The sequence below is a fragment of the Prionailurus bengalensis genome, chromosome A1 (assembly GCF_016509475.1).
Source record: "Prionailurus bengalensis isolate Pbe53 chromosome A1, Fcat_Pben_1.1_paternal_pri, whole genome shotgun sequence".
Classification (NCBI taxonomy): Eukaryota; Metazoa; Chordata; class Mammalia; order Carnivora; family Felidae; genus Prionailurus; species Prionailurus bengalensis.
Window position 1 is genome coordinate 63863675 of NC_057343.1, and position 72089 is coordinate 63935763.

At 37.6% G+C, this 72089-nt stretch overlaps 1 protein-coding gene and 1 long non-coding RNA gene across 2 annotated transcripts; both read left to right on the plus strand.

The window, feature by feature from the left end:
- Positions 1-6338: 6338 nt before the first annotated feature.
- On the plus strand, positions 6339-57771 carry LOC122478811. The gene is made up of 4 exons (XM_043572500.1): positions 6339-6449; positions 29140-29786; positions 31558-31629; positions 56874-57771. The coding sequence occupies exons 1-4, from the start codon at positions 6339-6341 to the stop codon at positions 56956-56958; spliced, it is 915 nt and encodes a 304-aa protein (XP_043428435.1). The 3' UTR covers positions 56959-57771.
- A 5546-nt stretch (positions 57772-63317) lies between these two features.
- On the plus strand, positions 63318-66576 carry LOC122483946. The gene is made up of 2 exons (XR_006297507.1): positions 63318-63905; positions 65299-66576. It is a non-coding gene; the product is annotated as an uncharacterized LOC122483946 (long non-coding RNA).
- The last annotated feature ends 5513 nt before the right edge of the window (positions 66577-72089 follow it).

Here is a 72089-nt window from a genome sequence, read left to right on the forward strand (position 1 = left end):
GCCATATGCGAAGGAATCAAATTTAAACTTGTTACTCCAAAAGCAATGAAACTTCTCAATCAATAATGTAGATTCTAAACACATAAGAAATTTACAACTTATATTTATAAAATCAAGATTTCCTCCCAGGTTATGCTCTGCATCAAATGCTGGGTATTCTTTTCAAATCAATTCTTTATTGAACATTTACTCAAGCAAGTGAGTGATATCTTCAAAATAATAATAATAATAATAGTAGTAGTAGTCATAATGGTGAAGATTTAAATGGTGTTTACAATGTATCAAGCACTGCTCTAATATGTGCCCTTAGCCAAATTTCACCATTATCCATAATAAATATAGATTTCAATATTAAAAATATATGTACAAATATCAGGTATCAGTATAGATTCAGAAATGTTTTTATGTCATTAACTCCATTTCATTAATTAAATAACCTAAGCTAAAAATAAGAAATGACATAAACAAATTTCTTAGAGTCCTATATGATTCACTATTCCCTGCTTATAATAATTTTCCATAGAGAAATTAAGTGGATTTTCTGTTGTGATTTTGTAAGTATTGGGGAAATGTCCTGTTTGCAAACTACTGAATGAGTATTTCTGTTTAGAACTCTTTATACTAATACCCTCTCTATTGAAAAGCATTGCCCTTCTAATATCATGCCCTCACATACATTCCGCATTAAAATATTAGCCAATTGGGGCGCCTGGGTGGCGCAGTCGGTTAAGCGTCCGACTTCAGCCAGGTCAGGATCTCACGGTTCGTGAGTTCGAGCCCCGCGTCAGGCTCTGGGCTGATGGCTCAGAGCCTGGAGCCTGTTTCTGATTCTGTGTCTCCCTCTCTCTCTGCCCCTCCCCCGTTCATGCTCTGTCTCTCTCTGTCCCAAAAATAAATAAACGTTGAAAAAAAAATTTTAAATATTAGCTGATTATTAGCCAAAAATGGGAGAAAGTTGGGATTCTATTTCTTGTTTTATAGTATATAAACTTGCTAGGGAAAGGAAAGACCACCAGTTTCTTTTAGTATTTATTTCTTATCATCACAGTGCTGCATCATAAATTTTTCCTTCTTAGGATTGTAGAACAAGCATCCAGTAAGCTCCTTAGAACATTCATTCATTCACTCATCCATACATTCCTTTATTTGGTACCTACTATGTGCCGTGTGCTATTTCAGAAAGAAGGAATGCATTTACAAGCAAAAGAGACAAAGTCCCTGCCCTCATAAAACTTAACATTCTGTTGTAGTTGTAAAGACAGTGCACCCATAAAAATATGGAATTTAATGCCACATTTTTAAAAAGTGAATTCATTAAAAAAATAAAGCAGTGTAACCATTTTCCTCATAATTCTAATGTAAAGCATAATTGTAACAGGAAAGACAACAGGAACGCTATGCCATTATTCTACCTGCAAAGTAAAGGTGGTATATGAATATGAATTTCTGGGGACTTCTCTGCAGTGTAACTCTATCATTTGCTGAGAGAAAGGAAATGCTTTTTATGTTTTATGGTTTCATTTGAATTTCAGGAGACCTGCAATATCATTTTTGAGAAAATTCTTATTAATCAAAATCTTTTGTAAAGTGGAAGATTAACCTATTCAGCCTGTTATTTCCTATAAATGCCTGGCTTCCAAGGACTCTCCCTTCATACTCAGAGATAGCTTGCCAGGAGAACTTACCTGTATTTCCATGAATACAGGTACATATCTTTTCTTTTAAGTCAGTAGCAAGTATGTTTTCACTGTCAAAGAGTATTATCTTCAGAGAGGCAAAAATGCTGCCATCAGATAGGGCTTGTGCCGCCCCTTTGGGGTTTTGTCAACAGAGGTTTTGTTCATTGAAGAGCTGCCCTCAGTTTTTTCTTCTATGAGACTTCACCAAAGTATTTTAGATTTGCTCTCACAATTAGTCTATTTGACTTTACATTCACTTGACTCTTGTAAATAATCTTACACTATACTTAATCCCAGATTTGAGATTTATTATAGTTCCAGTGCCCTGAAAATCAGTCAAACTCCTCAGCCTAGGCGCTCACACAAGGAGAATACTAAGGACAGTACTAAAGTTGGATGGTCTGAATTTTCATGAAGAAGGACCTTTTGTTCTCCTCCCAGGAACTAAACAAAACGAGTCGCTAGGCCAACTCCCAGAGCCAAAGTTACAGAGTCAAGCAGAGGCCATTTAACTGAGAAATAGGCAGGTTTTTAAAGGGAAGAAAATTTTAAAAGAAAAACAACCTGTCCCTCTTACCTATACTCTTGGATCATGCTCACTTTAATGCTACCTGTGTTTTCTATAATAATTTCATTTTTTCTCCTTTAATAATTCATTTTGTGGAAATGTGGTAATGGCACATTACTTCAAATGTACTATTTATCCAATTCACACATTTCCCAACTTATACACCTTTTGTCCCATAATTGAATTCATTTTATGTCTACCTCTAGGTTATACCCCAGCCCAAGATTCTGAGGATCTGTAGGCATCTGTGACAGTGGATATTTATTTGGCCCCAGCCACACTTTCTGAAACTCATCATTATAGGCACTAGTCCAGTGCTAAACAGTGCCCTAGGTCTGATAGAGTAGGACCTGCCTTTGCCTCTGAGTTCTTGTTCAGCCTAATATTCAGTCCACTCTAGAACCGAAGCCTTTCCAAGCTCTTACTAATTCCTATCCCAGCGTCTGGAACTCTTTCCTAAATTTTTTACCAGTGTCCACATCATTGCTGCTTACAGAGTAGAATAGTAATACATTAAGGTGGGCATTCAGAGGGCTCAGAAAATTCTAGAAAATTGTATGATTATAACATTATACTTCTAAAATTAACTTCATTACCAATGTTTGCCTTCTAGAAATCTTGCATTATTTGACTTACAATAGTACATTATAAAATCAAAACATCTCATAAATTTTTTACTTTCATCATCAAATTCCTAATGACATTTGTTTCTTTAATACCAAAGTGTTTGTTCTTTAAAGAACATAATCGGAAGGGAAAATTGTAATGATAGTCTGAAAAATAAATGCAAACTTTCAACTTTGTTTATATTTATTCAGATAATGCTTTCACTAGCTCAATGCAAAAGCGTTCAAAACCAAATATTTTGAAATGTAAGCATCTGAAAAACAGTAAAATAGAAACATTGCCTAATAAAGGATGTTAAGAAACATTCAGATATCTTTAAGAAATATTCCTATTTCTGGGAAATAATGTACTACATAAAAGTGAAAGTATGTCCTCTCATTTGACATGATGGATAGCCAAGATTTTATGTAATGGAAAACATAAAGACATTTCACCATGGCAAGGAACTAGTACCTTATCCCTTCATGTTCTAGTATTTCATTGCAAGGTTTATATTATCAACATCAAGCAGAAGAGTCTCACAAGTAGACAAGGAAAAGAATAAATGAAGAAAGAATATTGATGAGTGGTAATATGTAAGCAGGCAAATTTACAGAAGTATTATTTAATGCCATAATATTAAAATAATTCTGACTTTAATTGACCTTTAAGAGTTGAGTACCAGCCATGTATTTTATGTAATTCTTTACACCTGGAAAATTCTATTTGTTTCAGTATTGTTTAAATAATAATGAAGACATTTGACAATTCCTAATAATGAGACATGAGAGACATTTTTCCTATGGATACTTGTGAAGAGGACACAATATTATAGCAAGCATCCCTTAAGAATATCCTTAGCATACATACAGCTATTTCTTTTAACATCCCTCAATGTAAAGCAATAGTTATACCATAAAAACCAAAAAATGCTCCATGAAAGAGACTCTATGGAGATAGATGGATTTGTAAAACAATGTAGTGCAGGCATACATTTCTGTTGGTCCAGTTTAATCTAGATATAATCTACATTTGGAGCACTTTTCCAAATTTTTTTTTTTTTTTTTTTTTTTTTTTTTTTTGAAATCAGATACGGATGAGAATTGGGGAGGGGCGCTTGAATAGAACATCTCCAAAGAGAAATTCTCACAAGCACAATCTTTTGCATATAGATACAGCATTTTAACAAATTCCATGATACACAACATGGACTTCTTAGACTCTTGCTTTTCAAATTGCAGATCTGTACCCATTAGCTGTCCATGGATTAATTTATTGGGCTGGAAATGGCAGTTTAAAACCCTGAAGGATTCAGGTAAGTTTCTCACAGTAGTGATGTAGTTTTGGAATCTTCCTTCATTCGTCCATAAAAACAGACCAGACAGGCAAACAAGAATAGCAAAACCAAAACTGCTGACAGCATCTACAACAAAACTTCATGAATCTCACAATGTGAGCACACAGAGAACCTACAACCACAAAGATCTACAATACCCCGATGGAATCAGCATCTGATTGGCAGCAAGTGGAGGAAAGGGAATAGGCTTGATGGCCCTACAACTAGTAAACAGCCGATCGCCATAGGGTACTCACTGGAAATTGTGGCAGGTCAATGTGAGAATGGAAGCCAAAACCACGCAGGGTTTCTGCGATCATGGATAAAGTCAGGGTATTCAAATGTGATATGGTCTGATGATGCCTGAACTGTATACACTATTAAACTGTCGTACAAAACAATCTTCTAATTTTAGAAATACAATATATATTATAATCATACAAAGAAAATTGCTTTTCTTTTAACTGAAATATTGCTAATTATGGCAGGGCAGCAAATATCAAGGCTAGTCAGCCCTGAGAATTACCTAGAGTTGTACTCTACTTCATTGATTCTAGAGGCATTTTTTTTTCACATTTTAACATCTCTCAATCATCGTGGTCCTTACATTTGACAGTGTCTTAGAATTTTAGCACTTTTCCTCAGATCATAATACATTAAGTAAATAAATAATTTCTCATACAATTGATGGCACCTTAGATATGAAGACATACGGTATTTTCCTATTATCTGCGCAATGGCCCATCATAGGCTTTACCCATGTAGGGCCATTATTTTCTGGTCAAAATCAAGAAGTTTGGTACAACAGAACTCAATGCTACCTCAATACGGAGATGGTAAAAATGACAAGCAATTACTATTGGAGATCAAGAAAAACTACTTCCTAGTTATGTAACGTTATACAGGAAAATTGAATTGTACTTTTTCATGTTTCCTAAATTTTAAAAGTGCACTAGCTGAGACAGTAACATTTATAATTATGATTTATTGGTTGTTTTATAATGTTGGTCTTATGGAAGTTATAGGCAGAGTAGAAATCTGGATAAAATTGAAAGCAATATCCACAGTACTACAGCTATTTACATCACAAGTGCCCATTGGCATTATATGAATTATTTCTCTGATGCTAGTAAACAGAAGAAAACATAATGACTTAAGTTAATTAATATGTTAAAAATAGTATAAGGGTGCCTGAGTGACTCAGTCAGTTAAGCTTCCAACTTCAGCTCAGGTCTGTGAGCTTGAGCCCCGCATCGGGCTCTGTGCTGACTGACAACTTGGAGCCTGGAGCCTGCTTCGGATTCTGTGTCTCCCTCTATCTCTGCCCCTCTCCCCCACTCGCACTCTGTCTCTCATGCTCTGTCTCTCTCTGTCTCTCAAAAATAAATGTTTTTTAAACAATTTTAATAGTATAAATAGTAATTATAACCTAGGTTACAGTTGTGACTATCATAGATTTTTGACATGATTATTTGATATGTTAGCAGCTAATGGGTTAGTCTGGGTCCAATCAAGAGACAAAAATCACACAGTAATTTAAACGGGATGTTTAATATAAAGAATTATTAAGTTATAGTAGGAGAGTAGTTATGAAAAGGATGTAAAGAGAATACTAAAGGATACCCTAAGGTTGAGGAAGTCCTTAAGGAAAGACAAATTTGGGGGGCACCTGGGTGTGTGAGTTAACCATCCAACTCTTGGTTTCAGCTCAGGTTATGATCTCACCGTTCAGGTTCAAACCCTGTGATGGGCTCCACAAGTGGCAGCGTGGAGCCTGCTTGTGATTCTCCATCTCCCTCTTCAGCCCCTCCCCCACCAATGCAGTCTCTGTCTCTCTGAAAATAAATAAATAAACTTTAAAAAAAAAAAAAAAAAGGAAAGACAAACTTGGAAGAAGTTCTCCCTTCCAAGGCTGAGGTTCAGACCTAACGGGAAAAGGCATGATTGTAGCCCACTGGTTGGCAGGGACGTTTGCTGCACTGCTGGGCCAGAAGAGGTCCACATTGCTAGGAAAATAAGAAATTACCCTTCTGGGTGAGGAGAGCCACAGCTATCAGAGATTGTGCAAAGGGGGTAAGAACGCAGCTGTAGGAGAGAAGCATGGAGCATGCAGTGCCCACACTTGGCGGGCTGCAGAAAGACGGTCACCATGGCCAGCGATGCAAGATTCCCAAGGAACTATGCCCGCTGGGTCCAGGCTCTGGCCAAGTGCCACCGCATGTCTTCACACATACAACCACTGACTAACCCTGCAGCAGAAGCAAGAAAAAGAAAAGCCACACACACAGGAGCCATGAAAAGCTACTCCCTTCCTGCTGCAATGTTTCTCCCACTCTGCTGGCTAAATTTACATCATGCTCCTTAGAAAGAAAAAACGTAATGTTCAGTATGGGCACTCAGAAGTAAAGGGTGAATTTGGAGTTGAGAGGCGATAAATTGATAACTGGCACTGCAAGCGATTAAAGACATCTTTGAAGTGTCTGCTGTAAGTGTAAGCCCTGAGTGAGATACTAGGAAGAACACCATCACTAGGAAGCTGTGTGGCATAGCAGGAGTGGAATGAGAAGGAGAGGAACGGATGGACAAAAATTATGCTTGTGAAGAATATGCCTAGAAACCCAGAGTCCCAGGTAGTTAGGGAAAACACCTTTCATTCGATAGTATTTTAGAATTTTAGGAATGCTACATATCATCTCATTTTTGATGTTCACAAGTATCCTGTGAAATTAGTTGAGTCATTACTATCACTGCGAATTTATAAATGAGGAAACGGTGGCCCAGAGACATTAATGCACTTAACCAGAGTCTCAAAGCTAGTGAATATCAGAGGATTTGATGTTAAAATTTTAGAAATGCATGTTTAGGACTGTGGAACTTACTGTGGCTTTGACAATGAAATTAGACTAGAGTTGTCTCAGGGTCCCATTATCCAGAAACATGTTGCATATTACAAAAGAGTCTATCAGCAAACATTTAAAAGTGTGCTCTACAAATCTAGCCATTATCTGTAATCGGCTGGGACAGCTGCTACTTTTCTCTCTTCTGCAGTTCTGGATAATCCCCATATTCTTCCAGAATTCACAATACACACACAAACACACACACCACGAACTGCCTGGGCACAAAGGTGGTGCCTATCATGGAAACTTTCAAAAGTCTAGCTGTGAATATATTTAAACTTTATAAAAATGATCCCTGGCTGTTTTTTTTCCTTAATGCCTAATGTGCATCTATCATAGGAAGAATTAATGAAGCACACAAAAGTAAAATATGACAACTCACAAACGCTAATTAGATTTGCTAGGTATTAACACACCTGCTATATTCCCTGACTCATTGGGTTTTTTCCTTGTTTAAATAATTTTTAATGTCATGTCCTTAAATCCAGACTCAATGCGTATAGCCTTTCAAACTTACCTAAATCTTTAGGTCTGCTGAGTACACCCTCTCCGTTCTAAGTATTTAAATTGTGCCCGAGGCCAAAAAAACACAAAATTTATTCCAGCCTAAAATATCCAGGTAATAAAAAGGAATACTCTTTTGTTTGAATAACGGATAACCTCCTCTATTTTCCAAGTCATTTTAGGTATTTTCTAGACAATAAATATCAACTGTGGGATTTTTTTTTTATATCCTTCTTTGGGTATTAGTGGTACAATTAAATTTCCATTGTTATGGCACTCACTGTCCAGTTTGGGGGTTATGTACATCCTGTGTCTTCCCTCTCTTCGGCTCCCTACATAAGCATCTCATGATCACTAACGACCACTACCAGAGAGCGTCACGGTAAGTGTGTGTCAGTAAAACTAAAAATCGCCACTGGAGAGGCTGTGACAAAAATTTTAGAAAGAAGCTGAGACCACTGAATAATTTATAATTATCCTTTGTCTAGTAAACAACATCAGAAATAATTGTAAAATGTGTAGTCTTCAGACTCTTCCTTTGTATGAACAAATGTAATTATATAAGGAAGAGGAAAGAAGAGCATATTTTCTGTCAGTCCCCTTTCTTTCCTTCAGTATAACTTCCTTTACATCTGGATAAATCTCCTATTTGCAGCAATTTACAATTATAGCAACATTTGATGTAAGACTTGAGTTTTCTAAATTATTTGAAATAAAATATCTTAAAAAATTCTGGGAATCTAAATGTGTGAAGCATTTGATACGAGATTTCTTGACAGGAATTTTTCTAAATAACGTTTTGTTCCTTTTTTTTTTTTTAATCATGCTGTTTTAACCTTGAAGGACAATTTCCTGTGGTGTCTCTGTAAAGCTGCAAATGCCATGTCAAAAACAACAGGGACCCCCAGACTGTGTGACGTGGAGTGAGAGGTACGTGGTATAAACGATGGAACTGAAGTCCTCTGCCAGAGAATAGTAAATATTTTTTAGAACAAAGGTTATTACTACTAAGCGGAAGAAAATAACTCCACGTGTTCATGCTAAAAACAAAGACATTAAGACATTTGAAAATAAAAACGTAGCAAGGGTAATCTGAGGATGCAGGTGGATTTGGTAAAGAGAGCTAGCTGTTCAACCGTCCTCTGGCCCATGTTCTACAGACGCTTCTCATCCTAGTCTGACAAATGGGGGACTGTGTCCCGCTCCTACCTATAGATTGACAGGTAAAGAAAACGTTAATGCGTTTGTTCATGTTGGATGATACCGCCTTTTTTTCTTTTACCAGTTTTAAAGGTTGCAGATTTTCACCATGGCAAATTTTGATTTTGTTTAAACAGTTAAGAAAATATTTTCAAATCTTAAATAAATAGATATGTAGGATCTTACTTAACGTGTTTTCTGTTTGTAGGTAAATACCAATATTTGCAATTGACAAAAAATGACAACAAATACTCAGTATAGTCCCTTAGCTATTTATATTATATACAATTTTTTAAGGCATTTAGAATTTTAAAGCTAATGTATTTAGTGTCAGAACCTATGTCTGATGAAAACCACATCTTGAAACAAACATTTTTTCAGTCTTTTAAGCTATCTAGACTTCAGAATTATTATTAATTCTGAATAGGTCAGTTCTGATCATTCTGGGCAAACAAACTTTCCAACTATCATCTGTTTTTCTTAATATTACTTGAGGAATTTTGGCAGAATTTTTAATGAGAAATCATTAGGATTTAATTCCCATACATAGGTATGTAATGATTAAAAAAAAAATTAGCTTGCTTTCCTGGTGGATAATCTAATTCTCACCTTCTTTTGTATGTGCCTACTACTAATTATTTTAAAGTCAGAAAATTTTAAATAATTATTCAAAGTATATATAGGGGTCATTGTGAAAGATATGAATTAGGAAGCACATGGCAATTAAGATATGAATAGTTATGTTACTACAGATCATGAAGACAAATGTAATTTTTAAAGGCTTTTTCTTGTGCAAATCTATTCAGAAAAAAACACTTAGGTTCGGTTTATATGCACAACGTGCTTCACCCTTTCCTTGACTATTAAAACCACTAATTAGCAGCTGTTCGATTACTTAAAATAGTCAAGTTGTTCATGCTGTAGCTAAGGACAGAATGCACAAGTAAAAGAAAACTCATAGTAAATCCGTTATTTCCCTTGGAAGTACAAGTGTTAAATAGGATCTTATGTCTTGATTCATTGTCACAATGTGAGCCTGGATTCTACTAAGAAACTGTCATTTCACAAGTATTTGTCAAACCAAACATATTTTCTTTATACCATTAGAAATATTAGTAAAGAATAAAACTGAATTACTAAAATAACATTTATTGGCTGATTATATATAAAATTTAAATATTAAAGTACAGTAACAATTTCCCTTTCATTGTTAGCAATGTTCCCCAGGAAAAATATTCTGCATTCTTTACAAAATTCTGCAGCAAAAACATAAATTCATGCTGAATTTCAGATTTATATATACATGAAATATTTGGGTGAAGTGATTGAATTGGTTAAGTACTCTCTTCATAACTAATAACTAATGAAATATTTGCTTAATATTTTAATTGTAACTTTTTGCAGTATTTTTATTGCAGAAACAGCATCATTTAATAATATGTGGTAAAAATGAACAATTACGATATGTTTACAACAGAATACATTTTGTTGATTTCGACTTGGTCATATAAAATATTTTCTTTGTCATTTTCTCATAGGTTCTGTATTTCTTGGAATCATTCATTTTTGCTAGTTGGGAAATTTGGATCAAAAAGTTATAAACCTAAAATGTAGCAGAAATTTGAAATTAGAAGCATTTGATAGGGCAATTAAATCCAGACTCTTCCAAATGAAGTGTCTTTTTCACATTTGGCAAATAAGTAACTTTGCCCCAAAAACTTTAAAAAATATTTAATTAACACAGTTTGGAATAATGAGGAAATAAAACTTGTTTGTGCCTTAAAAATGTAGAACTTGCATATAGTTTCATTTTGCAAAGCACAAAATATCAAAAGCAATTCACAGAATCGAAGGAACATTATTTCAAGAAACTTTTAAATTAGAAAATGTTTGGCAGTCTTCTGACAGCAAAGAAAAATAGTAATATTTTCTCCAAAACTCTGTAGTCAAATATCACTTTTAAGCTTGTACAGTTCTTATAAAATAGGGACAAAGTAACCTTGAGGTACGTTATTATACATATGGTATACGATATATTCAACAATTCAGCAATTCAACACTCAACCATTAAGTTCAAAGATTTAACTAAGAAGATCGAAAAATGTATTCTTTTCCTTTTTCTCTTTTTCTACTACTTTAATTTCTTTTTATTTAATCACCATGTTAGATTAGCATAAACACAATTTTATGTATTCTCTGGCTCTCCCCTTCCTATGGAGAATATAAGATTTAAAGAAAAAGAACATCAAGCTGCTTTTTTCTTCCAATTGCAGCGATTCCACAGCAATTCAAGATACAGATAAATCTATACATGCCTGTCTTGTTTTGAAAAGCTGAATTTAAACATCCACACACAGCTGGCAGGAGTGTAAACTGCTAAATCCAATGGAGAAAAGTAATTTTACTTTACTTGGTAAAGTTGAATATATGCATACCGTATGGCCATTCCTGTGTATAATACTCTAGTCTGGCAAAATTCCTCCTCCTGTGCACTGGGATGCATGCCCAAGTTCATAGCTATATTGTCCACAGTAGCAAAAAACAAACAAACAAAACTGTAAATAATTCGAAAACTCCAATGACAATGGATAAAATAAATAAATTGTGGCATACTTAGACACTGGAACATTTTATGGAGTGGAAAATCAATGAACTACAGTTATGGGCATCAACAAGAAAAATTATTTTAAAAAAACAAATATTAAATGAAAATTTAAGTAATGGAAGAATACAATATGATTCCATTGACTTTAATTTCAAAAACAGGCAAACCACATACACATTGTTTGGGAACACATTCAAATGTGGTAAAATTACAAAGAAAAGCAAGGCAATGATTAGCACCAAATTCAGGTGATTAGCACCACCTCTAGGAATGAGGGAAAGGGATGCAAGGTTAAGATCATTTGCATTCAGGTGATTTCTAAGATGCCTACCATGTTTTGTTTTTCATTGTGGGTGGTGGATACACAAGTGCTCAGTTTTTTGTCTTTATGTATTTTGTTTGTTTGTTTTGTTTTTTGTTTTGGGTTTTTTTTTGTTTCACTTTGGTTTTGGTTTTTGGTTTTTGGTTTGGGTTTTCATAACCGCACTCGGTTTTTGAGATTTACATATGTCACGTATTTCACAATGAAACAAGGAAAAGAAGGGGAAAAGAAATTAAATTTAGTCACATAACTGGTTGGCAAATTGCTACTGACTTTCTGATTGATTTTAAAGAGCTTTTTAACTAATTTTTTGTCTTCCCCAAACCAATAAACAAGCAAACATGCAAAAAAGTGTGTATGTTAGGATGCAGAGTGAACCAAGACAAGTATTAATCTTAATGGACAAGGAATTATATCTGAATTTGTCAGAACTAAATTACAATACAGATGAAAGTTTAGGGCAGTCATTCTCAACAAAATTACAAGGGATCTCAGCCAAGAAAAGGACAGAAGAAGCTGAGAGCGATGATACTCCCCGAGGATAAGTGTCTGAATGGTTGGGGCAGGGAGAATATGAAAAAGTCATTCCCCCAATTATGTCATCTACTTAAAAGAATAACATTCTCTTCGTGCTCCTTTCCTTCATCCCCACCAATTTCCCACTGCACCCTCTATAACGGCGTTAATATGTACACGTGAACATTTTTTCTTTCAAATTGAAGAGCCCATCATCACATTTATTCACACCTTGAGCAGTTATTTACTAAGCACCTACAGTGTGCCAGGCACCAACTTTCCAAATAAAGCCGTGAACAAAACAAACAGAAAACCAAAATTCAAAAGCATCTAAATAAAGCAGAAGCCATGTATCTGATAGGATTAACACCACTGTTTGGTCTGTTAATGGAAAAACACATTTGTTTGTTTTAAATTAAAATATTTAAGGTTTAGACACCCACATGGACACCCACAAATCTTTTGCTATACAGTCTAGTCCTTTGAGTATTTACATAATGAAGTAGGGATAAGAATGAGCTATCAATTATAAACAATAGGAAGGATGCAGCAATACACTCATTACCTACATGGGATATGATCATGTATCTGGATTGGAAGTACACACGAGCCTTAGGAAACAGGGTCTCTTATCCCAGCCATATTGCAGGAATTGGGTTCCACATCCTTCTCTGACATGAGACCATGGATAGTTACAGGCCAGAGAAAGAGGCACTATTGGGTATACAGGCAAATGTGTGGGCCCACAGATTTTAAAAGTGAGCTGAGTTAAACTACAGTAGTTCCTGGTTTCTCATTATGTTTTAGGAGGAAAAATAAGGAAGAAAGGCTCCTAGTTGTCCCTTTTAGCCAGAATAATCATTTCAAGGGTGTGGCCAAATGCATACATCCACGAAATATTACATTCCTCTGGCTTCCCCGGACCTATCTATCATCTAAATGGAGCCAAGATGGCAGCAAGAAAGTGTGGGTCTCAACAGCAGCCATGACAATCATATCCTTTACTAGAGAGGCAGCACCACATAGAGGCTTGGAGCACCGACTCCATAGCCACACTGCTCGAATGTGAGTCCTGGCTCCACAGCTTACTGTGTGACTTCAGAAAAGATAGTTAACCTCCCTGTGCCTCAGTTTCCTCATCTGTAAAATGGAAACCATAACAATACTAGAAACTACCTCAGAGAATTTTAATGAGGATTGAATGACTTGATATTGGTGAAGCACCTATAGAAACGTAAGTGGTATGTGAATATTTGATAGTAATTCTTAAAAAGTTATACTTCACGAAAGACTGTGTAATGATAGTGAACAAAATGTTTAAGCATCCTTCACCTAATTGCCAAGGTTGTTCCTGTTTTGTTTTCTCTTGTTTTGGTATTAGCATTAGGGTTAGTTCTTTTTTTTTTTTTTTTAATTCCCAGGAGAACTATAAACAATCTTAAATACTGATTGAACCGGGAGAAAGCCTCAATTATTAATCTAGCCTTATTCAGTCTGATTTTTCCACTGATTTCTAACAAGATCCTTATCTCAGAATGGAAATCACTGGTAAGTGTTATGATGGAGTATAGTTATTTTACATGTGAATGGTGCACATACTCTTTATCAGTAGTGCCCACAACCAACTGTGTGTGGTCCCAGAGAAAGTCTCCTCACCCCCAAAGCTGACTGATGCACATACCAAACATGTAATCACAGTTTGATTCTCTCCCTCCTCCTTACTGTAAGTAGGCCAACAGAGCTTGGGATGAATTGAAAACATACATCTATTGATGGTAACTATACTCAGCCTTTTCTTAAAACAAGCCTGATCATTTCCCTTCCTCCAGGAGCATCCAAAGCTATTCAAATTCCCCTTCGTGTTTCTATTTTTGTAGACTGTAGAACAATGGCTAATCAAACTTTATCAAGATAAACATGAAAAAGTCCACCTGCTTGAATCACTCCCATGAGCCCATATCCATATTTTTCATAGAAGCCAGTATAAATAAGATAGGTAAAATAGGTCATATATAATTCCAGTCCCATTCATGAGGGCCCCCTCATGACCCAATCATCTCCCAAAGGCCCTGCCTCCTAATACCATCTCACTCTCACTGGGGGTTAGAATTTTAAGATATGAATTTGGGGAGACACATTTAGTCCATAACAACCATTTAAGCACAGGCCCCTTACCACCTGAGCACTCCGTTTCATCCCTTCAACCTGACATGTACCAGGTCTCATAAACTGACCTCAATTTTAGGAAATATTGTAAAGAATTGGTCACTGTGTTATAAGCCTAATTCAATCTAACTCCCTTTAAAACATCGCATATTACAGGGCGCCTGGGTGGCGCAGTTGGTTAAGCGGCCGACTTCAGCCAGGTCACGATCTCGCGGTCCGTGAGTTCGAGCCCCGTGTCGGGCTCTGGGCTGATGGCTCAGAGCCTGGAGCCTGTTTCTGATTCTGTGTCTCCCTCTCTCTCTGCCCCTCCCCCGTTCATGCTCTGTCTCTCTCTGTCCCAAAAATAAATAATAAAAAACGTTGAAAAAAAAATTAAAAAAAATAAATAAATAAAACATCGCATATTACAAACCAACTTGCTAACTGCTACAGTAATCAGTGTTTTACAGTGCACCCTTGGAATTAGGCTTCACAAAAATTGTGGCATGTCAATTAGCAACTTGATACCAATAGTGTGCATTAATAGAAAAGCAAATGCAAAATGGTTAACTTGCATTCTAACTGTTTTAACATTACATACTTAGAACACATTAGCACAGAACACCTAAGAGTGTATTTTACTTTGAAATCTCCAGGCAGTGTTAAGGCATTTTCTTCAAATGCAGTTTCACTGATCACAATTTTATTGATTAGATCATGTTCTTCCCATATGAACCATATCCCAATGCATCTTCTGAGATTTCTAATATTGGTTTCTGTAGAAAAGGGGAAAAATCATAAAACATTAACAAAATAACATAAGAATCCTTATTAGATTTTTGGGTTATTTTCTTCATAATCTTTTATAGTTTTTCACCCACATCTGAGTTAGCAGCATTTAAAAAAAAAATCATATTGTCTGCAGGGAGTCTTTCTAAAGCATTCAACTTAGTTTTCCTAGAAACAACCATTTTCCCTTCCAATTCTTATTTCATTAGTTTATGTAACATTTAATGCCATTACATAATTACAATAACAACTAGCATAAATTGGTTTGGAAACAAACACAACTGATTTTTGGCAAGCCCCCAACACTGACTGGTGGGAGCAGATATGTAGAACTTAAACTGGAAGGAAGCCTGTTAGCTCTAGTGAATACTCTGTGGCTTTGGGTCAGTGTGTTTTACAGAGGGAAGAGAGAGTTTGGGTTAATGCACTGAAATGAGAAAACATATGTTCAAGTTAACTGTTCTGTCACTTAACCTCATTAACTACTAGAAAAGTTCATCTCAAATAGAATATTAACATTTTAGCATTGTTACCTTATTAAGTGACACAGAGAAAGTTGTAATAATGGTATTCTTTACAAACATAATTTTTAAAACAAAATTGTATTAGAATCTCTTGGCTTAAAACAAAGAGGTTCAATGGGACGCCTAGATGGCTCCATCAGTTGTGTCCAGCTTCAGCTCAGGTCATGATCTCACGGTGCATGGGTTGGAGCCCAGCATCGGGCTCTGTGCTGACAGCCCAGAGCCTGGAGCCTGATTCTGTGTCTCCCTCTCTCTCTGCACCTCCCCCACTCATGCTCTGTCTCTCTCTCCTTCAAAAGTAAATAACCATCAAAATAACAAACAAACAAACAAAAACAAAGAGGCTGTAGGTCTGGGGCAGCAATATTAGATCTATCCTATCCCCATCTCAAATTTGCAAGCTGACCATAGGCAAACCATGATACAGACAAATTTTGTTTCATCTGTTTTGCCCTCCATCTGTTCTCTTTCAAAAAACATTATTTTTATCACCCTTATCATTTATTACTTCTTTCAATCCCCTGATCAATATTTTAATATGCTTCCTGGCTGGTCAAATGCCCTTAACTTTTACATCCAAACTTTTCCTCCTCAAAGTTCTCCCACATCAAAGCTTAGCTATTCCGTTTTAGCTCCTCAGATTCTGTCTTTGCCAGGTTAATAGGTTAATGGTTAACAAAGTATATCAGCATGAATACATTAATGTCAATAACATGAAGATGTAGCATGTGCTTGTGAGTTAGTGTACTACCCTATGATGATAGCATATGGATTTTAATAGAAATATTATGGAGATAATCTCTCACCCAAAAAGGTGTGATTAATGGTAGGGATCTCTTATCTTTAGAACTGACTTAGTTCCTTGTACCCAAGATATATGTAAAATTATCCCTACCAAAGAAGCAGGGTGACTTCACAAGCTGAATCTAAAACTCAAAAGCACCTTTATTTTATTTTGATCTAGAAAGTCAGTCTGTGTATGTGTGTATGTATGTGTGTGTAGGTGTGTGTATTTTTGGCATACTTGTTAAAGTATAAGTTTTCAATGGAAAAGGAGCATGCTATATATAACTTCTAGAGGAGTACTGATCTCATTTTAGGTCCAGCCAAAGAGTTTATTCTTAATAGAATAGTTGGAGACACACCCTTATGAACAGGCACCTAGTCAACTATAACCCACAAGCCACTGACACCATGTTTCCCCCCAAAATTAGAAGCAAATATTGAAGCAAACAAACCCCCCAAAATGAAAAGCTCTCCTATTCCTGAAATCATTATTATACTATATGTTAACCAACTTGGATTTAAATTAAAAACAAAAATGTAAAGCTCTCTACTCCTATATAGTTTGACTGAAACTCTTCCCCATAAATCAGGGGTAGGAAGACTTCAGCCTCAGGCCATGCCAGTTCATGGCAAGTACAGTTAAATGTTCATCATCCCATTTATTCAATAATTCTTAAGCATTTCTCAAGCTTCCTATTTTCTTCCTTTTGCTTTTAAGTTACACTAACTGCATTTTTAATCTAAGAAAAAAATAATTCCACAAATTTTGACTGAGGCAATGTCACTTTTACAGGTTTATCATTACCTCCTTAAAGTAGAATTATTTTTTAAAGTTCTTCTCAATCATTCAATTATTTTTAATAAAATTTATTACAGATTTTTATACCATCAATTTTGTTTTTAAAATATTTGTCATTTAACCTTTTCTGTCAGAAAGTTCTAATTTAACTAACATACCAAAAATATGCACATGCCTATTTATATGGGCTTTCTAAATCAAAATAAAATAAAAGTGTTTTTTCCTAGCTTTAAATGTAATTCCTGAATTTTCCCTGGTTCTTTAGAGAGATGGTTTTGTGGTATACCTTCTATGCTAGGAATTAGGAGTCAGCCCTAATGATTGGGTGCCTTCCAAAGTATGCTTCTGAACTTAGTTTCTACAGTTTTGGACTCTTAAAGAAAGATTATATGTTTCTGTCAGTGTAAGCTACTAAAGAGAATTGTAGAGTTGACATTTTCTAAAGCCTCTTTCAAAATGTATTGACACTGTGGTTGATGGCCTGTGTTACCAATGGTTTGTAAGCAAGATTTACAAAGATCACCGATTATATACACAGTTCATTTTAGAAGACTATTTAAAGGTTTTTGAATGGTAAAAGAGGTAGATTTCTAAAAATATTTAATTAGAGGCTCTTCCAATACAAAGAGGCAAGTTAAAGAGTTCCATTGATCCAGATTTCTGCATTCTATCAGGGTCAGCCTTTCTCTGATTGTTTCATTGCGTAAATAAATTAATCCTTGGAAAATCAGAGAATGACAGCTAAAGGGACAATTACGTATAATTCCGCCAATTAACTAAGGTGTTGCCATTTTTTTTTGCGCCTACCATGAATAACAATACATTCATGTCTCCCAAGATGAGGCTAGAATCTTAGAAATAGTAGTCTTTTTCTTTCATGCACACACCTACACTGTTAAAGTGAATTGGATTTAAGAAGATTTAACTGTAAATAACATTTGGAATTTTTGTTTTCTGTTGTTGTTTTTCTCCAGTGTGCCTCTATGTTTCCAGTTTGGCAGAGCAATGGGTGCAAAAGGTGTTGGGGAGACTAGAGTGAAAATGACTTTGAGTAAAACAAAATTGGAATTAATAAAAAGATCAAAGAACCATAATCTTTGCGTTATGCAGAAACTAAGAAAATATGGCTCCCCTTAGAGATCTTATATTCAAGTAGGGAGATCCAGAAATAAACAATGGACATAATAAGAAAATAAATTAAATTGGGTGTTGTAAGATGATGAGTGCTTAAAAAAAAAGTAGAGCCAGGAAAAGATTAGGGGAATTTGCAGCTTTAAATGCATTCTGCAAAGAACAAGGAAAAACAATACTTAACTTTAATTCTTGGGGTGGAGATAGAAGGGTTCGGAGGTCCTGGCAAAAGAGCCTTAAGAGAATTTTGGGTAAGCCCTTGCTCTTAACTAAATAAGGAGAGAAATAACCATTCATGCCCTCCTCTTGCTTTCCCTTTACCCATTCAGCAAATACTGGCAACTCTCTTAACCTCAGTCCTCTGTACAAACAATACTGAAATGGTACAGGCATATCAGTGAAGATCCACTTTTTGTATATTTATTTTGAAAACGTATAGACACATACAAAGAAACCCTGTATCCAGGATCTTCTCACTGCAAGGCATTGTGCTGGCTATTTTCCCACACAATACTTGTACACATGTCCACTCTAAGGGTAGTTCTTGAAAACAAGCTCTCTGTGTTATACATTTCTGTATCTTACTCAAGAATTATTTGTTGACTGAATAAATGAACTCATTCATTCATTCATTCATTCTTGAACATTGGATTTGGCCCATCAAATAAAAATTTTTTTTCTATCATGCTCCAAAGGAGACAACATCAAGTTCAATTCAGAGCAAATGTAACAATTTAGAGGCAACTGGCAGTTATTTTCCAGTTTCCCATGAATCTTAAACCAAGGAGAAAAGACTTTGGAAGAAAGTAAGTTTCTCCTCTCCTTTGCACTCTCTTTGCATGGCAAGCAAGGATCATATGTATTCTTGATCTTGCTTTATGAACACACAACCTACCTGGTTTTATATATATATCCTGCACATATAAGGATGTGTGTGGTATGTAGAAGATTCTATGCAGAGAGAATTTCAGATACTTTGATAGTAAAATGGCCACCTTTATGGTTCAAAAATTATCACAGTTTCTTCAATTATAATTTACTCTTATAATAGAACATGTTGAGAAGCTGGATCAATAGATATAATAATATAATTTAGTATCTTTGTGACAATAAGAACTTAGATGTTGGCAAATAATCTTATCATAAATATATTTCAACGTTATTATATTGTTAATAATAACAATAATATTTATTGAGTCCTTGTATGTCATTTATGACCTTCAACCATTTACATATATTATCTCATTTAATTCTTAAAAACAACCTGGTAAGGTCACCTGAGTGGTTCAGTTGATTGAGCTCAGGTCATGATCCTAGAGTCGTGGGATCAAGCCCCAATGTGGGCTTTGTGCTGAGCATGGAGCTTGCTTGGGATTCTGTCTCTCTCTCTCCCCTCTCCTCAACTCATGCTCTCTCTTTTCTCTCTCTGAAACAAAAAAAATATATATATATTTAAAAAATTCCTAAAAACAACCTGGTAAAATAGATATTATTAATATTTTTCTTTTAAAGATGAAGAAATTGGTAGGTAGAAGGGTGTCCATGGTTTCAGGCTAGTATACAGGACAGTTGGGACCCCTGAGATGGATTTTTATTGCTCTAAATTCCATTCTTCTTTTTTTTTAATTAATTAATTTATTTATTTAGAGGAGGAGAGAGAGAGTGTGTGTGTGTACACATGAGCAGGGGAGGAGCAGAGAGAGAAAGAGAGTGAGAATCCCAATCAGGCTCTGCGCTGTGCCCAACATGGGGCTCAATCCCACAAACAGTGAGATCATGACCTGAGCTGAAATCAAGAGTCAGATGCTCAATTGACTGAGCCACTCAGGTGACCCTGTAAATTCCATTCTTTAAACATCAGTATATGTTGTTTGTACTTTAATAAATAGCTATGCAAATGCAAGCTATTTTATAGAGCAGCTGAGAAAGTCGTGATATGCCTTTGAGACTTCAGGAGAACTCTAAAGGGATTACTTAATCTATATTATACTCTCAATTTTCTATTGTCTCGAACTGGCAATATGAGAATAATTCTTGTCTTTTGTTTCTTCTCCTAGCAATCAGAACAATAGCAACTTTGCATTCATTGAATCTGATGCAACCGAAGAAAGAAAGATTTTTTTTAAGTACATTTTTATAATTTATGGGGTGCCTGGCTGGCTCTGTCAGTAGAGTATGCAACTCTTGATCTTGGGGTTGTGAGTTCTAGTCCCATGTTGGGTGTAGAGATTACTTAAAAAAATAAAATCTTTAAAGTACCTTTTATTTATTATTTTATTACTTTTTACTTATTAATTTATTATTTCTTATAAAGATTTTCTAAAGGAGGATTTGGTGCCTTGGAAATGTTCGGATTTAAATTATTTAATTTTCTTTAATACATTCATGTTGACTAATTCCAAATGACTAGTAATCCCTTATAAAATCAGCAATACTGTTCGACCTAGCTTGGCAGTTTTTAGGTAATAAAGACACAGGATATTCCTAACAAGTCAAAATGAAAATGAAAAATATATGAAGTGTTTTAAAATGCTAAATCTCTGAATCTAGTTTAGCTGATACTGTTTGTGCCCTAAAATACATCAAATATGATAGTACACCCATGAAGTTCTGCTGAAATGCAATAGTTCATCTTACTCAAGAAGATTAAAAGACACTGGAGAGGGTTTCTGCCTCCAGGATCAGAGCTGCAGTGCCCACCCAGGGGAACTCCGTAAAAGCTGGCCCTCAGGGGGGTTTGTCTTAGAATCTACCCACCTTCTGTTTCTTAGGGCACTGTCAGTCTAACCTTTATCTACCAGCTGTCTCCTGTTGATTCAGCACTGCCAGATTAGTATACTCCCTGAGAAGGAAATATTGAAGAAACTCTCATTTGGGACAGAATTCTGTCTCTGTATGAGTTTTACCAGAAAGTGTGGTGATTACTGGTGCTTTGCACTGATTTTTTTCTAGCTGTAGTCCTCATTTGCTTTCCAAAGTTCCACAGGGAACCACAGCCTCTTGGGGGGAAAGGGGACCTCTTCTAATCCTAGTATCTTATTTGCATATGCCATGACCCCAGTTTGATGAGCTAGAGAGCATATTCACGGATAATGATTGGTGGTCATTTGAATGTTCTTAAGCAGACAAATCCAAATGTGATTCACCACCACCAAATGCATCAGCTTCTAGGTTATAGAAAGGGATCATAAACCCTCACTGGCCAATCCATGTGAATGAATCATTATATTAATGGTCTCTTCAGCTGGTTAATAGTCAAATACCAGATACTATAACCTGTTGAAGCTCTTTCAGAATTCCAGTCAAAACTTGGTCTGCTAGATACTTATTTCTATTCCACCTCTACTTTGGTTTTATGTCCAGGGTATGTGATACAGCATGGAGTTCCCAGGAAATTGGATCAACCTATCTAGCCCACTGCTGAATTCCCTTACTTGCCCACTTGTAGAGAATTAATTCTGTTATCAGAGAATGATATCAAATAATATCTAAGGATTCCTTGATGGCAGAAGAAAGCAATATCTAATGCTCTAATGCTCTTTAAGACAGAGAACTTTCACCTGGGGGCCACAGGTTCTGTGGGAATCACTGGGCCATCCCAGATAAAATGTGTCTTCCCAAAATCCATTCATGATATCAGTGGCTGATTCAGCACTTCACCTTTGTTTCTCTGATCCTGAGTTAGCTGGTTAATCCTGATCAGCCTCTCCTGTTTATAACTTGCTGCCTGCCCGCCATTTTGACTACAGTCCCTTCACACGCCCCATTATCAGTGTTTAATCCCCCAGTCCCAACTCGCATCTGATTCCATAACTTAAAACCCTGATAATCTTGACAGACTCTAGTATCTAGTATCAATGTCTCCATCGTTTCTTAATGCCAGTCCCTTCCCATCTCTAGCATCTCACTGGTTCCTACTAAGGCTTCAACTAAGTCCCTGTTTATAATACTATGTAAGTGTAAATAAAACCAAAATAAGTCTGTCTCCCTTTTCAGATAGAATTACAAGACTTATTTATTAAGTATGTCTCTAAGGATACATTCATAAAACGGAAACTGCATTCATGATTCTGCAGAAAGGACTTTCACATTCATTGATTAATTCAACAAACAATTTTTGAGCACATACTCTATGGCAATTATTTTAGATGAACATACATTAGACTTCAAAATATCTCATTCTTTTTGCCAATATTAGGCATTAATCTTTCTTGAACACTGGGTATTGGAATAACCAGCTGCTACAGCTAATATTAGATGTGGGTCTAAACAATGCCCATTAAAATAGTCAGCTCGCCCAGATAATGTAAGACATTAGTCATCTCTTAAACATTTAATATTGAAAAAGGGAATTCTCTTAGCTAATGCTAGAGGTTAGTATTTTCTTGAATATTTGATGTTATAAAAGCCAACTCCTCTGGCTAATGTTAAGCATTAATAGTTTTTTAAATATAACCTATGAGTGATTTATCCATTCTGTCCATTACTCTTTAATTGCAACTGGCACATCCATGTGTAATCATTTAGAGAACACACAAAAGCCAGCAACAGACAATACGCAGGTATTTAACCACACCATCTTTCTATGGGTCTCGTTAATCCCTGCTCTTCTGTTTGCCCTGGGTTCTTAACACTGATTCCTTCCTCCTTGTTGTCATTGCTGTCTGTATTGTTTTTTGATATTGAGAGAAAATCTACATAGAATGAAGAGCATAAAATTCACTAATCTAAGTGTGCAACAATGACTTTTTTTACACCCAAATAACCACTACCTCTTAGATGAAAAAATAGAATATTTTTAGCGTCAACATTTCTAGGTTATTTTCCATCCCCCATTCTTATCCTTTGAGCTGTCTTCCTCCTTATTTTGATATCCTGCATGGACTTTTATGGCTCGTAAACTTCAGCTTCCATCATCCCATCCTATCTTGACTTGCTTTAAATTCTCTCTTGGATTAATTTAACTTGCAGCTCCCCATAACAGCTACCTCCCAGCCAGGAACAATTTGCTCTAAGTATTTTGCAAGCAAATTTCAGCACTGGGAACATCTAAGTATGTATAGCTAATCTAATATCATTTGCTTTTAAGTTTATACCTACATAATTTGGGGAAATTTTTATAAACAAATGTGTCAGTCATAGCTGGTCTTCCTACCACCAACAATGCCATCATGCACATATTCTCAGAAAACAAAGAAAATCATTCACATTCTCAAGGAGGATTTCTGAGCCTCGGGTGGGTACTGATTTCTCTTTGGACGATTGTAATTTACAGCCTATACTCACTCTCTGTAATGTTTTTAATCAGCCCTTACACTTTTATCATTTCAGACAGAAATGTCATCTTTTGTTCCAATTCAGTTTTGGTTTTACGTGGTCAAACTTTGTAATATACCCCCTTGTTTTGAACATTGTTATATGAAAAATAAACTAACACATTGAAATTTACAGAGTGCATATGGAAATAGCTTAATTAACTGTCATTTAGGAGAACAAAAGTGCATTGGTTTGCAAGATTTTCCAAAAATGTATCCCCGTTAGTGGAAGTCTCACTTAAATAATACTTCTGTGTTTTTGTAACGGTATCAATTTCTCTATTTGTTAGACACTTACAGAAATACAGCAATACAGAAATACAAACCTTCACTCTAAACAGATTCTCATCTATTCACATTAAAGTAACTTCAGAAAGGCAAATTATGTATATATGATTATAATTCACATAACCAATTACAGTTTCCATAACATTAAAATAATTCTTCGTAACCTTTATATACATAGAAGGTATTAGGCCTGAATGTTAAGTACTCAAGTGTAGTTATGTAAAATAACATGACAATTGTGAAATCTGTGTTATTTTAACCAATCTTAAAGAGGTAATTGTATAATCAATATCTTAAGTTGATTATGGAACTATGAGCTACCCGAACAGACTTAGATGATTGGCTGAATCAACTTGTTTCCTCTGATATAAATTGAAGTTAAAGCCTATGTTTGAAAGCAAGAAATATAAAGAAAACCTAAGAAGATTTTAGGAAATTAAATAAAAATTCATTGAAAGCATTAGCATTCAGTAATTACTCCTACCAGAGATCTGTTTGTTGTCTGTCTTTTATTATTTTTAAGATATTATAGATGACTGAGGGGTTGTGGGAGGGAGGATGGGCTAAATGGGTAAGGGGCAATAAGGAATCTACTCCTGAAATCATTGTTGCACTATATGCTAACTAACGTGGATGTAAATTAAAAAAATAAATTAAATTTTAAAAAAAGATCTTATAGTTGACCCAGATGATCTTTGTATATATCCTTTTCTCACTGCTAAATGATTGAGAAAAAAATTCAACTTACATCTGAATGTGTCCACTACAGACAATTTTTCAAACACAATCCATATTTGGAATGATTTTCCATTGTTAAATAGATTTCTTAAATTATATTGCAACCCCAAATAGCAAAAATATAACAGGATGCTAGCTTCCAATGTGCCTTATAAACCAAGGCTGCTACAGTTAAGGTTCATAGGTTTTTCAACATTATTTCTGAAGTTTTTGCTTATTATTGTTTTTTTAACTTTTATGACCATGACTCTTGGGTGAAGGATTTAAAATACCCTGGGTCAGTTTTGCATAGTTTCTCTGTGTGTATTAATAATGCAAATATGTAATATGGATGGATACCTGCACAAGCACCTATCAAGATTAACCAGCTAAAGGTACTGATTAATCAAACACTTTTATCTAATGCAAACACTAAGTACCAGAGCTTGTCAGTTCTAACTTAGCGTAGGCATGACCTGGAAATTTATTAAAAAATGATGTTCCAGTCCCACTTCTGACCAATTAAGTTAGAATATTTTCAAGTAAGGGCCAGGCATTTGCATGTTTTAAAGACTCTATGGGTAATTGTAAAGTACAGCCAGGTAAAGAACTACTGAATTAAGTTAAAAACAAGAAATTAAACATAAGGTATTTCTAATTTTGATGTTGCATAAATTAAGTGAAAAATGAGTAAAATACTTTACTATAATTATGATACATCACCTTTAACTGTTTAATTAAAAATATATTATCTGTAGGGGTGCCTGGGTGACTCATTCGGTTAAGCGTCTGACTTCGGCTCAGGTCACGATCTCACAGCTTGTGAGTTGGAGCCCTGCGTCGGGCTCTATGCTGACAGATCGGAGCCTGGAGCCTGCTTCAATTCTGTGTCTCCCTCTCTCTCTGCCCCCACCCCGCTTGTGCTCTCTGTCTCTCATAAATGAATAAATGTTTTAAAAAAATTTTTAAATATATATTATCTGTTTCTTAAAGCCATACAGTTTACATATATTGATAACCGTAAGTGCACACCAAATCTCTTTAAGAGTAGAGACTGTCTCTTTATTGTGACAAATAGTACCTAGTATATCTAGTTTTCTTTTTTTTTAATTTTTGTAATGTTTTATTTACTTTTTGAGACAGAGAGAGACAGAGCATGAGCAGGGGAGGGGCAGAGAGAGAGCAAGACACAGAATCCGAAGCAGTCTCCAGGCTCTGAGCTGTCAGCACAGAGCCCGATGCAGGGCTCGAACTCACAAACCGTAAGATCATGACCTGAGCCAAAGTCAGATGCTTAACCAACTGAGCCACGAAGACGCCCCTAGTTTTCTTAATTAAATAATAATCAGTTACTCCCATCTGATTCTACAGAGTACCACAGTGACACTTTCAAGGATACCAAAAAAAAAAAAAAAAAAAGGACTTTCTTTAAATTGCTTCTTTATTCAAAACCACATACATTGATCTTTCCCTCTATAATTTGTATTTTCTTAATTTCAAAACCATAAATGTAACTATCAGGTTAAATGATCATGATCTTTGTGTTCACTATAAATCTATTGTCATCAACAGCACCTTGGAATGCCATTTGTAGCAAATAATCCATATATTCATGTTATGTGTGATTATCAAATAACATATATGGAGTACAGATATTCTAAATTCTCAACTAAGGAAATAAGATAACCTGACATCAGTGGGATTACTTTATTAGACATTGGAAGGAACAAATAAAAGCCTGAAGACCTAAATCTTTTGGTTTATTTGTGAAATATTAATGATAATCTGTAATATATTATAATTCTTAAACTTTTCATAAGCATAGGCTCTGTCTTATTCCTTATTAAAATGTTGACCAGTACCCAGAGAATAGCAGATACTTAACAGATGATTGTTAACTTGGATTGAATATCTTTAAAATCCTAAATATAAAACATGATTAATGTGGTTAAGACTAGACTATGCATTTTCAAACATTTACAAATACATATTGTAAAAATCCAAAACATCAATAAATTTGTATCACTGATCCCTTTTTGCTACCTTATAAAAGAGTTCAAAATGTTCTTGATTTATAAAACCTGTTAATTTTCCAAAGTCAAAGTGATGTTTAAATATATCTCCTTTTCCCTTAAAATTCGAAAACTATAAGAAAATATAAATTACTATAGGAATCTATATTAAAAATGCCAAATTGCCAAAATATGAAATATACTTAATTGCAAGAGCCAAGTTACAGGCAATCTCCAAATTACTATTCAAATTATACAGAGATACAGGTTTAAAATAACAGATAATTGTATTTGTCTTGCATTCCTGCACCATTCTTGAGTTTTCACATCTCTAATGTGAATGGGATTATTGCTTCATTAGTTTCTTAAAATCCTGTAATCATGCTACAAAACAATATTTAAACTGAATTTCTCTTTCAAAAATTCAATACAATTAAGTCAATTGATACTGATGTAGCCAAATAGCAAAAAATAGGGAATAAAATTCTGAATGTTACAAGATCAGAACTTTTCACATGTTTTCAACTCATAACACCTATAAGCCTGAAACATCTGGATGAAAAGTAAAAAATACAAATATTTCTCTACTACTTGTTATATATAATGTACAAAGTTAATGCAAATGTTCTCATGTTGAATTGAGCTTTTCAAATCATCTAAAAAGTTCTGGATTGTGTAAAACAGTATCGTCTGTTTTAGTTAACTTGAGAAGACTGTGTGTCTACTTTGGCATTTCAGATAGCTTTGTTTTTACATTTCTTGGTTGCAGAAGGCATTTGTTAGCAGTTCAGAAATTTTTTCTGATCTTCAAAATCATAACCACAAAATCTTTACTTTAGTGATAAAGTATACCTAGCTGTGGCCCTAGGTGTGGCCCCTAAAATTGAGAAGGATGAGTTTTTAGTTAGTAATGACTTAAAACAATACAAAGTTGGTAATCTTTAAATTCATTGGGATTGAAAAGTTTTCAATTATTCTAATTATACTCATAATTTGTTTCTTAATTTTGAAAGGAAGTGTAAGTGAACCCCTTAAAAATTAAATGCAATCTACTAATTGTGAAACTTTCTGGGATTTCCAAGTAAGTTGGTTTAAATGAATTTACATCTTCCAAAATTCTGATTACCGTAAAAATGTATATACATCAAGAATTAAATCTCGCAAACTGTAATCACAGAAAATACTTACTTGTATGTTAGATTTCCACAGAAATATTGTTAGATGTCTAAAAAAGAGCTTTTTAAACACAGGAGTATTGCAGTGTTGACTTTAATTGGAAAAAAAATTGAGATAAATAACTCTCTCCTGCTAAGAAACCTGTGTACAGGTGGGATTTCCCATGATTCAGAGAGTGTTATGAACACTCACAGCACTCCTCCTCCCAGCCATTCTAACTTAAAGCAGAAGAAGAAGTTTTAAAGAAAAAGAAATTGATATATCTGTCAATCCTGGCCAAAAGTAATGTAAATACAGACTTTAAATAAAATTAGCAATAAGTTTTCCCCCTTTGAAAGTCTCATAAATGACCATTATAGAAAGACTAAATATTGTAAAATTTCAGATTTGGCCATTTATTTGGATTTGTAAAGCAAAAATATATAGAAAAAAATGTCCTTCGTATAAAAGACTAGCAAAAAGAAGAGTTAATCCTTTACTTTTTATATCATCTCTAGTCTGACAATTTAAGCAAAGCATGACAAAATGAGTCATAAAGATAGTAAATATTAGCAATATCATCAAATTTGAATGTCGAATATTTTAACATTTGGACATTATAGACATCTTCTGGTAATATGGTGTTTCCAGTTGGCTTGTAAAATCACGAAATAGTGGTTATGTGCTTTCCACCAAATACTTACTGGATTATTTAAAACCAATTTAAAATTACTGTATTTGTAGTAAATGTTATGAAACCTCACTTCTTTTGACAATTGTTTCCGAGAATTCTGGAATTTCCTAAACCACAATGTGTAGAAGGATGTGCTCCTGAGTGGGCTCCTTTTCTCAGCTTTATGGTTGTTGATGAGGTTCTTTCCGAGCTCTACTATTTGCACAGGGGAGCCAAGTGTTCTTACTAAGTGCAGCGGGGTATGAGAGGAGGATCAGGTACTGCAGCTGCGAAACCTCTGCTCGGGCATGCGTTTTGGTTTACACACGGCCGGGTTAAGGAAACACTTCAACGATGTGTGCATTCATGAGTCCCGGGTGTAATGCATTTATCTCTTCTAAAACGATCTGTGCACGCAGTAATCCGGTTTCAATGTGAGAGTAAGTCACTGGGTTTTATTTTTCTTTGGTTCATGTTGGCATGAAGCAGGCCCCTAATTACCACCGAGACCCATCGTGGGCAAGGAAAGTAATAAACAGTAATCACATCGCGTACACGTCGAGTCCCAGGGAGAGCAGAGCTCTCAGGAAGCCGCAGGAAGCGTGCGCTTCCAGGAGGGTGTGCGGCTCGCGGGGGTCTGCACGCGCGCAGAGCTTGTTAACGGAGGGCGTGCCGGAGGCGTGGCGCGAGGTGTCCGGGCGAGGCGCTCCGCGAGGCGGGCGGCGGTGGGCGGGCGGCGGGGAAGCGCGGCCGGGGAAAAGCAGCGCTGCGCCGCGAGCGGCTCCCAGCTCCCGCTCTCCCGGCCACCGAGCCGAGCCGCCGTGGGCGGGGCCTGCGGTGATTGGCGGGCGGGCGGGGAGGTCGGAAGTACTTTGTTTTTTATGCTAATGAGGGAGTGGGGCTTGTCCGTATTTACGTTGAGGCGGGAGCCGCCGCCCTTCATTCACCCACATGGCCCTTCGAGGTGCTGCCGTCGCCGCCCGACCTGCGCCTTCGCGCCACTTCGCGCCCTCGGGCGAGGCCGAGGGGGTGGGGACGACCCCCGCCGCGTAGTCGCGGCTCGCGCCCCTCGCGAAGCTCCTTGGCGGGGCCGGCCGCTCGGCCGGCCGCACCCCCGGCCTGGGGCCTCCGGTCGTAGTAAAGCGGAGGCGGGTGGGGAGGCGGGAGCGAGAGCCCGCGGCGGGCGAGGCGAAGATGGTGGCGGCTACTCCTCCTGGTGAGTCTGCCCGCCCCTCCGCCGAGTGAGTGAAACCTGTTGTGTGCGGCCCCAGTCCGGAGGGAGGGCGGGCGGGGCGGAATGGCCCGGGGTAGCGTGGCGGCGGCGGCGTGGCCGGGGGCCGGGCGGGTCTCGGGCCGTTGGCCGCCCCTGCGTGTGGCAGCGGCGACTCGCTGCCCCCTCGCTTGCTTGCGGGCTGGCGGAGGGGCAGGGCAGGGCCGGGGAAGGGAGGGTGGGAGGGGGCGGCGTGCGCGAGGCGGCCGCGCCCGGGACCCGCGCGGACCCTGCCTGGGCCGGCCCCGGCGGGCGGGTGGGCGCGCGGCGCACACAATGGCCCCTCAGGGAGGGTACGCGCGAGGCCCGCGCCCCTTCCAGGGCTCGGGGTGCACGCGGGGCGCGGGGTCCCCGGGAAGGGAAAGTTTCTCCTGGGGGCGAGAGTTAAAGCGCCTCCAGAACAAAGCGGCGGCGGCAGCGGCACATGGGGCAGGCCGCGGGCCGGGAGGGGGCGCGCCCACGAGGTACCTGCGCGCTGGCGGGCGGCGTGGCGTGGGCGGGAGCCCGCGGGCCCCCAAACTTTGTACGCGCGAGGGTGGGCGGAGGGCGCGGGAGCTCGGGGCGGCGCGGCCTGGACGCCACCCCCACTCCGCGTGGGCTTTGTTAACCCGCGTGGGCAGTCCCGGGTGGGGCTCGCAACTTCCCGGGCCGTGGCCCGCGGAGCAGGCCCTGGCCGGCCTCGGTGACGGCGTGGAGCCGCCTTTGCCCGCCCGCTGGCGGGGAGCGCGGCGCGGGAGGGCCGGCCCGGCTCGGCGGGAGCGGCGGCCGCGCCGCCATATTCCTGCGGGGCGGGCTGCGCGGGGGTGAGGGCGGGGGACATGGCGGCGACTGCGCGCCGCCGCCGATTGTTCCCGGCTTAGGCCTCGGGCCGCGTGCGACGGGCACCGCAGTCGCGGAGCCCCCGCCCCTCTGGGCCGGGCTGGGGGGGGGGCGGGGGACACAAAGGAGGGGCGGCGCGCCCGCGTCCCCGCCGCGCTCGGGCCTCGGCGCCGCCGGTCGCCGCGCGGCTGCCGCCGGGAAACGGGGTGGGGGGGTTGCCGCGTCCGGCAGGGCCCGACTCTGACCCACCGCCCCCTGGCGGCCGCTCGCGAAACCGCAGGGCCATGCACCCCCTTGTGCGACATGTGCTGCCGGCCCGGGCTCCATGAGCGAGGCGGGCACTTTGCAGTCTCGAGCGTTCCTGCTCCCTTTTCTACTCCTTAGCCGGAGCAAAGGGGACGGGAACTGGAGAAGGCAGACTCTTTCCAGCAGTATCGCCAAAAGAAAAAATTACCAACATGCCATCCGACCACATCACTTGAGGAAACAACTCTTTATCCCGGCTTGCAGCCACGAGGTCTTGGATGGGGGAGGGGTGGTAAAGAATAGTCCCTTTGCTGCTGCTGCTTTTCCCTCTCATTAGAACTGTACAGTAAAGGATTGCTGTGGATCATACTGGAGTATTTCAGGATCTTTTTAAATAAGACATGAATTTAATACCTGTGGGTTTTTCAACTTTATTCTCTTACACGTTTACACTTCTATACATTGTTGGTCTTTTAAACATTGCCAGTGTTGCTTGGCTATGTAATCCTCGTTTTGGTAAATGAATGTAACTAATTGATACAAGATCGTTAGAAATAAGCAAATTTAAATTTAAGTATGGGTTTGGAGGGTGATAATAATTTTCAGCAAATATGTTTGTCTTTTATCCCTGTCTCCCCACCCCCCAACCCAGTCATACACGTGGACCTAACTGCACCAAAAGCTTTTCTAAGGATACTTGCAAGAAGAAAGTTTTCCCTAGTGGGTAAGTGTATTCTAATTCTTTTCGGTTAACTTTTTCTTTAAAACAATTTTTTTTTATTTTAATCATTTGAGTAAAATGGGATTGGGTTTTCAAATAGTGAAATAGGTATCTTGTATTTTGTTCACTTACCTTTTCTAAAAAATTAACTCTGTGGCCAGCTAATTTTTAAGTTAAAGTACAATGCAAATACCATAAAAATCTTTGGAAACTGGTATGCAGTTTATAAAATGTAATTTTAGAACTGCTTTAAGTTGGGTGATAAAGTAGATCTAATTTGGAGTAAGTTTTCAAGGTTCAAAACAATTTAAACAGGATATTTAAGTTCTATAACAAGCTAATAACACTTGGAATGTAGTCTGAAAGGTAATTTTGTTAATTGATTTGCCAAGTATTTGCTAATTGGAAGCCAGAAGAAAAAATGTTTTGCCACGTGGATATGAAGATTTCCTCTAAAAAGGTATATGTATGAATCAAATTGCCCTGTTAATTCTCATATGCAGTCTAATCTTGATTTTTTTTTTTTTTTGAGTATGTCTTTGGGAACCTCCAGGTAAAGGAAGAGCCACCAATTTCTTTGACAGTATTAGATGGTTAAGATTGTCTTGTGAAAAAGATTTTTTTTCTACTTTTAAGGTGTAAATGTGCTTGTGAATGAAATTCGCAGGTTTGAGATAAACTCATTTTCTCTTCCCCATTAGGAATTATGCTGAATTTTGTATGTTTTCTAGCCCTTAAAAGTTTGAGGTGTTCTTCTAATTATTTATTTCAAATTTAGCAGGAATAAAGAGAACATCACCTTGTGAGACTGAAGATTGTGACCAGTCAGAATAATGTCAAAGTGCTTACAGTGCAGGTAGTGATATGTGCATCTACTGCAGTGAAGGCACTTGTAGCATTATGGTGACAGCTGCCTCGGGAAGCCAAGGTGGGCTTTAAAGTGCAGGGCCTGCTGGTGTTGAGTGCTTTTTGTTCTAAGGTGCATCTAGTGCAGATAGTGAAGTAGATTAGCATCTACTGCCCTAAGTGCTCCTTCTGGCATAAGAAGTTATGTTTTCATCCAATAATCCAAGCCAAGCAAGTATATAGGTGTTTTAATACTTTTTGTTTGCAGTCCTCTGTTAGTTTTGCATAGTTGCACTACAAGAAGAATGTAGTTGTGCAAATCTATGCAAAACTGATGGTGGCCTGCTATTTCCTTCAAGTGATTTTTACTAATTTTGTGTACTTTTATTGTGTCGATGTAGAATCTGCCTGGTGTATCTGATGTGACAGCTTCTGTAGCACTAAAGTGCTTATAGTGCAGGTAGTGTTTAGTTATCTACTGCATTATGAGCACTTAAAGTACTGCTAGCTGTAGAACTCCAGCCTCGGCCTGTCGCCCAGTCAAACTGTCCAGTTACTGAACACTCTTCTATGGTTAGTTTTGCAGGTTTGCATCCAGCTGTGTGATATTCTGCTGTGCAAATCCATGCAAAACTGACTGTGGTAGTGAAAAGTCTGTAGAAAAGTAAGGGAAAATCAAACCCCTTTCTACACAGGTTGGGATCGGTTGCAATGCTGTGTTTCTGTATGGTATTGCACTTGTCCCGGCCTGTTGAGTTTGGTGGGGATTGTGACCAGAAGATTTTGAAAATTAAATATTACTGAAGATGCGACTTCCACTTTAAACGTTCCAGAAATGTAAAGTATTTTTAAAACCTTTGTAATTTTAATTTTGAAATTCATCTATACAGCTTTCTGTTTCTTAAACTGAAGTTTTGTCATAATTTTGTGCTAAAACATTCTGAGGTTGCATGTCAGGATTGTAAGTTTTTACTATATTGGAATAGATTTATTAAGTATTTGATTTTAATCGTGTCTGTGAAGGAAATTTATTTTAATAAACGTATGATAATTTGTGAAGTTGGGAGATGCCTTTTTGCTTTTTTAGAGTTGGTATTTGCACTGTCTTCATCCAAAAGTTAATAATTGCATTGCTTGTGCATTGTTTATTTAAATTTGGTGAAAATACTCTGTTTAAAGCAATGTATTAAGAAAGTTGTGCTTTTTAAGCATGTTAATTGACATTTGGGGAGGGGAGGTTGTCTTGTTTCTAGTAATCAAATACTGTATTACCAGTACTGGTGTTCTTAATGTATAACTGTTAACTGGTTACATACTAGTTTTCTTAGTAATTATCTGTGCTGTATAAACAGTTAGTGGTCCTTAGACTGTTGTTAACTTTCTGGAACTTAAAAAACAGGAGTTAAAAAGAAGACACACTGATGCTAAGCAGAGTGACAAGTATGTGTGTGTGTGGACATGTCTCATGCCAAGAGTGTAGGCTGGGAGTCTGAAGTTAGGTTTTCTCTAATGCTGTAATACTATTAGTACTTCTCCCTTCATAAACCGGACTTTTGCAGCATTGATAGTTGGTCTAGGCATATGTGACTTCAAGTCACTGGAGTGGAACCTAAGAAGTGGCAGTAACAGTATTTTATTCAACATTTCTGCCTTTTCTTTCATGTGTTTGTGTCTAGCCTGTGTTTTCACCTTGTAGAAGAATGTGGGTTAACTTGAGAATAATCAGATTTTAAAGGATCCGTTGTTAAAATTGGATCCAAGCTAAATTTTGAAGGAAAGCTGTAATATGGAGTAAATTTGCCATAACTTATTTATTACACCGTGTTATAAAATAGATTATGTAAAATCTGAACATGGAAAGCTTAACTGCTAATGTATCCCTTTTTAAAGAAACTTAGAGTTTAATCATGGATCCCTGAATAGAAAGGTAAGAGTTTCATAGTTCTGGAGTGATTATTAAAAGGTAACTTTTCAGAGAGAAAATACAAAGAATTGTGCAACAATTAATAAAATGAGGATCTAATTGTCCTTTGAGTTCTTAAACCTTTTGAATTGAAAACCTTAAAGTGGTTTTGTTTTGATCATTTAATGACAAATACTGCTTTAAATGTTTTTAAAGCCCCATAAGGTTAGCATGGGTTATAGTAGTCTCCAGAAAGATGTGCCATGGTGATTAGTGAAAAAAGTGATGTTTATTCCACCAAACCATATAATTTCATTTTAAAGCTTTTAGCATTACTATTTAACATAGAATAGTGATAAGACATTTAGAGGATTTCTTTACATGCTAAAATGGAAGTCAGATTTTAAATAAAATCTTAAATGGTTAACTTTTCTCCCTAGATGCTGAACCTTTGTAGTGTTTGTGTTCAGAACTCAATTGGACTGTAACTAGACTTAACACACACATTTATTAACTTGTTTGGTGGGTGTTTTCTTGTGAGGTTGGCAGTAGGGCTGAGGTTGTCTAGAGTTCACTTGGAATTGCATTTTATTTGTTTCTGGTTTTAAAATGCGTGGCAAAGTTTATGTTCATGATTCTGTTAAGATTTTCTTAAACAATACAACATAGTTTTTTTGTTGTTGTTTTTTTGTTTTGTTTTGTTTTTTTCAACGTTTATTTATTTTTTGGGGGGGGACAGAGACAGAGCATGAACGGGGGAGGGGCAGAGAGAGAGGGAGACACAGAATCAGAAACAGGCTCCAGGCTCTGAGCCATCAGCCCAGAGCCTGACGCGGGGCTTGAACTCACGGACCGCGAGATCATGACCTGGCTGAAGTCGGATGCTTAACCGACTGCGCCACCCAGGCGCCCCTACAACATAGTTTTCAAGTAGCACTAACAAAAAGCCATCTAAATATAATTAGCCATTTTGAGATACAAATAATTTGAACACCTTGATTATAGCTCATAATTGCCTGCCTTCTCTCTAATTGACCGGGGAGGGGGGAGGCTCTAACCTTTTTTGTATTTTAACCTTGTTAAGAATTGAGTATTAGGGTACTATTGCTTGAGTTTTGATAGCTTTAAGATTATTTTCAGGAAAAATAAGTTTTTCTATTTTTTTGCATGTTATACATGTATGATTCTTAGCCTGTGTTTAAAAGGAAAGCACTTAACAGCTTTATGAATTTTCAAAACTGCAAAGTAGTGGTGATTTTACTAAAAACTTTGAGATCTTCATTTTACAGGCAGACCAGTCTAAACAGAACAAGCCAGAGTTGGGTTTTTCCCTGTAGTTTGAAGAGCCCTACAGAATGATTCCTGACAAAATGCAACCTGCAATTGCCTGGAGAACAATTCAGTGTTATGTGAAAGCTTATTATGTATTTAGTGAAATATTGTTCTGTTAGAAGTTGACAACTATGGTGTAGTTGTCTAGCATTAGAAAACTAGCCTTTGGGCTGAGTAGTAAAGGTAAGGAGAGCACAAGTATACAAAGGCCAGTATTTGGTGTCCAACTAAAAATAAGATCATCATGTCTACTTGAGTCTTTGCAGATTATCCTTTGCCTTAGAGGTTGTTTAGCCTACATTGTTTTTAAAGTCTGAATTAATATAGTTTTCTGTTTTTATAAGTTCAGTTCCAGATGTAATATTCCTCAAGAGTTTTAAAGGATAACTCAGATGGATGTATCCCATGAATTTTAAGACAGTAGGAAAATTGTTAAGGCTTAATTCTCTTTCCAGTAATTTGAGCAGGCATAGCATTCAGAGGCCTACTTCTGTATTTGCAATTTAGTCATGCTGTTTGAGTTGTTTGGTGCATTTAATGTAAACAAATAAAATTCCATATTTTAAGACTGTTAAGAAATTGTCCAGAATGAGCATATTAAAATAAAAATTTTAAGGTCATTCTTAGTTGTGGCAGTTTCTCTGGTGTTGTTTGTTATTATAAATTGATCCAAACATCTTTGCTTATCAATTTAAGGTAGTTGGGAAGTGGAGACGGGTCCTGAGGTGATTGTACTGCCTCTATTTGTTTACTAAAGCATTTGTAGTATCTATGGCAGCATTTGTGTCTTAGTTTTACAGATGAGGAAGTGAGATCAACAGTATTTATTTGCAAAGATATAAGACCAGTGGAGTCTGGATTAAAACCCAGGTCAATTAGTCGATTAAAAAAAAAAAAGGTTATCCTCTACTATTTTGAATCTGACAATGCTTAAATCACATTTGAATTTGCTTGATTTGGAGATTTGGGTTCCTAGTATATTAAATTCTGCTCGGGGCTCCCAAGTACATTTTTTTTTTCCAATCACAGATCATAGGCACTTAAAATCCAGCTAGTTAACTTGTTAATTTAAGTAGGAAGCATCTTTATTTTGTGCTTATTGGGGTCTTGTCCACATGTTAATAGTTTTGTTTTTGTTTTTGACCTATTGATACATTGAAATTTAAGAGAGGAAGCCAAAGTGTGTAGTCTTAAACTGCTTTTTAGTAAATATCTAAATATTTGATGACAGGGTTGAATGTTTTTTAATGGGTTTGTATTATACTTAAACCAAATTAAGATCTTCAGCAGTTTGTCCAAATTGTAGTGTTTTTATAATAAGATGAAATTTAAGATTTTTAAGATATTTTGCTTGTGGCCAGTAAAGCAATTCTAAAAGCAGAAATCCCATCCCTGTGCAGTTTTGAGTACTTGAAAAAGTAACTAAATTGGCAATGTAAATACAGGTTTAGTCATTAATGGGGCAAGTATCTATGGCATAGAGGTAAAAACAAAAAATCCTGGGGTTGATGGCAAGTGGTGCCAAATATATTCAGTGCAATGTTTCCATTATTAATAACTGCATGCCTAAACTTAAGAGTATGTACGCTTAGTAAAAGAAGATGAGTACATACCTGTTTACATGCTTGTTTATAAGATGTATGTATTCTATGAAATTGTTACAGAAACTATAATGTTCACTTGAACTTAGACTAAAAGACCTAAAGACATTAAAAGGTTCTTAAGTTCCACTGATTAAAGGAATCATTTTCCTTTACTTGGTTGAGGTGTTATTTGTATGGGAATATAGACATACAGGAAGCTGGGACTGGCAAGAGTGGATGAAAATTACTTAATATTCAGGTTGAGGATGTATGCTTCTTGAACTATTAGGTACCTTAAAAGTCCAGTTACATTCCTCAACAGATTCAATGCAAGGGCCATGTTCAGTGAACACTACTGGAATTTAGAGTGGTTACATGTTGAGATCAGGTTCTTAACCACAGGTGGGTTTTCAAAATAAAAACATGAATTCAGGTGTATAACAGTCTAGAAAGCGAGTAGGGCTGGATGCTAGGAAGACCAGCATTTTGAGAAACTGGTTGGTTTTGGTCTATGTATTGTAAGAACATGATGAGCCATATGAATGCAGCACATCAAAGCAGTACCTTGGAATTTGTATGGAGGTGAGACTAAATAGGAATAGAGAATACATTTTGTGTTTCATACAGGTTTTATGGCTTTTTTGCTTGGCATAAGCCTTTTAGCTGGTGCCAATCTTACATTTGCTTCTGAATCCATAGGATTTTCCTTCCAACTCTATGTAGTAAATAGTAACCCCTTTCTGCCCCAGTGATAAGCCAACTATGGAGTTGTTTTTGGATCTCCTTGGGGGTTGAAGTTTGTATTCACACTGGTCTACAGATCATTCTTGACAAATGATTTCCTAGCCCTCCAAAGAATTGTCAAATTTGTGCCATCTCATGTTCTTTGATCTATAAAATTCTAGGTTTACATGGAAAAGATGTAGTTTCTGCCATTCATTTTCTGAACATTTCTGAATGAATTCTATTCTTTACTGTTAATGATAACATTGTAGAGGCTACTTTTAAAATGTGGAACTTAAGCCCCCAGCTCATTCATTAATCATCTTTGTGCAAAGACCTTAAAGTGCTCTGCCTCCCTTCATCCTTACTCAACTCTCCGAGCATCCTGATGGCTTTCTTCATGGACTTTGCGCTTGCTCTTCCCTTAGCTTGGAAAAACCCTTTCATATGGCCACATGATAACTGTTTCCAGTCTGCACAAATAGTAGATGAAACTAGTTCTCAACTACATTTTTTTATGTTTATTTTTGAGAGGGGAGGGGAGGAGAGAGAGGGAGGCAGAATCTGAAGCAGGCTCTAGGCTCTCAGCTGTCTGCACAGCCTGATGTGGGGCTCGAGCTTGTGAACCATGGAATCATGACCTGAGCTGAAGTCCTGCTCAAACTGACTGAGCCACCCAGGCGCCCCCTCGTAACTACGTTGATTTTCACTCGCTGGGTCACTTTTCCTGATAGGGGACTAGTGGCCTCACTTGGGATTTTGTTAGAAATGCAGGATCTGGGGCCCTTTCCCAAACTTGAATTAGTGTCTTCTCTTGAAAATCATTTGCCCACCCACTCCCTTCTAGGATGCTCTGTGAAGGCAGGGATTTGTAAGTGTATTGATGCATAGTCAACACCTGGAACAGTACTCAGCACATAGAACACCTAATATGTCTTGCATAAGTGAGTGGAAGTGCCCACAGGTGAATATGACTGCTTAAATGAGAGGCTCCGTAGAAGTTCACAGGCAAAACAAGACATTTGTCTGTTAGTCCATAATGGACATAAAGGTAATCATTGTAAACTACATTAATGATAATCTAGCAAATGTCTGTTGGAAAGGATTAGAGTAGTATGAAGTGGGAAACGAAAGCAAAAGATTACAGGATCTAGTAATCATTCAGGAACAAAGAAGATCTTAAAGTGTCTGAAGCTTTAAGAAAATAGAAAACCTTCCCTTCTGTGTTCCCTTTGTGTGGCAGTGTTTTGGTGATGGAAGTAAATGTTGAACTTCACAATCTCACAGAATGAGCAACTGATGTTCAGGCTACCAGGTTAAAGGAGTGCTCACCAAAGTGGTGCCGAGGAAGGTAACCTTGATGAGAGGCTTTTAGTGACAGGTTAGTTCTCAGCAGGATTTTGTTGCCTGAATGAAATAAGGCTCTGTCTTGTAATGGTTTTTTAGTCCCTGTTCTCTGTTCTCCAATTTTAAATCCCCCCCCCTTTTTGTTTATCAAACAATTTAGCATTCAGAAAATGTCACCATGCTTACCAAAATACCATATGGTGTTCTAATTTTCTAAGTCTTAAGTTTCACCACCAGCAGAAGGTGTCAGGAATACAAAGAAGTCTTTACGCTGGTTTACTGAGCTTTGATGAAATTTTGAGTTGTCTTTTTGACACCCTGGGACATAGCATCAGTAAAACCAATATCTCAGGGATATTTGTGGTATAAGAAGGGTCATGGTAGAGTTGCTGAAGGAAAACCAGGTACCTTCTCGGGTTAGTTTTAGGAAACAACATACAGAAATTGGTAATGGCAAGCGATTTTCTCACACATGTCTGTAAATTCATTTAGTTTGTGCACCCCAGAAATATGCTGTAGACTCTGGAAGACTTCTAAAATCACAGGTGGTACTGGCTAACTGGTTGAGAAATTAAGTACCTACTTAAGGAGCCCCAGGGTAGTATTTAAGAGGGAGACTTCCCGGTTCAAGTACTAGCTTCTCCCATTAGCAATATAGGCAAATTGTCTTTAATTTTCCCACCTTGGTCAGCAAGGTAAATACCTGTTCTAATGGTACCAGTCCACGTGAAGCCTGGAACAAATCCGAATCTGCCCCACCCTCAAAATGGGTTTTTTGTTTTTTAAGCTTTGCTCAGTTTGAACAAATTTTGGTGTGAGACCCACTTTAGGTCGTCTGAGGGATAAAATCATGTTCAGATCTGATCCTTTTGCACCCGATTGGGAACGGGAGTGACAGCTTTCCATCCCAGAAGCACACAGGATGCCTAGCAGAAGGGAAGAATAATTGTGAGTACATCCTTGCTGCCTCCAAACAGTGGGATTTCAGTAAGGGGAGGGGTGGGAGAAGAAAGGCAGAGAATTATCAGGTAAGATGACCCCTTGAGCACGTGTGCAAGAGGCAGACCTTCTTTAGCAGGCCTACAATGTCCTTCACCTGCATGTGGCTTGGCTGATTGAGTTGCTTCTAGGTCTCAGTTTATTTATTTAAAAAAAAATTTTTTTTTCAACGTTTATTTATTTTTGGGACAGAGAGAGACAGAGCATGAACGGGGGAGGGGCAGAGAGAGGGAGACACAGAATCGGAAACAGGCTCCAGGCTCTGAGCCATCAGCCCAGAGCCTGACGCGGGGCTCAAACTCACGGACCTCGAGATTGTGACCTGGCTGAAGTCGGAGGCTTAACCGACTGCGCCACCCAGGCGCCCCTAGGTCTCAGTTTAAATGTTAGTCATTACCCTACTCAGGTCTCCAACTCTACCACTTGTTTCATTTAAAGCACAACACAGATTTATTATAGTTATGTAGGTCAGGGGTCTCAAAGTGGGTCTCAGTTAAAATTAAGGTGTTAGCAGGACTGTGTTTCTGGAGGCTGTAGGACAGGATCCATTGCCTTTTCCATCCTCTAGAGCTCAGCTCTCCTTGGTTCTTAGACCCTTTTCCACCTCAGATCCAGCAGTTGTGGGCCAAGTCCACATGTTGCATTATACTGACCTCTGTCATCAAGTCTCCATCTGACCTTCTGCCTCCCTCTTCCACTTTTAAAGACCCTTGTGATTTAAGGACATGGGGCCCACCCAGATATTCCCAAGTAATCTTATTCTAAGGTCAACTGATTAGCAGCCCTAATTCTTTACCATGTATACTATTGGTAGGTTCCAGGAATTAGAGTGGGGTTATTTGAAGAGGACCACTCTGCCTACCATGAATCGCCCATGTCACTTTTGGGCATTGTAATAGTCCCAGGCCTGTGTAACTACTTTGGATTTTATTCAGACTGAGCTTAAGTTGATGAATTAAGGAAAATACTTTTAAAATTTTGGTGAGAAAAAATAGACCTCAGACTGTCTTAAGAATTTTCCTCTGCAGTATTTAAATGTCAGTTTATAGAGGTTCAAAGAGAACATGATTATTCAGAAATACAGTAACTACCCCATTGTCACTCTTGTCTGAGTAAAACAAAGATTTTATCAGATGAAAAGAGTTCATAGTATATTTCTCACAAACCCATTCTGGAAAAAAATTGTAGGACTGCATCAGTCTACTAACCGATTATTTAAGGAAAGAGTTCCAGGATGATAAAACCATGAAATAAATATTTATTAGCCAATAAAACATGTACACATTAAAGAACTACTGTAAGAAGTGAAGAGACAGAATATGAAGAGAGCATTGGGCTGTAAAACCTCAAAATTGGCAAAAAGTAGGAAATCAGCCACTGGAGACAGGTAGAAGGTAAATAAACAATTTATCTTTTGGTTTAATTAGAGTACAGAAAATGTTTGATTGTTACTTTTATTTCAAAGCATCAACCAGCAGAATAAAAACACTAAACTTTGAAATTACTAGGGAATGTGCTTAAGAAAACAACCCACAAAGCTAAAGACATGAAAGAAGGAAACAAAAGCAAGATGATTTTAACAGAAATTCTCAGAAAACACTTTTAAGTAGTTTGTGTTTTAACTCAAACAGTTAATTTTTATAAACCTGTAAGCTTTGGTTATTTGTAGCCATAGGAAGTGAGGCAGGTGATGGTTTGGTCATGCTCAGAGGTAAGTCCTGGCCCTTACCTTACTGCTCTCTGGCCTGGCAATAACATCTGCTAGTATACGTGTGCTCCTTGAAAACAACAAGCAGATCTTATTTTGTATTCCCCAAGATGAGTGCAAAATAGACATTCAGTAAATATCTGTTGAATGAATCAAAGATCACTCCCAAATATAATTTTACAATTAGTGTATTTTCTGATTTATGGCAGATTTCCACACTATCCTAACGTTCTTCATCTGATGCCAAATTTTGTCCAGAGTCAAGATTGTGCTTGGTTTGACGTAGAGGATAGAAAAAAGACAGTCTGTAAATGGCAGGGCTAAGGGCCAGGACTTCATATGTGATGTGTCGTGACCTGGTGGCTTCTGAGGGCTTTACTGATGTGTCATAATGTGATAAAAAGGGTTCAGAAGAGATTTCAGACAGAAGTTAACTCACTTTTCCTGCTTTGTAATTTAGGAAATGGGTCCATGACGTCAGAACCACTTTTTTATTTTTTATTTATTTTTTTATTTTTTTTTTACTTTCAGTACTGTTCTCCCAGATCACTGGAGTCCTTGGGCAGTAAACTGCTCAATGAACTGACAAGTGTTTATGAAAGTATACATTGATAACTGGTGTGTCTTCAAGAAGACATCAGTGATTCTGGGATAAACTTAACATGTGTAAATTAGAATTAGTCAAATGAGGAAGTAACTGGTACTAAATAAAACCCTGAGCAAGTAAGTGCTCCCTGAGCTCAGGGACAGTGACTGATACCGTGTGTGCATTTGGCATATAGGTATTTATAGCATTTAGGTAATTAACTCTGTCTAGTTTAGCATGCATAAATACAGTAATCAAGTGTTTCACTGATTTGGTCTTGGTATGTTTCTCCTTGTTTAATATGAAGAATCTAGTATTTTCCAGATTTCTCCAGCCAAAGCTGGAATGTGCAGTTTAGTGCCCAGTGAAACCATTTGGTCATGATTGATGCTACTAACAGAGAATAAGTTTCTGATTTTGAATTTGAGACTTCTCACCACTATAGAAGTGTTTTGCCCTCTTAAAATGGTGAATTTAGTGAGGTTACATTGCAGAAATTAAATAAGCATGTTATATAAATACTATTGTATTTTAAGTAACTGAGAATAACTTAGTCTTGACCTTTGTCCACTTTTTAAAAATACAATGCTAAAGACAGTATGTGCTACTAAGACTCTGAAGAAAAGCTTGAGACCACTGGTTGATTTTACACTTTAACCATGATTTAATAATCTATGTTCTCCTGACACAGTTTTGTCTTAAACTCATTGAATAATTGGGCCAAATTCGAGGTGATCAATTTCTACTAAATAGTTAACCATAAGGTATATTTGTGTTAGCAAACAAAATGCTTTCAAAATGTCCCACTTTTGAAACTGTTTGAATTTTTTATGTTGACCCAGTAACTTTGTTTGCAAAGGTAAACTGAAGTGGAGTTAAGCAATTGCCTGGCAAATTTTATCACTGAGATGACCATACAGGATAAAATGAAAAAGCTGAATTTTAGAAAATATATTTGATGACAGCAGACCTTTACTCTTCCTAGATCTTTAGTAGGAGTTTTTGTTCCAGGAATTGTTGGAGCTCTAGTCCTGCATTCTTTTTTCTCCCTCTCTTTCTTCCCTCCCCCTGTCTCTTACTACCTCCCTTTCTTTCTCTTTTTCTCTTCCCCTTTCTTTTTTCTCTTTCCCTCTTTTCCTTTTTTTTCCTCTTTCCCTCCCTTTTCATCTATCATTTTTCCATCATCAATGATACATGGTTAAGGGTTTTGTCTAATACTCATTAACCCATCCTTAAAAAATTTTAAGTATTTGAGGAACTATCAACGTAAAATACATTTCTAGTTTCAATTGGATGCTTGTCATTCATATGGAAAACTCAGAGGCAAAAGTATTATTTTAAAAAAATAGTATATTTTGAAACAGATGACTAAGATCAAGATTATTTTCTATCAGATTCATTAACTTACTTCAGAATTAACTGCCTATTTGTTGAACCATCTCCTATTTCCTAGTCATTTCAGCTTCAAAGTTCCTGGACTTAACATGGTGTCTAATATGTCCTGCTGCCATCTTAATCTGAGATTAAATAAAGGCCTTTTAAGTATTTTTTAATCTCGTGAACCCATCCCCGAGTAACTGTGTTTAAAAGATTGCATAATGATTTAAAAAAATATATTGCATAATGATGTCAAAGAAAAGCTTCTTGTATTTCACGACCAGGAAAGATTCCTTGGAATGTGGATAGCTGGGGTTGAAGGGAGCAGAGATTGCAGAAACACCATGGCTTACCCCTGGTTTCATGAGGGCGGGCCCGAGGTAGGAGGTAAACAGAAAGTCCAGACACACTGGGAATGTGACAGCCAGGTTTGCCACCTCACTCAGGTGACAGGCCTGAGAATTCTCACCAGATTTCTCACGACTAACTGTGGCATGAGAGAGCAGCAGAATGATTCCTGTGCATGTAAGGAGGCCTGGAAGTGTCAGAAGGATCCTGCTTGCTTGAGAGTGTCGTGCTTGAAAAGGCCTTCAGTCATGAATAAGAGACAGCCCAACAGTGGCAAATATGGTCTAATATCCAAAACTCAATGTGGAAAAAGCCCCTCCCTATCCTGGAATTTGTGGCTGAAATTCATTATTGCTACATGTGTCCATGGGATTAGAGGCCGAAGATATTAAGAAAGCATTATTGGAAAAGTTTGGTCTAGAATCGTGTAAGAGAGCAAGTAGATTAGAAAAAAGTAGGCGGTAGTTACGGAAGTGAGGTGGGAGTTGCGACCACCACAGACACTAACCTGTGAGCCCACAGTACAGAACTGGTGGGATAAAGTGGACACTGCTGAAAAAAGCAAAAGGACCTGCTATGCCTCCTTATTCTCTGAACTTTGACCTCCACAGTAAGGAAGGGGAGTTATAGCCACTCCATCCCTACTCATTTATTTAGTCTCTTTGCTGAAACGATGTAGTAATGAACAAGCCAGGCTGTTATGCTGCAGAACTGCATAGGGCACGATGATGTGCTGCATTGCCTTGTGCAGAACCTTGAGACATTATTTCTTAATAACCTTAAGATTTATGTTGAGTGGCTTGAGTAATTTTGCTTTAGACAATTTATTCAGTTCTTCATCCTTCATAGAGGACTTGTGAATGTCTTTATGTTTAGTTACAGATAGTGGCAACTAACAATTCTCAAGTGTCAGGCACTGGGTATCTATTTAATCCTGACAGTAACACTATGAGCTAACTGCTGTAATTACTGTTCCCATTTCATAGATGAAGGAACTGAGGCAGGGAAGCTATGCAGTTGACCCCATTCACAAAGCTGATAAATGGAGGAGCCAGAATTTTAATCGAAACAGTCTAGTTCTAGAGCCAGTTCCCTTAACTGCTGCACTGCCTTTCAGACCAGTGTATCACTATGATAATTATGCTAACAGGATGTAAGGGAATAGCAGCAAAGTATTAACATTACCTACTGCCAAACAGACAAATCTAGGGCAATTTTAATATCTGAGTTTTTACCTTTCCCAAATTTTGTAGAATGACCACATTTTTATTATAATCACAAAAAAAGATAAGTATAATTTCTATGAAAATTATGCAAAGAGTGGTATAAAGGACTGTCACTGGAAAGACTGAGAAATACATGGAAAATGTCCATCACAATGTTATCCAAGTGGTGAGATTTTTTTTCAGTGATTTTTTATTTTCCTGCACTTTTATTTTTTTGGTTTGGATTTTAAGCCCCTAGTTTTAGGAGAAAAAAATAAAAATTACATGTGGATTTTATGCTAAAAATTGATAACCCTGGTACAATCAATGATTTTCCAAAAAAAAAAAAATACTACCAAAAACGATACCAAAACACATAAATTGTTAATGGATTAATAACCAAGAAATATTTTAAAATGTAACTGAACTACACCCCTCAAAGACTTTGAGCCTAGAGAATTGGGGGTATTGAGTTATTTTAAATTTCTGAGGCTGAGCCAATTCCAATGCTATTATAAACTCTGAAACAACAGAGGAAAGGTAAAAGTCTTCCTAATGCATTTCTTCAAGTTAGCACTAACATCTGAGAAAAATACTAAATCTAATAGACGGTAATCTCACTTATGACAGATGCAAGATAACTACATAAATATAATGCAAATAACATAACAAATGTAATAGTATATTAAAATGGTTGCTGTCACCACTGTGACTTAGCTCTGCTTTGGTAGTGTTTAATGAACTCAATGAAAAAAATAGAACACAGAAGTAATTGGCCTAACTATTGGACAAGTGGAGGCAAAATTATCATTATCAGCCTTCAAAATGATTGTCTTCCTGGGAAACCCAAAGAAAATCAGTGGAAAAATTACTAGAACTAAAAAAAAGAAAAATTGGACTAATGAGAGATTTCAATGAAGTTATTTAACACAAAAGATATAAAAACCAATGGTTTTCCTAGATACTAGCATATTTATGCTACAAAGCAATTTTAAAGGCTAAAAAACAGTACAAACAGTAGAAAACATTTAGAAAAAAAATCTTTAGATATGGAAAGTGAAAGGTAGAAAATTTAAACTTCACTGAGATTCATAAAAGAAAAGTTGTATAAACAATGCGAGCCAGGTTTCTATGAGAAAAACAGCAATATATCAGTCTTCCCATACTGCATTATTGAGCTAACACTGCTCCAATAAAAACTCAGTGGAATTTACTTTTGGATCTGGCAAAAATAATTCCAGTATCCATCTGGAAGAACAAACAGGTGTGAAGATGGGAAAAAGGTGAACAACACGGGAAACATAGGAGGCACTGAATGTTTTATGAAGTTAGACTAATAAAGTGAGACACACTGGTAATAATCAAGACAAATCAGTGGAGCAAAATAAATAGGCCTCCGACAGCCATTATATACAAGAACTCAAAAATAGGTAAAATACAAACCTACACTAAAGAAAATGTCTGAAATAAAAAAAGGAAATAAATAATAACAAAAGAGAAATAGAAGTACTGTTCTTAATATAAAAAGCAATCATAGGGTTGCCTGGGTAGCTCAGTTGGTTGAGCGTCCGACTTCAGCTCCATGATCTTGCAGTTCATGGGTTCGAGCCCTGTGTTGGGCTCTGTGCTGACAGCTTAGAGCCTCGGAGCCGGCTTCAGATTCTGTGTCTTCCTTTCTCTCTGCCCTTCCCCCACTCATGCTCTGTCTCTCTTTCAAAAATAAACGTTAAAGGAATTTTTTTTTAATTAAAAAAAAAAGTCATAACAAAAGACATCACAAAGTTCTCAAAGAAGTGAACAGGCAAAAGGTGGATGTTGATAATTTAGGGAAAATGAAAAACAAGTGGCAAATAAATATAGTGTGTGCTGGTTGGGAGAAATGGCAGAACTAGTGCCAGGCAAGGGCAGTATTGGTGCTTATTTCTATGCCTCAATAATCCCAGAGATTTCTACTTGGTGGTGAAGGGAATATTTTCAGAAGATTCTTAACATACATCACTACATTTTCTATTTTTGTGGCAGACTGTTCATTCCACCTCCAAATCTGTTGTCTCACCCCCCACATCTAGAAACAGGATCAGCAAAGTTTTACCTGGCTGTGGCTCCCAGGAGCCACACTCTTCTGGGTAGTGCATATATACAGGTACTGGCACACAATAGACACATAGATCAATGGAACAGAATAGAAAGCCCACCAATGGACCCAGCTAGAGACTATTGGCTCCTTTGCAGTAGGAGTGGCTAAGTGAGTAAGTTCTTGCTAATGATAAGTAAACACAGGTGATAGGTGCAGCTTCCAGGTTACTTCCTTTAAAGCAATGTGCTTATCTTCCTCTATCTCTTTTCCCATCCTTGAGAGGAAATACGGACCTGGTGCTGGTGAGTCAACTTTGGCTATGCAGAGAAGTAGAATAGAACTCTAGGGTTGAAAGCAACAGAGTGAAGGAGCTTGGATTTCTAGACATCCTTTTGGAGTGGAGCCTTCGACATCAAATGGGGCTGCGCTGAAACAAAGGCTGACAGGCAAGTAGAAGTGACTCCCAGAGCGGGGATGAGGGAGAGGGGAGTGAAAACAGGAAAAGAGTTAAGTTGGTCACTACTAAAATTCCCAGGTGTTCCATCCCATGAAACCCTCAGAATACCCTCACAAAATGCATTCCAAAACTGTCTGCCTTGGGAGGGAAAAGGAGGACTCGTTTTTCTTATCGGTTTTCATTTCCTGCTGAAATTGCTTCTGGGTGTTAACCACCCCATTCTTCTGGGTAGCAGATATATATGGGTACAAAAACAGACACAAAGATCAATGGAACAGAATAGAAAACCCAGCAATGGACCCACAACTATATGGTCAGCTAATTTTTGACAAAGCAGGGAAGAATGTCCAATGGAAAAAAGACCGGCTCTTCAACAAATGCTGTTGGGAAAACTGGACCACTCTCTTACACCGTACATAAAAATAAATTCAAAATGGATGAAAGACCCAAATGTGAGACAGGAAACCATCAAAATCCTAGAGGAGAACACAGGCAGTGCTGTAGCAACTTCATACTGGAAGCTGGAGCATGAGGTGTCTTCGAGGAGATTAAAATGGTGCACAAGAGATGTCCAATAGCACACACACCCTTTGCCCCACTCAGATCTGCTGGTGTCGTGCATTAATTGCAATCCATTGTAGAGTTCCTGTAAAATGATGCCTGGTCATGATCTCAGCACACTTAACATGACAGCATTACTGAAATAAGTGTGGTCCTATTACTGCAGCTAGTCCTGCCTCTGTTTTGATATTCATCATTTCCTTCTTCCACCACGTTTTCTGGATTTCCTGATCTCCTTGTCTCTCAGCTTGCATCTCAGCTGATGTTGGTCACTTGCTTGGTGTGATTATCCAGGCCTTCACCCCTAAAGACTTTGACCCCTTACTTGCCATATCATATTTGGGTTGCAGTTGCTGTAATTACCATTCATCATGATCAACAGGCATAGAGGCACAAAGAGACACCCTAGTGAATTCCCTGGGCTCAATATATACTCTTCACTCACCTCATTTTGTACTAGCAACTCTAGCTCGTGGTGATCAGGATGAATTACATTCACCATTACAGTAACTCCTTTATCTGCCTCCCCCCCTCGCAAACTTGTCACCTGCACTAAGAAGCCCAAAGTTACCAAGGCTAGTTTTTGTAACATTCCAGAGGGGAATATCCCCAACAACTCACTTCAGATATGTCCAATGATCAACTTAATGTCCTTCACCTCCAAATTTACCCATCATTGACTGTTCTACAAAAACGGAGCTCACCTTTTTAAGTATTTTTCCCTGATAACTGGTGTAGTACTAAGCTTTGTCGATAGAAGGTGCTGAGGACAGACTGCAGGAGAAAGAGGTGTTCTTTTCTCATCCTGGTGCTCACTTGGCAGGCTCTTCTCCATTGCCCATCTCCTCCAACTTATAACTGTCTGCAGCTCCCAGAAACAACAGTTCCATTGAGCAATTTCACAGTGGAATACCTAGGACAAGACCTAGCCCCATGAATAGCTATCCCTAGCACACCAGGAGGTGGATTTCTGGCAAATTCCACTGAGTCAATCCCACAGTGACTTCTCTACCATTCAGTGAGCTGTGCTGACAATTTTAACAAGGCCTGGATCTCAGTCCTTGGGGGGCTTCTTCCTTGAGGCACTTATCTAAGCCTATTCCTATATTCTCTGGAGTTCTTGCTCCTAACTAGCCAAATCCTCATTCTTCCAAACCCCTGTTTAGTTAGTGATTCTTGATATATTTTTTAAAAATTTTATTTGTTCATGTTTCAAGTAAACTCTACACCAACATGGGGCTCGAACTCAGGCCCCTGAGATCAAGTGTTGAATGTTCTACCAACTGAGCCAGCCAGGAGCCTCAGTGATTCTTGATATTAAACACTTCTTGTTCAAATTACTGCATGTTTTCTTTCTCCTGATTGGACGCAGGCTTACATAAGCAGACACCACAGTAGATAATGAGAAGAATGAATCTTTCAGGGGTGAGGCCAGGGACCATGGAGAGCCAAGTGGACAAATGAGTTCATTTCAGAAGTCAGAACCAGAGCCTAACCAAGGAATTTACTTTATTGTCTAGTAAGGAAATCTTTTCAATTCCTGCCAGAAAGAATACATCATAGTGATTGCAGTGTTGCCATTCTTTGCTTTTAGAATGGTAATTTTTATTGCAGCTCTTCATCTTCATCATTTTGTATTGAGATGTATTGGAGTGCGAGTAACTTGTCTGTAAGATAGTAAATTGTTAGTCCTTGAAGGTCCGTCTCCAAATCAGATGGACAGAAATGAGCACCACTAGGAGATCGGAGATTTTGAAATGGGAACAATAACTAGATGAACTTTGAGCTGAATTCCCTGGGGAGGACCTGTGCTTTCTGTTTGGGAAGATTGGTGCATGTGGACACTTGGGCACTGGAGGCCAAAGGCAAGACTTCTGTTTTCCAATATTCTTTCTCCATTTTTCCTTTTAATAGTAAAACTCCTCGAGTTTTTGATGAGTATTTGCCCAGCCAGAGACTGTATTTTTCCAATCTCCTTTGTAGATAAGTAAGGTTGGGTTCTTGACAATGGGATGCAAAGGGAAGAAATACATGTGACTTCCCAGTCTTGCTCTTGACATAATTAGGTGTGTGCTCCTCTCTCTTTTATCCCTTGGTCTTGACTGAAGACTCAGTCTGGTGAGCCAGTTTTGAATAGGTGGTCCAGGGGAGTCCTCTGCTTGCCTTGCATCGCCTGCTTGCCTCTGGACTAATACTTGAGAGAAAGCTAAAATTATCGTTCTTGTTTTGTTTTTGTGAGCTGATGTATTTTCAGTCTCTTTGTTACATCAGCCTAGCCTGTTCCCTAACACAGTCTTCTTTCTCACATTCCTTTCAAATTAAATGTTATTTTTCTTCTATCTGACATGGAAATTTTACAGTATTTCTTTCCCTTGAGTCTACCCTCCCCCCATTTTTTTGCAGAGAGAAGAGTTTGCAGAAATCTTTGGCTTCATCTCATTATTCTTTACTGTCACTGCCTGCAGGCAGAGTCCATAATGTAAATGTAAAATTGTGTTCAGCATAAGTTCCCTTGAGTATGTAATTATAACGCCTTCCAGGGTGCACCTAAATAAGAAGAATCTGTTTCTCCAGCCCAAGATTGCTTTTGGTGTCAATCACACAGTGAGATATAGACAGAGGCAATAACTGTAGTAACTAACACCAAATGAGGCAGACCACAATATGAAACATTATGCATTTTCATTGCTGATAATCTTGGGAGGATTCAGAAAATATGGAGGGCCCTAAGCATGGAATGGGAGAATTCTAATTTATTTTGTAGGTGTGCAAAATATCTCATAACCAAATAGTAGTTTTGCTCATCACCAAAAGCACTAAGTGACTTAGTTCTGTTTTATACTAAACACAAGTGATGATTAAAACATATCAGTATTTTCTATTATCAAAACACTGATCAAATACTGATCAAAGTGTAGATACTAATTTCAGTTACTGTGTAATCTATAACAACTGAATACATCCACACATGAAAATCCTTTAGTATATAGATATACTAAAATATGTTTTTAAAATATATAAGTATATATAAATATATACAAAACCTTTAAAACATACAATATAAGCAATATAAGTAAGCAATGATTGTTGATGGTCACTTATATTAACTAAATCAAAATATACTCATTTCAAAAATTAAATGCTTTTTAAAATGTTTATTTAGAGAGAGAGGGAGAGAGAGAATCCCTACCAGGCTCCACACTGTTGGCACTGAGGCCAACACAGTGCTCGATTTCATGAGCTGTGAGATCATGACCTGAGCTGAAATCAAGAATTTCATGCTTAACCGATTGAGCCACCCAGGTGCCCCCCTAAATTAAACTCTTATATGAAGCAGAGTTTCATGCATACATAAATAAATAATTATGCAATTTATTTACTTCATAAATAAATAATAGATTATTCTGATTGGATTTTAAATACATCATAACACTCAGAGAAGTTTGGATCTAGAACCTTTGTGTAGGAGAATGTAGTTTTTGAATCATTTAGTAAAATATTCAAGTAATTAAAAATAAATTCTTTTGGGGCACCTGGGTGATTTAGTCGATTAAGCATCCAACTTCAGCTCAGGTCATGATCTCATGGTCAGTGAGTTCAAGCCCCACATCTGGCACTGTGCTGACAGATCAGAGCCTGGAGCCTGCTTCAAATTCTGTGTGTGTAGTCTCTCTCTCTGCCTCTCCCCTGCCTATGCTCTGTCTCTCTCTGTCTCTCAAAAAAATGAATAAACGTTAAAAAAATTTTTTAAATAAGTAAATGCTTTCAATTTCTTCAAAAAAGTTTAATTGCTGACATTAACTTGATGACTTTGAAAATATACTTTGAAAGAGTAAAGGAATACAATTAATTTTAGAACTAAAAATCAAAAGAGGTAAAAAGTTTAGAGGCAATGCAGTGTTTCCCAAATTTTAATCATTTTTCAATCCCTCTCAATTTCTGGCATATCTATATAATACTTAAAAAATATTTACCTAATCATTTTATTTTATTCCATTACATTCCTACTTAAATATGTTTATTTTTTAAAGTCAGCATTATGGTTTTACCTGCGGTAAATATTATGCTTAACACATAATATTATTTTCTAACTACTTAAGTAAAAAAATATTCTTAGGTTGCAATCTAAAGTCATCTCACATGACCCACAAACCACACTTTGGTTAATAATTGATACAGCATTGCACTATATAAAATTCTTCTAGTATCTGGAGCCTAAGTAAAATACAAAGTCTGCTATACTTTAAAATCACATTGTGGCAAAAGTGTGTTCATGACCTGACTGCCCAGTATAGTGGTAATGCTAACTATGTCTCTTTTTTTAGGTATTGAGCAAACCGATAAAACTTAGAACCCATTTTATACTGAAGTGTGACTTGGAACAATCTGTGGCATATACTGTTATTAATAAGGTTAACTTCACTATCTAAACAGACTGCTGTGACCTCACATTTACCATAGTTAAAGAGACAGAGGCAAAAGGCAAGGGCTGGCAATGAATTGCATCTCTAAAATTTACTCTGTTCAATAACAAACATGTTATTTAAAAAAACATTTTTTGTGTAACTTCTCAAGAATGTTTCAGTTTGCTAAAAAAATGAATAATATGCTTTACTATTATCTTTGAAGTAAGAAAGTCATCGTCAGCATAACATTGAGCAATGTTTTAGGTTTGGGGATTATGTTTTTGCATATCTGTAAATTGCCAATTTGCAAGCAAGAACTCCCAAAAATTCAGATTCTATTTATTGGGTAATAAATAAAGCAATAAGAAAGCCATATCATTCTACAAAATACAATTCACCCTTTTCAATGACTGTGATACATCTTACTGTAGAGCAGTGGATTTACATTTGGAGACCAAGTATTTATGACACAATTTTTCTAACATCTAATGTCTGTATTGTTATGAACCAAAATGCTTGCTGGAGTCAAGCTTCGACCTCATCCAAGCCTTGGATCAAAATGTTCTTGATAACTAGGACACTATACATGCTTTTGGACTAAAGCTGAATAATGAAACCCCCATAGTGCCTAAGCCCACTCCAGTTGTTCAGAGTAGAGTGGAGAGTCCTAGCATGACCAGGAAGTGTATGTGCAGAAGTCCCTCTGTGTTCCATCCACCCCATGCTTTCCCAGTGTGCTGCAAAGGATCTGTTCACACCACCTTTGGAGATGTATTCCTTTTCTATTGCTGTGTAACAGATCGCCACAAATTTAGCAGTTTATAACAACATCTGTTTATTAGCTCATGCTCCTATACGTCAGAAGTCCAGGCACAGCGTGGTGGGGTTCTTCTGCTCAGGCTAAAATTTGGGTGTCAGCTGGCCATGTCCTCATGTGGAGTTAAGGTCCTTTACCTGGCTCATTCTTGTTATTGACAGAATTCATCACTGCTGTAGTAGGACTAACATCCTTGTTTCCTTGCTGGCTGTCTGATGGGACTCAGCTCTAAAGTCCTAGAGGCTGTTCCCATTTCTAAGCATGATGTCCTCCCCATGTTAGCAATGGAGAACTGCCCTTCCAATCTCCACTTCCTCTTCTGCTAGCAACCATAGAAAATTCTCTATTTTTAAAGGGCTCATAAGATTGGGTCAAGCTTTCCAGGATGATCCTCCCCATCTCAAGGTTAATGGTGTCATATGTCATAACCTAATCACAGGAGTAAAACACATTAAATTTGCAGACTTGGGGATTATGCAGGGTGTGTACACCAGAGGCAGAATACTGGGGAACATCTTAGAATCCTGCTTGCCACAGAAGCTTTTGTCACTTTCAGCTTGACACATTTCTTTGGCTTATATCCTCACACTCAAGACTTTTTCTTTCTTTCTCTCCCCAAAGAAACTCAGAAAAACTAAAGTTGTCACTAAATTAGTCTACATGAAATAAAATATACATGAAAGATATGTATTCCTGGGCTTTCAAACATTTTTCAAGGTGACACCAAATAAGCTTAGACGCTGTTCATCATTTTCAATGCAAATGTAGCTTCAACTAAACCATCACTTTATGGGGGACCCCTTTTGTGACACTATAGTAACTGATAATATAGTTTCTATTAATGAGAACATTGTATTAATTCAATATGATTTCTTTCTAACTAATGTCAGACCTACTGTGTAAGCAATTAACCTGTTTATTTCAATACTAATACTAATTTATTCATGATGTTTTTTTCTACAAATTAAATGTATTTTTTAGGCTCTATGAGATTAGTATGCAAATAGTGAAAATTTCAAGTAATTATTGGTGATTTGGTTTTGTCCATTCATCCTGAAATGCCTTAATTCTCCCTCCATGTTTGTTTATTACTTGGATTCCTACAGTAATTCTCAACCAAAAGCTTTGATTTATCAAAGTATAGATGAAAAGGTACTTATGAAGAATACAAATAGCTCTGATTTGGAGGTACTTACTAAAACATTAAAATTTATTATTAAATAACAAATGGCAATTTTCTTTTTTTTTTAATTTTTTTAATGTTTATTTTTGAGAGAGAAATAAGGAGTATGAATGGGGGAGGGGCAGAGAGAGAGAGAGAGAGAGAGAGAGAATCCGAAGCAGGCTCCAGGCCCCAAGCTGCCAGCACAGAGCCCAACGCAGGGCTCAAACCCATGGACCAGACCGTGAGATCATGACCTGAGCCAAAGTCGGACCCCCAACCGACTGAGCCACCCAACGGCAATTTTCAAAGCATGATTAAGACCAATGATAAAAAATAAAATAGGCAATGTGTACTATGGTATAGTGGGAAGAATAATAAAGAATCAGACACTGGGTAAGCTACTTAATTAACTTATCTTTCAGTTTTTTCACTATAAAAGCAGGGTGATCCTCCAATTTTTTTGAATTGTGGGAATTGAATGCTTTATAAAAGCTATCATCTATAATAAATGTTCACTAAATACTTCCTTTCTCTGAAAGTGAATAAGCTAATTTAATCAGTTTATTTTAATAAACTTTAAAATGGGTTAAGTCACAACTTAAAGAACACTCTATAGACTTATTTTAATTTGCAAAAATTTATAGATTCAGTTGCTATGCCTGAAATAGAGTAACAGTAGCTTAAATAATACTAAGTACTTTTAAGAATTTGAAACAAAGGACATTTGGGGCGCCTGGGTGGCGTAGTCGGTTAAGCGTCCGACTTCAGCCAGGTCACGATCTCGCGGTCCAGGAGTTCGAGCCCCGCGTCAGGCTCTGGGCTGATGGCTCGGAGCCTGGAGCCTGTTTCCGATCCTGTGTCTCCCTCTCTCTCTGCCCCTCCCCCGTTCATGCTCTGTCTCTCTCTGTCCCAAAAATAAATAAACGTTGAAAAAAAAAAAAAAAAAAAAAAAGAAACAAAGGACATTGAATAGTGGAGTTAGTTAGATGATGAAATCACTGAGAGGAGTCAAATAGATGATATGTCAACCCAGAGATGAGCAAAAAGTAGGGCATTCCATCTCCCTGAATCCAGAGAGCAAAGGAAGGATGAAGTGTTCTTGAAACCCAGAGGACAGAATGATGAAAAATGCAGCCAGAGATGCCACTCAAGTCACCGGGAGAAATTCCTGGTTTCTTCTTTCTAGCAAAACACAGATCACATGGGAATATGGAAAACAGTCCACGAAGTTTGAGAATAGCACAAAGGCAGTGCTGTATCTGAGGGCAAGCAGGCCCCTGAACTAGCATTCTAACTGGTGAAAGTAAGAGACATGTAATTGACCAGCAACTCAGATTTTAGGTAACTCCAGAGAAGCCTGGATCCTGAAAATACTGTGGTGATTAATTCTCTTAATTGTGTTTTCTCAGAGCTTCAGAACACCACTAACAAAAAGAGAGCTGTCAAAGATAGAGACTTATTCCCTAAACCCTTTCAGGTTAAGACTGTGGTGGGCACACAACTGGTGGCCGCCAGACTGGCAGCCTGAGGAACAATCATCAGGAGAGAAGGCCTTGTCTTCCTGGCCACGAGGCCTGGTGTCAGGCACGGGACCACTATTTGTTGCTTTACTTTTGCTCTTTTTCCAAATGTGGGAATTCTGCCTGTCTTCATTGTTGTGATTAAGATTTGGGGTATGGAAGAGTGTGTTTTCCAAAGGCGATCACGATGATATATAGCCCATCCTTCAAGCTTTTGATACAGTGTGATGTTGACACATGTTCATTGAGATGTGTAAGGAGTCTGTATTTTCTCTCTTTGAATCTAGGAAATCCTGTGACCATGGAAAAAGTGACACTGCGACTTTTGAGGCTGCACATAAAAAGCGTACAACTTCCACCTCATCCATCTGACACTCACCATTGGAACCAAATCACCATTTACTTGGGGCAGCTAAGTGCCCTTAAGAAGAATCTATGTGTCTGTATCCCTGCCACCATCTCAGTTAAGGGTGACTGAGTCTCCAGATGATGCCAGCCATCATCCTTCAAGCCTTTTCAGCTGACTCCAAAGGGCACCGAGATGGCATGCCCCCACCAGACCCTTCCAGAATTATGGACTTATGAACAAAATGTCATTGTTTTCAACCACAAAGTTTTGGAGTGGTTTGGTAACTCAACAATAGATAACCAGAACATAGGGTGATTAAACCTACACTTGAGTCAAATGTTGCCAAACATGACAAATCACATTGGACTAAAAAGAGTGTGCTTCTTAAGAGATCCTGGACATGCCACTTTCCATAGTAGCTGGATTTGATTTTGTGTTCTCTGCCTCTGGGGAAGTATAAGTGCATTTTCAATGTGAGTGGGATAATTGTATTTACTATATTAGGCAGAGGAAATGTGGGAATTTTTTGTGCATGTCTAATATGATGTTATAACTGGATCTTTCCTGTCTCCATTTTGACAGAGGCACCAGTGATCAACATCAGATCACTTAAATGACAGTCTCCAATTTCATATTGATTTATTCACCACGTGATGCCTAGCATACGTCACTTGTTACTCTGGGTGCTGGGAATGAAGCAATGAACAAAGCAGTTAAAATTTTCTTCCCACATGAAGCTTACATATGTGGAATTAGAAAGTAACCATCTCTAAAAACCTGTTCCTTAAGGTCTATAAAAAGGAGTCAGGATGTAGTAAAGAGGAAATTGGTTAGGACACTTTATTGGAGAGAGTTGTTTGTGTGTGTGTGAGTTAATCAGGAGCAGCTGGGTTATGTTATGATAACAAATACACACGGATGAGCCAGAGATTGGACATGTGTAGGACGTCATGAATATTGTCCAATAAGGGCCAGAAAATCTCAGCAGAAAAAGAATGAAGGTGAACATACATCGTATGAGTGTGGAACAAAATGATAGAAGATCATTAGGGAGTCATCTGCCTGATCAAGGGCGGTGTAGCAGAGAGATCGTGTATTAAGGAGTCTCTGAAGAGAGGAAGGGCAAAAGCAGAGTCCAGAGGGATTCACACTTTGTTCCCTCTGCCTCCCTCCTCCCTTCCCATGGCATGACTCTAGAGAGAGCAGATCCAAGCTTGGGATAATAGAATGTTCGATGGTGAATCAAGTTAAAGATTTTGCTTACGAGTTTGTACTGGATGTCCAATTTTTAAATTGAAACTGTGTTTACTACCGATAGTAACTGAACAACTTTTATTTTTTGCAAGTGAGTGATCACAAAAATCATGGACCTGTCCAAATATTCTTTCTTTTTTTTTTTTTTTTAATTTTTTTTCAACGTTTATTTTTATTTTTGGGACAGAGAGAGACAGAGCATGAACGAGGGAGGGGCAGAGAGAGAGGGAGACACAGAATCGGAAACAGGCTCCAGGCTCTGAGCCATCAGCCCAGAGCCTGACGCGGGGCTCGAACTCACGGACCACGAGATCGTGACCTGGCTGAAGTCGGACGCTTAACCGACTGCGCCACCCAGGCGCCCCCAAATATTCTTTCAAGGTAAGGGGATATTACCAGAACTGAGTAAATCTTGAAGCCAAGGTAAGAGACATAACTTAATTGTCACCGCGATCACAATCCTTATGTCATGCTTGTTCAACACAACCAGGTTACATCTATGGGGTAAAGGGTTTGTTTCTCCTGGGTGGACAATGCATAGATCTCCACTTTTACTACTCTGTTACTGGTAAGAGAATTCCATTTCCTTAGGGGAATAAGTTAACTGGAGATCATTCCACCTATCTGTAATCATAAAGTGGACACCTGAGAATCTCAGGTGAGAATGATGGGTAGGTAGCAGGATCAGCATTTGACCCAAGAGTCCATGTGACTCTTGTTTTCATAACTTCAGGGTAAGAGCTGCAGCTTTCTGTTGGGATTACTGATCTGTGGGTGGCCATTTACTTCCACAATGTGGAAAGAGAGAGAGCACAAGCCTGCTTCAGTATATCACTTTAAACCCAGATCCAGCTTTACCATGAAAAAACCTCACTCATTAAAGCGACTAAACTTCAGTTTTTACTTAAGTAATTTGAGGCGTCTCTTTCAACACTTTTGACCAACACCTGTAGTGTATTTGAAGAGGAACCAATATATGCCTCATCATCTGTAGTATGCCTATCAAACAATACTTCTTAGTCTTTATGGGTCTTGGATCCTTTGAAATATAATGAAATCCAAGGACTTTCCATTAGTTACATATTAGCACAATTAACTCTCTATTGGAATTTGGTTTTCTTCACATAGATGACAAAGTAACATTTATAAAGAGCTATATCTTCCTTACATTTCTTCAAATATTGAATATGAATTAAAAAATTATCAAATAAGGTAAAAAGTAAATTCAAGGAGAAGGATGCTCTGCTTGGCCGGGAGGCAAACTTGACACGGTGGAGTGGTTTTTGATTCATTCCGCTATGGCAAGCAATCCTTGCTGCTCTCTACCTCTGACCACACAGAAGACCCCTTCAGTGTGGCTTGCAGTGCTTATAGGTGTTTGTAAGTTTCTGTTTATAGTGAAGTTTTCAGGACTCTGTCATTTTAATCCATAGCCTGAAGAATTTTCTCAGCGCTGGACTATCTCCAGGGTTAACTGCTTTCAGTATCCCTTTCCAGAGTGGCAACTTGTACCTAACAATAAGTTTTTGGTTTTTTTTTTTTTTTCCATCAATATCTTCAATGCCACATCAAGGCCTCCAGTCAAAGGATTTACCTTATTCATGTGGCTGAAAATATCTGTCGAATGACCCTATTCATGAGTCAACTCTTCCCTGTCAAATGGAGCTGGAATTTGGGTTGATTATATCCTCCTAATAGTGAAACTTCTACATAAGGTTCATTTAAGTATATGAAGACTTGTCTTTTGGAAAATCAACAATTACATACTACCTTCCTTGTTATGACAAAATCTCTCGAAAGGTAGCAATTCAAGGCCCCATTTCAGTTGTCAACTGATCTTAAACATGCCAGTGTAGAACGCTGTGATCTTGCATCCCAGTGATGTTTGGCTCTTCTTCACTCACCCACAAAGCTAGATGAATTCCAACTACTGACGTGCTTATCTCTGCTTGGAGTAGCAGGAAGTTTCTTCTAATTGAGTTTTCTTTGGCAAAACCATAATCTTGAAGATAATGATGCCAAATTGGTAATTCTTTTTTGGGGATCTGTGAACACCTTGAACATAAACCGGAAGCTGCCTGGTTTTATCCTATCTTAAGTTGAAGGAAAAAATAACAACAACTAACATTAATTAAATTTAAATTTATCTGAATAAATATTGGTATTGGAACTTGTTTTGATCATGGTTAAGTACATACATACAAAGTGACTTGACTGAATTCGACAAACCATTTTGATAACATTATCTAATAACTGGTCTTAAGAGGACAGTGATTTTTGTTTTGTTTTATTTTTTTTGTTGTTGTTGTTTTTATAATTTATTGTCAAGTTAGCTAGCCTCCAGTGTAAACAGTGTATTCTTGGCTTCAGGAGTAGATTCCCATGGTTCATCACTTACGTGTAACACCCAGTGCTCATCCCAACGAGTACCCTCCTCAAAGACCCTCACCCATTTTCCCTAGCCCCCCCAACCCCTCACCCCCATCAACCTTCAGTTTTTTCTCTGTATTTAAGAGTCTCTTATGGTTTCCCTCCCTCTCTGTTTGTAACTTATTTTTCCTTCCCTTCCCCTATGGTCTTTTGTTAAGTTTCTCAAATTCTACATATAAGTGAAAACATATGATATCTATCTTTCTCTGACTGACTTATTTCACTTAGCATAATACCCTCCAGTTCTATCCATGTTGTCACAAATGGCAAGATTTCATTCTTTTTCATAGCCAAGTAGTATTCCGTTGTATATATAAACCACATTTTCTTTATCCATTTATCAGTTGATGGACATTTGGGCTCTTTCCATAATTTGGCTATTGTTGATAGTGCTGCTCTAAACATTGGGGTACATGTGCCCCTATGAATCAGCACTCCTGTACCCTTTGGATAAATTCCTAGTAGTGCTATTGCTGGATTGTAGGGTAGTTCCATTTTTAATTTTTTGAGGAAACTCCATGCTGTTTTCCAGAGTAGGTGTACCAGTTTGCATCCAGGGTATGCAAGAGGGTTCCCTTTCCTCCACATCCTCACCAACATCTGTTGTTGCCTGAGTTGTTACTTTTAACCACTCTGACCAGTGTGAGGTGGTATCTCAATGTGGTTTTGATTTGTATTTCCCTAATGATGAGTAATGTTGAGCATCTTTTCATGTGTCTGTTAGCTATCTGGATGTCTTCTTTGGAAAAGTGTCTGCCCATTTCTTAACTAGATTAATTGTTTTTTGGGTGTTGCGTTTGGTTAGCTCTTTATAGGTTTTTGATACTAAACCTTTATCTGATATGTCATTTGCAAATATTTTCTCCCATTCTGTTGGTTGTCTTTTAGTTTTGTTGATTGTTTCCTTTGATGTGCAGAAGCTTTTCATCTTTATGAAGTCCCAATAGTCCATTTTTGCTTTTATCTCCCTTGCCTTTGGAGACATGGCAAGTAAGAAGTTGCTGCATCTGAGGTCAAAGAGGTTGTTGCCTGTGTTCTCCTCTACGATTTTGATGGTTTCCTGCCTCACATTTAGGTCTTTCATCCATTTTGAACTTATTTTTGTATACGGTGTAAGAAAGTGGTCCAGTTTCATTCTTCTGCATGTTGCTGTCCAGTTCTCCCAGTACCATTTGCTAAAGAGAAAGAGACATCTTTTTTCCATTGGATATTCTTTCCCGCTGTGTTGAAAATTAGTTGGCCATAGATTTATGGGTCCATTTCTGGGTTCTCTATTCTGTCTCATTGATCTACGTGTCCATTTTTGTGCCAATACCTTATTGTCTTGATGATTACAGCTTTGTAGTACAGGCTAAAGTAAGAGGACAATGGCTTTAAATCAGGTACTTTGGAAGATAAAAACAAAAATGTGTGTGTGTGTGTGTGTGTTTCTTTTAACCTCTTGTCCTCATTATTTCACAGGAAAATCAAATAACTATTTTTCTATCTTCTTTCATTTTGTTCCCATTTCCTGGAACATCTTTCTCTTTCTCTTGTATTTGTCCAAGCTATATTTATTCTTTAAAGCTCTCACAGGTCCCTTGTCTTCAATGATAACTTTCCTGCTGCATCAAGACTTCTTGGAACCCATTGGCATTCATTACAAAGTTTAACACTCACTCCTACTCTGTAATTTTCATTCCCATGTCACATGTCAGTCCTGCCTCCACAATTAGTGTATAATTTCCATCAGGGTGGAAATCATATCTCTACCGCTTCTGTGTAACATGAAAAAGAGTGTTTTCTACCTTGCCTGCCACGTCTACTTTAATACTTTTTTGTTTTTCTGTTTGAAATTGTATCAGTGGTAAATGTTATATGTTACAAAGCTTCACACATGTTGGCTACCCATAAGCATCTAGAGTTATTTTTTTCTAAGAATAATTCTTAATGTAAAATCACACCATAAATAAAACATGTTCAAATGAGACAGTTTCAAATAGATGCATTTAAGAGATAATAAATCAGAACAAAGCTTTGAGATGGTGTCTAGTTTCAAACATACTAAATGCATTTGAATATAGATCTTTACCAACAAATTGATAGTTCTAAGAAACTTTCTGAGGGAAGATTTTATTTATCATATATTTCAGGCCAGTATTAGAAGACCTAAAAAACTAAGTTTCTAAAAAGTTTGACTGAGTCCACAAAGGAAAAGAGAAGATTGTACACTGTTCTTAAAATCACAGAAAATTCCTTTAAACATCAGAACTCCTCATGTTGCCTGAAGATATGTGTGCCTCAAAATAAGAAAAGCTTAAGTTTCCAAACACAGTTTTCATGTTTCTTTACTTAAATGATCTATGAAGCCAGGCTCCATCTTCTTTCAATGCATCCTCCTCTAAAGCCATCACCACTATAAACACGCTAGTGTTCATTTTAATGTTCTCCAAGCACAGCAACTAGGAATTTTTTTCTCAGATGTCACCAAATTTCTAAGGTTCATTTTGCTAGTAAAAAATAAGATTAGGGGGACGCCTGAGTGGCTCAGTCTGTTGGGCGTCCAACTTTGGCTCAGGTCATGATCTTGCGGTTTGCAAGCTCGAGTCCCCTGACAGCTCTGAGCTGTCAACACAGAGCCTGGAGCCTGCTTTAGATTCTGTGTCTCCCTCTCTTTCTGCTCCTCCCCTGCTTATATACTCTGAAAAATAAACAAACATTAAAAAAAAACTAAAAAAAAATAATAAGGTTAGTGGTTGGAAGTATTATATTTATATGTGGATGACACCAGAGAGTTTCAGGGTTGTCTTTTGCCACAGGCATCACAGGTGAGAGCCATGGCCTGTCTTTCCTGGTAGAAATTTCCCCAGAGCTGTGGTAATATCCTTGTTGGGATGGTTAAACACCCAAGAAAGACTAACTGGATGGATTAACATTCCATGGTTGCACCCGTGCCCTAAGGTTGGGCATCTGAAAGTTTAAGTCTGCTAAATTGACTGTTTTGCCTCTGTTGTTTAGCTTCAGGAACAAGACACGGACCTCCTCATTCATCAGGCCAAGGAAGCCCGGAAATTTTCCCACAAGACCAGCCAGGAGACTCCGAACACTGGTGGGAGCCAAGAGGATACATCAGGGTCCCTGGTCCTGAATGAAGCACCACCGCACTTGGGAAAGTGCTACCAGCCACAACAGTCATTAGAACACTCCCACATGCAAGAGGGCCCTGTAGAGCCATATTCCAGAGTGACAACTACTTTTTAAAATCACTAAAATCTTCTCAAACTTATAAGCATGTCTTTAAAAATAGGTATAATCTGCTTCACTTACGAAAGATGTATTGTTGTTATTTTCTGATTTCTTCCGATTAAGATTTTCAAACAGCAAAATTCTATGTGACCCATTAGTGTTTATTAGAAATCTTTCAGTCAGCATACGGTTTTCCAGATACTTATCAATATTTTTTTTCTCGAACGATTTCCATCTATTTTCCAAATAGAATTTCCTAAAATGTGAGCCACTATATTTTTGTTGGATGAACAAACCACATTAGTGTAAAACAGAAATCATACATATTGTCTACATATTATTTTAAATGTTTTTTTCCTTCATAGACTTGAAGTTTCTCTCAGCTGTTTATTTTTTGTTCTGTGAGGGTTGGAATTAGTCGGGTATTGCCACTTTTGAACAGTTGGTGGCTCCAACGCTTTGCAACTGTCTTACAAGTATGGCACCAAAATAAGATCGCTCTCTTTCACTGTTCCATGCAGAATTTGAAAACAAAAGTGCATTTGAGTAAATGTGGTGCATTTAATCAGAAGCTGAAAGTTATATCAGATATGAATTCAGAAGGAAAGTTTTAATCTTAGCATATGATTCAAACTATGTAATAATACAAGTAAATAAATAGTAGTATATTCACTAAGTGCACTTAAAGCATCAAAAGTGTTCCACTAGAAATATAATGTAAGCCATATAGGTAACTTAAAAATTTATAGCAGCCGCATTTTTAAAAAGAATAAAAATAAATGGGTGAAATTAATATGAGTAATTTATTTTGTTTAATCTGACATATCCAGATCATTATTTCAACATGTAATTAATATAAAAGTTACTAATGAGATATTTTACGTGCTTTTTTCCCCTTCCACACCCGATGTATATTTTATACTTACAGCATATCTCAATTTCGACTACCATATTTCAAGAGCTCAGTAGCTGCATATGGCTAGTGGCTACTGTATTGATGAGTTGAGGTCTAAAGTACCTAAGGGTAGCTCTTCTATTCAGATTAGATGCAATCTATGAATATCAGGTGGCAATTAATTTTTGTAAATGAAATTCTGTAAAGAAATTCTTATTTTTGCATTAATTTGGTCCTAAGATTGGAGCTTTTTTCCTACAGAAAATCATCCAGGAGACTTACCTTACAATTTTGATGAGATAGGAATGAAGCGTATGACTTAGCTAGCAGCATATTAGTTTGTGTTACTGACAATTTTAGAGACTGCATTAGCAAGGATTTTGAGATTTCTCTAGAGCCATTATTGGTCCCTTAATATTTTAGGTAGATTCTAACATTTACCCAATGCTTGACTTTGATTTCTGATTCTCCCCTTCCGTTATTTCTAGAATTTAGCTTGCCGCATTCTTTTATTTGGCCTTTGCAGTCTACTTAGACTACATTGTGTTTCCTTTCTCAGGCTGCTGTTAACATTCAGATTGTATAAGAGCATGGCCTCTGGAGTCAAACCCGCTGATTTGAGTCCAGGCTTCACCACTAACTGGTCATGTGACCTCAGACCAACCAGATACTCCTTGTGCTTCAGTTGACATCTAAAAACTGCAGAAAATTATAATGCCTGGTTCCTGAATTGTGGTGAAGATTAAATAAGACACGTCGGTCCTTGGCATCTACCACACAGTAAACATCAACTTGCACGTGGCTTAGCTCAATCCTTTGGTCCTGTGAAATGTATTGGTGTTGTCTCTTATCAACTCTATCATATTTAACAAAATAAAATAACTTGATGGTAGACCTTTATTTTTTATTGTTGAATGAGGAATTTCATTGGAGATGCTTCCTATTGACACAGATAACTTAATAAAATAAAGTTGTCTGGTCTTCCTCAGATCACCAGATAGGATCTTCTGAATATTTCACAAGGAAAGTGCTGAGGAAGCACAGTGACTGAAGGTCATGGCTCTAGATGGCATTCTGGAAAATAATGGCTTCAAACAAAATACAAATTTTCTTATTTCTCCCCTGTGCTGTTTCTTCTTTATTAAATAGGATCTATTCTGTTGCTAAGGAAGGCAAAAATTCAACTTTTCAAGTGTAGTTGTTCTGTACATCTACGCAACATATCTACTGTGTAATTATGGTGTGTTAGGTGTTATGGTTGTTACATTGGTTTTGCTTAGAGAAAATGAAGCATTTAAAAAGTTTGAGAACAGTAAATTGGTTCTGGGTCTTGGTGAATAAACTTGACATACTACTTAAACACACAGAAATTAAACACGCTTTTCAAGGTAGTCAAGAACGTTTATTACTTCCTCAACTGTAAACTGAGGTTTAAAAAAATGTAGAACATTTGAAAAAAAAGTCATCTCTGCCATCTGTTGTAGTCCAATCCGGGAATAATGATCTATGGAGGAAAAGGAAACAAAAGCCAGTAAGTTGGTAACAACTCCAAAAACACCTACTAGAAAAGTATTTGTGTACTGATTAGTATCTTGGATTTTTCAATTGATTAAGTTTTTACCATCTGTGGCCACAGCTGTCAGATCTATTTCTGGACAGTAAGAATGTGGAATAAGTCAGGAACTAGAAATACATTATAAAACATATCATGTGGCATAACTTAAGATGAAATTGTACATTAAGAACATGCTGTATTTGTGTTTTAATCCTCTATCCATTAAAATATTCATGAATAGATTATATCCCTACATTCAATAAATATTTATTTTGTGCCTGATGTGTAGATCTTATAACTAACTTTGTTTTCTTGTACGTTCGGATCTCTTTTGTAGTTAACATGTTCTTTGAAAGGACTGACTTTCACGTTGTAGCTCACAGAGGTCTGTGCAGGATGGATGGCTATGGAAGCCGCAGCTTGGATTAGGCTGAAGGTGGTAAGAATGATGAAGAGAAAAATCCCAGAAAATTTCCGAATGGAGAATTGATGATGTAATGATTGATTATATGGATGCATATGGATGCTAAAAGAGAAAGGAATCTCAGTGACATAATCCAGTAAGATGATAGTGATTTAGTCTGAAGTGTTGTGATGAAAGGTAGTGAACCTGGGGCCCTTGGATAAGATGGCTTTCTTTTTCTTAATGACAGATTATTATTTGGAAGAGTGGAAAGCTGATGGATTCAGTTCCTGTAGATAGAGGTTTCTAGGGAAGTGAAACAGGCAGGCAGTTAAGGATGAACAGACATACTGTAAGCAGAAAACAGGGCCAAGACATTGTTTGATGGCAAACATTTTGTTAGGAGCCATAAATAGTTGGCCATAGAGCTTTTCACAACAGAACTCTATAGCCTGGGAGGGCAAATTATGTGTGCACATTGAAAGTTTATTTGATCCATGTTTTCTGCTTCTAATTAAAATCTCATAAGAAAAAACTTTTTTTTTTAAGAAAAAACTTTTAACATTAACTGTAAAGGTACAGATGTTTTTACTGTGCAGACACTGCTACAGCTTTTATTTTGACTTTTACAGATTAACCAGAGAGGTAAATAAGAGTGAAAATATTAAAGTGATTTTTCTTTGATGAAATTTTAAAAATTACCAGATTTCATTCTGGGCATCACCAGTTGTGAGAATCGGAAATGTAAAGGAAGGCCTAGAGTTCTATGACCCAAGTTGATTCTGTTTCTTTATGCTTCAGTGACAATTAGCCAAAACCAACAAATAATCTCAGCTTTCCATATTTCTACTTGTATTTTACTTAATTTCTTTAAGAGTGTGTGTGTGTTGTTGTGTAAATATGTGTGCCCTCTTAAATGTTTCCCTCTTAAGACTAGAGCAGCTCGAGTTTCCAACGCATGTTACCCGGACTTAAAATAAAATATTCATTTTTAAACTTTCTAACTTATATTCTAATCCAATCACATTCCCTTTGTGCTAAATGCCTTGAAGATACAAAAATATACTCTTCCTTGATTCTGTGCATAAGAACTCCACTCTAGTGGAGGTGATAAATCCAAACATATGAATTATAATACCCAATAATGAGGTGATAAATGCCATACAAGAGGAGCAAATGATGAGAATTGAGGGCAGGACTCATAGCTTCTCTACAAGGCAAACTGGTTTCACAGTCAATGAGTATAATAGTCTGAGATATGTTTAGGAATTCAGGTTCTTTGACCAAAAGCTTGGTCAAAGACACAAAGGTGGGAAAAAGAAGGGATTCCATTTTGCTTGAATGAAGTACGTACAAAAGGGAAAAGTGGGAAATAATTCTAAAGAGGTAGGCTGGGGGTCAGCTCAAGAAGGACCTCGTATGGTAGGTCAGGTAACGGACAGTGGTGTGTCACTGAGGCATTTGATGAGCAAAATGGGTGTTAGGGCAATGATAAGAGCACGGGCAGATCAGACAGACCTGTGTCCAGATCTGATGCTGCTGCTCACTGGCTTTGTCATCTCATCAGGTTACTCAACCTCTCTGAGCCTTGATTATTTTTCCTGGGATTATAACTGTACCTACAAGCTATAATGTGGACTAAATTAACAATGAGGTTAAACATCACAGACTCTGACAAATGGTGGTAAAAAACTGTTATGCTAATAGAAATGCTAATAACTATAATAATAAGATAGGCTTGGTTTTTGCATTATGTGAAATTATTTTAATTTCTTTTTTAAGAATTTTTTTTTTTAATGTTTATTTATTTTTGAGAGAGACAGAGCATGAGCATGAGCAGGGGAGGGGCAGAGAGGGAGACACAGAATCCGAAGCAGGCTCCAGGCTCTGAGCTGTCAGCACAGAGCCCGACGTAGGGCTCGAACTCACGAGCTGTGAGATTATGACCTGAGCCAAAGTCGGACGCTCAACCAACTGAGCCCACCCAGGCACCCTAGAAATTATTTTAATTTCTGAAGTACCCAACTCATGAGGTGAAACCACCCACTGCCATTCTATTGTAGAACTGGACCCTATTTTCTGTTTTATTACAAAGATTGCCAATTTTGTTTTGAGTTCTATATATTTTGGTGCTACTTTTATACAGTTGTAAAATATGAAGGCTAAAAAACTATGTGTATAATTTTTTTTAATCTACATAAATAGTGGGAATAAGTGTCTTAATTCATTTGAGCAACTAAAATGTTTTCCAGTTTAAATTTTTTTTGCTTATTGTTTTTCAAGAGGACTTGTTTAAACCTAGTAACACTTAAAACATTTTTTTTAAAGTTTATTTATTTATTTAGAGAGAGAGCGAGAGAGAGCACAAGTGGGTGACGGGCAGAAAGAAGGAGAGACAGAATCCTGAGCAGGCTCCACACCATCAGTGCAGAACCTGATGTGGGGCTCCAACTCACTAACTGTGAGATCCCGACCTGAGTTGAGATCGGGAGTCAGATGCTTAATGGACTGAGTCACCCAGGAGCCTCTAAACCCAGTAATATTTTTTTTAATATGAAATTTATTGTCAAATTGGTTTCCACACAACACCCAGTGCTCATCCCAACAATATTTTTAAAAGTATATATATACAATTTCATAGCTGACAGAGATGTAACAGGCCAATTTAGCTCAGCACCCCCACCACCCCTCTGGAGAAACTGGGACGTTTTAGAGGCTTGGCGACTGTTCCAAGGCAACAATACCAAAGATGAGAAATTTTGATCAGATATAGTAGCTGATTATTCTCCCTCCTAATTATCTTGCTTTGTTTTTAGTAATGTGATTAAAAGTGATTTTCAAAGTTAAGTTTATCACAAAATACTGCAAAGAAACACAAAATACTGCAAAGAAATCTTTCTGAGCATTTTCTGGCCATATAATTAGGGAAAGTGGAGACATTTTTTGTACTAAAAGCATTATCCAAATTAGCATACGAACAGCACAAAAAGGTCAGTTACACATTCTTTGGTCCCTTTGGCCCTTTAAAAATAGTTATTGAAATTCACTTCTTGGACTTCCACCATTCGCTGAGATTGACTTGGTTTTGCCTCTGCTCCGCCACCTTTCTGACAAGCTGCTGGAGGGGAGGGGGTGCTGAGGCCATGCATACGGGGGGGGGGGGGGGGGGGTGCAGGGTCGTGGCCGTAGGGGAAGCCACAGGGGGAAGAGCAAACAGAAGGGCTGAGCACATTTTTAATAATATGAAGGGCCTGGTGTGCTTACTTAACTGCTGCCCCAATACTTAGGGGCAGTAAGTTATTGCACGTTATTGGGGAGTGCAGTAAGGCACACTAATTAATTTGGATATAAAGATTTACATTTTGTAAAAATTTACTGAGCTGCAAAACGAGCAGTCCTTATAAGCTCCCATGAAATATCTGAGAATCTCTTGTGATGAGGATGTTAGGCAAGTGGTAGCTTTCCTTTCAATGCCTTTTCTTCCACCAAACTTTCTGTGTACTTCTTTTTCTTCCTCAGACGTTGGGGAGTGTAGTTTTCCTTTTTAGGACAGTGTGGAGTTTTATTTATATAAAATATTTATTTTAAGATTACAACAGTAAATTTAGAAAATACTTGATACTCTAAAAAGGAAGTAATAAATTGGAAATAACTAGTTAGTATATTTGTATCATCCCTTTTTGTAGGCAATTTTTAGTACAGCTGCAAACATATTCTTGATGCATTTTCAATCTTAATTTTTTCGTACAACATTCCTCAAGTTATTTGAAACTTTAAGAGTATAATTTTTATTGACTACATGATATACCATCATATTGATGATGTGATATATGGATTGTTTTTATTAGTGCTGTGAGTTAATGAGAGTAACTGCATGAGTCTATGTTGTCTATGCCCTATGATTCCCAATGTCATTCCCCTAGATACAACAGCTTCTCATGAAAAGATATTTGTACTTTGAAAAGTAAATTGCACTTTGAAATATTCAGAAGGACATTTGTTAAGTAATTACACAATGAAATCAACTTGCTTCTTGAGCCTTGTGCTTTGTGAAGTCATGGAAGCCATTGTGCACTTTGATCAGGGCGTCCACACCTCTTTATGGTCTTTTTTTATGTGCATGTCTATCCTTCGGATTTGTGAATTGTTGGAGGGTAGGGGCTGCATGTGATTCAGCTCTTCCTCCCTAGTTTTATACTTGGAACAGAGCCTGGCGTATAGTTGCTCTGATGTTTGAATGAATCAATGAGATGCTTCGGGCCACACTGAGTGTTGATGAAGAAGTCAGTGGGGTTTGGTCTGAGTGAGTGGTTTAGGTAATGCTGTTTGGATTTTGAAGGAACATTCACTGTGTCAAATGTGTGGACAGGGGAAGTACTGGAGATATAGTATGAATGTTTGTCCAGTTTCTCTCTATGTAACATCTGAGAAGTGAGAATAAGGAATGGAGAATGCAGGCAATGTATTTTGAATTCTGAAATTTGTAATGTGAACTCTTCTTCTGGGAAAGGCAAAAGCTAATTAGTGAAAGCCAAGACAGGATTTAAAAACATATGTTATTTTATGATTGTGAACAAATCTTAAAATATTATTGGTGATTATTTATATTTATTTGGATTAAAAGCAGGCTCATTGAACCTCTGTATTATTGGTATTTCTCTGCAGAATATTTGTGTTTTCCTCTTCATAAAGACTGACAGAGATCATTCTATGTTCAATTTCCATGGTTAGTGTGCCATGGACCAAGTAATCAGTATTTTGATTTGCATAGTACATGTTATGCTCAATAGATATTTGTCAGCATGAATGGAATGATTTACATTTGAAAGTGAGTAATGAATACTGGTTTAGTTTTAACATTATACTTTTATAAGCATAATTATTTTCCTGGATTCCTAACCAAGTTTTGTAGTCTTAAGACTAATCCAATGGCTATTAGACCAGTAGACAATGTTACTTAAAGTTGGTGGTTTCATTCTAGTGATCTACTCTCAAATTTACGAAGAGCAAATATCAAGCACATTATCATTATTAAATTATCACCAGTCAGGTTTCATAATTGTACTCAAGTGGAAAGAATGGGAATATAAACATCTACTTCCATTAGTTTTTTTTTTTTTTTTTCCAACGTTTATTTATTTTTGGGACAGAGAGAGACAGAGCATGAACGGGGGAGGGGCAGAGAGAGGGAGACACAGAATCAGAAACAGGCTCCAGGCTCTGAGCCATCAGCCCAGAGCCTGACGCGGGGCTCGAACTCACAGACCGCGAGATCGTGACCTGGCTGAAGTCGGACGCTTAACCGACTGCGCCACCCAGGCGCCCCTCCATTAGTTTTTCTAATGAGGCAGTATACATCTAAGTCTCCTATTATAACTGGTTAGATTTTTTT

Bases quoted from the DNA above. Each gene is read 5' to 3' on its own strand.
- LOC122478811 (XM_043572500.1), top strand. From the start codon at position 6,339: ATGGCCAGCGATGCAAGATTCCCAAGGAACTATGCCCGCTGGGTCCAG. The intron at 6,450-29,139 runs GCAAGAAAAAGA...GTCGAGTCCCAG, and splicing joins TGACTAACCCTGCAGCAGAA to GGAGAGCAGAGCTCTCAGGA. The intron at 29,787-31,557 runs GTGAGTCTGCCC...CCCCCAACCCAG, and splicing joins GGTGGCGGCTACTCCTCCTG to TCATACACGTGGACCTAACT.